The sequence below is a fragment of the Nothoprocta perdicaria genome, unplaced genomic scaffold, assembly GCF_003342845.1.
Source record: "Nothoprocta perdicaria isolate Ctin4 unplaced genomic scaffold, notPer1 scaffold_13, whole genome shotgun sequence".
In the NCBI taxonomy this organism is placed as follows: domain Eukaryota; kingdom Metazoa; phylum Chordata; class Aves; order Tinamiformes; family Tinamidae; genus Nothoprocta; species Nothoprocta perdicaria.
Genome location: NW_020454427.1, coordinates 7,126 through 79,214, shown reverse-complemented (window position 1 = coordinate 79,214; position 72,089 = coordinate 7,126). Strand labels below are relative to the sequence as shown.

General features: G+C 36.8%; 1 protein-coding gene across 1 annotated transcript; it reads right to left on the bottom strand.

The window, feature by feature from the left end:
• Positions 1 to 24,537: 24,537 nt before the first annotated feature.
• On the bottom strand, positions 24,538 to 57,911 carry GRXCR1 (glutaredoxin and cysteine rich domain containing 1). The gene is made up of 4 exons (XM_026033618.1): positions 57,465 to 57,911; positions 34,517 to 34,756; positions 27,798 to 27,863; positions 24,538 to 24,717 (listed from the first exon to the last, which is right to left on the bottom strand). The coding sequence occupies exons 1-4, from the start codon at positions 57,909 to 57,911 to the stop codon at positions 24,538 to 24,540; spliced, it is 933 nt and encodes a 310-aa protein (XP_025889403.1).
• Positions 57,912 to 72,089: the final 14,178 nt, after the last annotated feature.

Below are 72,089 nucleotides of genomic sequence, written 5' to 3'. Positions count from 1 at the left end.
GCTCCACAGAGGCATATCCACACTTACTGAAGTTAAATATGACCAGTATGGGTAAGACCTAAAGAATTATCTGCACCTTTTCTGGGTAATTTTACTTAATGGATCTTTGTGAGCACAGTATATTAGTACATGAGAGTAAAAGTGCAAAATAGCAGGAAATCATAAGAATTTAGAGAATAACAGCAGTATTTTATGGTGCTTCCTGGTTTCTTCCATGCTATAGCATGTCACCAGTATCTGAGTCACACATCTGCATTCCACCTATCCACCAGGACTTGCTATAGGATAACTAATTCCCACTTATGTTTGCTACTTTTCTATTAAGACAAAAGAAAATCTTCACCACAGATCCTGCCATTTCCTTAACTCCAGTAGCATGTGGTTTTGTGCTAAGTTTCTTCATGCTAGAGTCAGCTGGCAGAGATTGGAAGCACACTGGCTCCATCTGCTGAAACTGCTTAGGAAGAGCTTTACCCAAACAGTGGGGTTAGATGAGGGGTTTATTTGGTTGAGGCAGTTTATATCAAGAGATAAAGTATATAAAGTAGATAAYGTAACAAAAGCCCTTTTCTCAAAGCTATCTCATGCAATCGAAACATATATACTAAAAAATGTTGTCTCAAAATCTGTTCTGTAAAAATATATTGGCGTCATTGAAAGAACAAATTAGCTGTGAATGAATTGCTGTACTTTTTCCATGGGGGAAAAAGAAAAAAAAAAAAAAAAGAAAAGTGGGTATTTACTTGTTACTTGTACTCAGGAAAAATTTGAAAACTACATTTCAAGAAAATGTAGCTGTCACTTTTTTACTTCTTCCTGCCTACCAAAGCAAATGACCTCGATTAAAAATCTGATGGGAATTTTGCATAGAAATCAATGAAAAGTGGATATTACACCTTTTAGCAAGAGAAGCTTAAAAATGCATAGAAATAAAGAAAAATACAAAGTAATCATAAGAGACAAKAAATTAATTCTTACAGAGCTCATGTTGGTGCATAGCTGCTAACTTATCTGACACAGAAGCTAAATCAAGAGCCAGAAGGATAGAGGCTAGGCAAGTATTTTTATGACTGGTCAATCTTGGCAGTTTTCAGATATGCTAAAGAGCAATTTTTACTCCCTTATTAAAATTCAAGAGGCCAGATGGAAAAAGAGAAAAAAATATTTCCCCAAATAAGTTCCTGTAAGATAGAGTATGAACCAACCAGAAGATATCCTGGACTGGCAAGATCGAATGTCCCTACCAACATGTTGGTTTTGTATGCAATTGTTAACAAAAATAACTCTATTAGGCTTTCTGTGGTATTTAACCTCAGTAGAAAGTCCTACAACKACTTCAGATCAATCAATCCTAGCCCTTTTCCTAGGTTCTCTGCCCAAGTCCTGCCTGGCTGCTGCTCCCAATCAATAGGTAGGATCTCTGAGGGATGGTTTCTCTAGACAACAGCCATGGCCTTCTTCCCACTTCAGACCTTTCTCCATCCCAATTCCAGCAACAACAGCAACAAGATTCCCCAGGGTTTTTTGGTAATTTCCTGCACACTTACTTTCTGCCCTTTTTCCTCTGTGTTTGTTCCAGAATTGGTGGGTAGTAAAATTAATTATTGCCCATGATGTTTGGAAGCCTTGAACCAGTGTTAGTGGGATTGCCTAAAAAGATTTAAAAAAAAAGTCACCAAACAAAACCCAGAGCAGAGAATTCCAAGAGAAAAATCAAAAGAAGGTTAGAAATACAGAGGAACAAAAATGTGGCGACCACAAAGGGAAAGAAAACAGCATATACACAAAAGCAGGAATAGCAAAATTTTGTAGTGCTTCTTAGCGGCAGGTTCYTTCAACTTTTGCTCATGTAAGTTCTGCTCAGGTGTCCCTGATCAAAAGCTTTCCCTTGGAAAAGCAAACATGAAGCACTTTTGTTCCAGCATCACCCACTGGTGAGCCCACTGACTTGCAGGGGCTATCAATATTAAACAGACCCCTCCTGCAGRAGGTTGGCTTATTAGCTCCTGCTGTACTTGCTCAAGCTTCTAATTATCAACATCTCTGCTCTATATCTTTGCTGTTAGCTCTGAGAATTTTGTCTCACAGGGAGTGATGAGGAACCCTTTGCTGTACTTGATTTTCTCAACCAAGTGTTAAATATTAGTTTGTAAAATAGAGAGGCACAAAAGCACAAGAGGTTTTTTTTTTTTGGAAATGCATGCTATAATGAAATGTTTGCTATTCTATGAAGGCAAAGTCCAAGAGAAACTTCTCCGTCTCTGGCAACACTTGTGTACTTGTCACACCTCAGCTGTTAATCTGAGTGGAAAATCTAGGGCATTCAATTACAAAGTTACTTAACATATTTTACTTAGCCATTGTGCTAGTTCAAATGCCAAGGAAGGTGCATTTGAGGTTGTGATGCAGCCTCTCAGTAACCTCTTGGTGTTTCCTTTCATGAATATTTTCTCTTTAACATAGAACATGATTCCACAGAGCACGAGAGACAGTCTCACCCAAAACCACAATACGGAAGAGAAAGTCTCATGTGAAACCACAGCACAGATCCCTTAGGCTTTGTTGAAGAGAAAGAGACAGCAAGAAAAAAAAATAATTTAAAAGCAAAAAAGAAGATAATATCATTCATGAACCAAAAAAGAATAAAATAAATGTTTTAAATATTACCTCTACAAGTAGAAGTTTCTGAAGGTTCAGGTAAAAGACCRAATTATTTTCCTTCACACATGATTGCAATGGTGACTGTTATCCCATGACATCACTGACGGGATGATTGCACTAGAAAAATGGATTCTGGACTTCAGTTGTTGGAAATGTACAAAAAAACTTGCCCTGCCATAATCCGCTGTTTGCAAAGATTATATTCATCTCTATAAAATAAGCACCAAATGCTTTTGTAAAATGAAGGAAGAAGTTTTATTTCAACATCTCTTATAAGAAGATACAGGCAGTTTCTAGTAACTCTCAACAACAGAGTCGACCTCCTAGGAGAATAATCTTTTCTTGCCACACTGTGAGTGAGTACCCAAAGAGTTAAATCAGGATTTAGCTTCAGAAGAAGTGCAGTCAGGAAGTAACTGGTTGCAGCTGAATATATTTAAGCTCAAAATCTTTTTAAATAATAGCCTGGGATACACAGTCAAAAGAAAAAAAAAAAAAAAAAAGGAGAGGAGGGAAAGGGATTACAGCATTAGATAGGATCTCCTAGGGCACAGGAGCAATTTACTGTGCTTTTGACTCTGCACATGGGTTATTTTTCAATAGTGTTCAAGCTATCTGTAGGTTACCAGACTCTGRCTGCTTTTCCTATGTTTTTCCTGCCTGTTTAAGTAGCATGAGCTTTCAATAAGGGTAAAGCCTGTCCAAGCAGGGTGGTCGAGCAGTTTTTGTAGTTTACCCTGAGCTTTCTTTTATTCTCTATTCCAAATATTTATACCCTAGTTTGTGCCAAGCATTTCCTTAGCCTTTAAAATTTTGAAGGTTTTTCTGCAATCAGTAGAACAGCTACAATAAAAATAACTAAATATATAGTCTATTTAAGGAAGGATGCACAAGTCCTAATTTGCAGCAGTAAAGACAGATATTCTGCCTCTGTTTTCCAAAACTGATGAAATTATGACTGGGAGGAAAGAAATAAAAATTCTTTGGGGAAACAAATGAAGACTTTTTTTTCCCCAAGAATGCTTCCAAGATTCCAGGAGGGGAGATTTTTACTAATCTAGCAAAGAGATGTGGACAGGGATACTAAAACTGCAATCAATATAGCTTATGAGCAATCAATTTTCTGCGACTGAATAAGCAAACCTAAAGGCCTCGAGGAAAAATCTATCCCTAATCCTAGGTGAATCAAAGAATGTTAGAAGAGATGTAAAAGTATGCCAGGAGTGAAAGAAATCCTGGAATAACAGTTTATCTTTATGAAGTAGAAAAAAAAAAATATAGCAATCAGGATGTATAAAGTGTAAACATGTTTATAGAAACTTGTTTCTATGTCTTTATCTTTTTTTCCCTAAGTAGTGTTTTATGCTTGTATTCCAAACATGATAGAGTACTTCTTTGTCTGTTAGCAGAGGAAGTATTGAAAATGCTTGTCCACACTGAATATAATATATCAGTAAAACTAGGAGGAAGACAGGGACAGCTATAGAAAGAGATAAAGAGACTGGTAAAATTAGTTCACACAAATTAAACACCTTCTTGTGAACATAAGCACGCCAAGAATATAGGACTTAAAGGAATATAGGACTTGGGATCTTATTCRTATTAAAAAACAGTTCCACACAGACCGCATATGATTCAGCAGCAAGAAGATTCAAGCAAGAAGTATTCAACCCCAAAACACAGGCTTGAGAGATAATTTGATCACTRCTTGCAAGTTATTTCACAGCTGTAATCTGTGTATTAATAGGACAGAAAGTAATGCCAGACATTTGTGGCACATTTTCCAACAAAAATGATTAATCCTTAAAAGGAACTCCTGAAGGAAATGGTGAATTTGCAGTTGTTTTATGTCTTAATATCAAGGTCAGATGTCTCACTTGGAGTTATACATTTGTTAATTGCAACGTGCTTGGYGTTAATTAGATGAAATAAAATGAATCAAAACCCGTTAATGTCTACAGACCTTTATAAGACCTGTGCAATGTCTCTCTGTCTATTAACCTAAGTAAAAGTACTTATATGGATATACTCATGCTTCTTTGAAGATGTCTGGAAACACCTGCCAGTGYTAACATTTCGCACAAACAAGCAATATCAGTGTCAGAATTCATCCATTTTAGAATGAAGTAACTTTTCCCATTCATAAGCCACCAAATCTGAAAAGCTTATTGTCATAGAAAATTTTTGTAGGTTAAGATACCACAAACTTTCATTTTGGGATTTTAGTAAACCTTGAATCTTGATAGAGATGGGTCATAAAAATAAAACATTCTTGCAGTTACCTATATTTTTATATAAAATTAACAAAATTGTTTCAACTGTTAGAGTTTATTTTATATGTTATGCATTTCTTGTCTGTGTATAAACTTTCATTTCACAATGGAGCTTTGCTCTATGATGGCTGAAAGTCCCATAACCTTTCTGCCTTCTGGAGAACTTTCTTTGCACTGAAAAGAACTAGKCTGAAAAACTGGAAATAGGAGAAAAAATGAAATCTATCATTAGCCTATTCCTTCAGTTCATGACTGCATCACATATGTGGAATGTGGACTTATATCTTCACATATATATCCATGTGGAAGAAATTGGATGCACAGATAGGATTGCCAGTGGCAGAGGATCCCTGGTGCCTTCATAGAACAATTAGGAATTAAAGGGATGCTCTTCATGTAGAGTCATACAGCCATTTTTGGCAGATTTGCTAGGAATAGGGGTATCCAAGGCAGAAAAATAAACAGAATCACCTAGATGGTCTAAGGTGCTAAAATGAGTGACCATAGAACTGTATACCTAAAAAACTAAAGCATGTTGTGGAAATGATTTGTGGGTCTTGAGTTAGATGTGACAATAAAACTATGTGCTCCCAAACAGGWGGAGGAAAACTCCTGGATGTGTCATTTTGAAGTTAAAGCAATTAGGGAGCACCAGGGCTTTAATACATTGGGAATTTACAGAATAGCCTTATAAAGCCTTTTAGTATAAAGTGCTGGTGCTCTGATTTAGTTAACTGAGAAGGATTCTTCACATGCAGAAAGTAAGAAAAAAGTTACCCAAGGGAAAACCAGTGCATTCCTGGTTCTGGTTACTGCAAKAAAAGCTTCATTTCTTAATTGGACTTTTGAGGATTCAAAACACATCAGCAGGAAACTACACCATGACAGTCACATTGCAGGAGCACAGCCAGAATTGCAACATCTGTCCTTCCCCAAATTTTGCCAAGGCCAATTAAAATCCTTCATAAGCATCTGCTCTCAGTGTGTCCACACACTGCCTCTCTCAGTGCATGCACAGGGCTCTCTACTTCCTTACCTCTCATGCACAGTTTGCCCATCATATCCCACTCCCAGGTGCTTCCATCACCAAATTGCAAATTCCCCTAGAGAGCAAGTTCTCTTAGAGGTAGGAACTGAAAAAAAGGACACAGACCTTCTCAAAAGATCCTCATCTTCCTTTGTTCTTTACCACTTGATCCAGATAACATAATACACACAGACAAAAAAAGACGAGTTACTCCTGTGCTGCAGTTATGGTTGTCATACCAGAGGGCCCTGGTAAATGTTAGGTGTTCCCCGAATCCGAAGCCTTACTCTCCAACATGGTAGTCCTTGTTGTATGAACACACAGTCCTACTCAGTATAGCAAGGTTGGGAATGCCTGGGTGACCCCAGGCTGAGCATCCATTTCACTTCAGGTACTTTTCTAAGGCATTAGTAGAGACCTACTGGTGGAGTTCACTTGCCCTGTGGCTTGCTGTCTTTTAACACGCACATAAAAATCATTGCAGAGATGTTGCCTGTCCTTCCATTTCCTAACAAGCATATTTATTGATAATAGAGGGCAAAAATAATACAGTATCATACTTCGTGTGTCTTTCTACTTCCGTGTATCAATCAATTAATTTCACACAATAAAGAAAGTTTTATAGTACGGTAAGTAATTTTCATGAAAGTCATAGTCTTACATTGATGAGGCTGTTGACAGAAAGGTAAGTGAATTATAGCCTGGCAAGGGATGAAGCTATTAAAGGCAAAATGTCCTCCAAGTCATCCCTAAGGATCAGCAGGTTTTATATCCAACAACTTTTCTTTACTTAATGGTGTTTCAATGGGAATTACAGGAGCATAGTTTGCCTTACAGATTTTTTTTTCTCACATTTGAAGTGCTTTGACTAGTCAGTGCTGGAGTAGGGAATGGAGGGAGGAAAGAAAAGGAACATGAGAAATTGTGTGAGCTGAATGATTACTATTAAAATATTTATCTAAATCAAATGAATAATAATTTCCAATCAAAAAGTCCAGTTTGATGGATCAGAGAAAAAACTGCTGCTAAATATTTTTGATTYAAGACAAACACATTTTATTTTACCTTTTCATCTGTAGTTCACAAAATCATCAGTGATCAATGTATATATTTTCAAGGCTTCTCTGTGTAACTAGAATTATTTGTAGTATTCAGACAGTTCTAACTCACTGACATCCTACATTAACTCATCAGCATTTTTATAGTTTGCCACCTATTGCCAGAACACAGAAGTGGCTTGTAAAAGCACAGTTTTACTCTTATTCTGTTTCAGAGTCAAATCCAGAGAGAATATAATCTCAAAACTAAATGATAATCAATTTTGTTTCTTAAACAATGAAAGGTGCTGAATGACCTCAGAAAATTAAAAGGTTAGTGTAAAAATAATGTTATCTGTGAATATTCTTGTTATTTATTACATTTTCCCTAATAAATATATTTCACAGAATACATAAGGGATGATCCTGAGAAGTATGTACTCTAAATACTAGCCTGATGAATAATTGATGATGAATTATTCCTATGATGAATTGGCAATGTATCAAAGAATACAAGGGAGAACATAACAAGTTSGCATTTGTGTTCATTGTTCCAGTGTTTTTGTTTTATGTATGTGCACATATGTAAACTTACATATATATATACACGATATTATATATATTCTTTTTAATGTGTGTGCAAATACTTACCTAACTGTGTGTATAACTGATTAGCCCATTACCTATCTAAGATATTCTGCGGTATGCTTTCATTCCTGAAGAGTTTATYTACCTGTGTTTACTGTTGTCCAAATAATATGTATCTATTCTCAAATTTTCAAACCTCGTTATATCATTCAAGCAATCATAAACTACTACTATTTGGGGGCATCAATAAAGAAAGCAGCAACTGGTAGTCATAGAAAGCCTTGTTGTTTCCTGTGGGCTAGAGAAAGACTAATTTCTCTGAAGAGGGATGCTTTCTCAAAAATGGTTCTTTTACCTTGCATAAGTGCAACATGAATGTCTCCATCTCAYGTTTGGTCACAACTCATCCCTATAAGCATAGGCCTGGACTACGCTGGTGACACAGCACAGACCACCTCTGTCCTTCTGTGAAGCAACCATTTGTGAGCAAAGGGTATTCAGTTCCTGCTAATGCTCACCAGAGCTCTCCCTTCCCCCAGGACAATGGCTTAGATTGTCTCTCTCTGCAATGAGTTTCCTATCAGTAATAGCAACCCATATTCGAGAGGCAACGAGTTATTTTTGTGGTGYTGTAGTTCCTTGGTAGCTCATCCTGATTTTTTAACGTCACATGTTTCAGAACCATTTCAGAAGCTGCGCTGATTCTGTTTCTTGTCCAAACAGAAATACTTTCCCTCATATCACTGTGCCTTTTTCTTATGATCCATTTTTGATCAAAGCAAGGCAAACCGTCTGAGCAACAGAATAGGGAAAATGGGAATTTTGCTGCCCGCAGATAAATAAGGAGGAAAATAAACAGACTTTTCAGAACTTTTCCTCTTACACACTACTATTCAGAGTTAGCTTTGAGCACTCAAGAAGCAAAAGCAGCTCTCAGAAAAACAATGGCACTTTTACCATTATGATAACAGAAACCTACAAGCTGTAGCTGCATTGCCTGGGATAAAACAGCTGTGACTACTGATAATAATCCAAAACAACCAGTAAGGCTAGACAGCATCTTGTATTTTTTTTTAATCAGAAAAGGCTATAGAATGTCAAAAACATATTTAAACACTAAATTATGGCATGGCCACTGTTTCACAAGTTGTCTCAGTGTGACTACAAATTTTACCAGAGGTGCTCAAGGTGTGAACGGTATGGTCATTAAGGAATTTCCTAACCACTTGAAATTACTCTTGGTATCTTGTAAAACTGCTGACAATAACATGGTTTCAGTACAAAAGTTCACTACTAATAYACAACATGCCCCTTATGGACTTCTGCCTGCCTTGCCAGGTACATTTTCATTATCAGGAAGAACATTTTTCTCTGCTTTGCTCCAGGTGCTGTTACTGTATTTCCATCGGTGTTCTCTAATACTATTTTCTAGTATACAACTCCTTTTGGTGATATTTCTTCTAATTCATAGAGTTCATTGCCAAAACTGCAAGCATTGTATTTCATACATCCMGAAACAGATGTCATCTTGATGTGAAATTCCAGAGCACAAATGATATTGTTGCAGTTTGAAGGGGGAAAAATTTGGTAAGAAGTGAATCCGCTTGCATTYCATCTGATCCTCAAAGGTTAGAGGGACTAGGAGTGCTGGACTCCTAGTACTGGTACTAAAACTCATCTCTTAGTAAGGATACCAAATACTGTGGTAACCATAGGCCCAACTCTGGCAGTGCTGGTTTCACACAGTCTGTTGAATGTAGRCCCAATTGCCTTCCAAACAAGYAGTCTAGTTCACAAATAGCACGATTTATTCAAATGCAACATTTAGAGAACAGATTTCCGATGTCAGTACAGGAAATTCTCTACTGCAGTGAGGGGTTCTTAGCCAGTGCTTAGTGTACAAATGTACAATCATCACTCACCCCAGGAGATGGGAGAAGGCTCTCAACCTCAAGTAGTCTCCTCAGTCCCAATCCGAGGAGAGGAAAGGGGTTCAGCCCATCAACTGATCCAGAAGTTACAATGGATTCTCCTCTCTCTCCATTTCCCTCCTTAGTTCACCTCTTATGTATTTTCTTTTACATTTAGGTGGAGCTTGAGTGACTTTYRTCATACATACTTTTGTTATTGATTGGTTTAGAAGTCTCTTGAGTCAATAGAAAATCTGGAGGGCATGCTCAGTGACGAGGGGTTGTTCCTTGGAGGCAGGTAGCTTTTGGAATGGGAGTGTGTATTGGTATTATAATGAGATTAGAATGAGAAAATGTTTGATCAAAATCCATCAAAAGGGACTGATCTGCCACCACTGTTACCCCAGCATCAGACGTATTATCATACTATGCCACTTACCATCTGCATGGTATGACCAGGTCTCCACCTCTGCAGGGAGTACAACAGAGTCTGGCCGTGGTGTCTTCATTCTGCTCCACTCCTCATTTACTCTCATTAATGTGTGCTAGGAGGGCAGATCATGTCTCTGAGGGAATCATAGGGAAGTAAATTCCATACATACCAACCATCCTGGAAGCAGTAACTGCCTCTCACCTCAATCAAGTCTTTGTAAAGCCATAACTTCTGTTAGGCCCTAGTTTTTCTCTAATTTCCTTTTCTCAAGTGATTTTCCCACAGATGTATAGGAAGGTTGAGCTGGGATTCCATCTATCATTTTTTTCAATCAGAGAGTCACTCATAAGAAAAAGTGTAGAGGTTAAGGAGACAAGCACTATGCTCTATTCTCCAAACTGCTTCTGTTGTATTGTTCCCATCTCAAACAGATTTCAATACAGCGCTAGGAAAGCAAAGGAACATATTTGAGTTCACTTACATCCTCCCTTAGGACCTCTTCTAGGAGTGCCTGATCCTTCTCAGCTTTCAGGAGATGCAAAAGCAAAGGGTACTGGTCACTTTTGACTGCAGGCCCCTGATTTGTCAAGCAAGACTAGAGATGTTAGAAGGAAGTATCAACCTGTCACTCTGAGTGCTTTCAGTCTTGGAGACTTGGCGTTTCTTAGGTGATTTTTGTTTTATCACTTTTTTCAAGACTGCTATCTTATGCAATGATCTTTTTAAATTCCAAATTAAAATTTGATCTTTTGCAATTAATGGTGGAACACCTATGCTCAYCTTCCTGTGGGGCAAACTTGTAATTCATGACCTTGATCTTGAACCTGTGAAAAAGTTGCTRTCAGAATGGCTGCTCTCATCACATAAGATTTAGCTAACCTAGGATTTACCTGGGGATTAAATGATGTTTTTCCAAGTTTTTATATAAATCTTGTATCAGGGATGGGTAGGATAACAAAGATCTTATCATTACAGAAAGAAAGACCTAAGACTGCAGGAAGCTTTAAAAAATGAACTTATCTTTTCTGCTGCTCTGCTAATAGAACACCCATTTGTTATCCTTCTTCAGACATAAAGGAGAAGAAGCAGACTTTATCTTTACTTTGATAGACCATTTTTGCAATTTTTAAAGTCTATATCAATAGGCAAATAATTCTTCTCCATCTCCCAATTGTTACCTTGTTACCTCTGAGGCTGGAGAATGAGCCAAAGCTCCRATATATTCTAAAATGCCCTTGAGAACTTTCATCTCTATAATAAATGGGTGACAAAGTTGTCAAGGTACCTTCCAAGCAAATTGAGACTAGTATCAGCATTTTTTGACGCTCATTATTTTATTTACTTTCCACAAATATCACGAGTTGCTGAGCTAGTAGTTCCAATTTGTGTCGCATTGCAGAGGGGGCGTAGTTCCCTTATCTCAAATTTCAGATTGATATACTAGGTAACAAAACAGGCCAGGACCTGTTGTCAGTGTAAATACTGTATATTATATTTGGTGGGAAAGATGTCAAAAGAAAGTATTTTCTTCCAAGAGTCAGGTAGGGATTTAGGGCCAAATTAAGTYAACAAATATTTGTGTAACTTTAGGATCTGAGAATCCCCAGGAATTTTCACAAAGGGGACCTCCTCCATCACCCCATTAACATTCAGCCAACTCATCTAATTGACTTGCATGGTATGTGATATGCACTGAAGTCAYGGACTTAGAGCAGCAGAAAGTTAGAGAAAGCAAAAGCCTCCAAGAGAGAAGGACATTAAAAACCACCATGCAGTTTTTGGCAGGCACTTAACATCCACAGGAAATCAATATTTCTTTCAAAACAATAAAGGTTTCACAGCCTGGTCAGTCCTGCTCACCACAGTTCTTGTTTACACATTACTTACATCATTTTTATAAATGAATCATTGCACAACATTAGACAGAAATAGTGATACTTCTTGGCTGCTGCTTGTTTCTCAAATGTTATCACCCTTACTAGAATTRAATAACCCTTCTGCCACTCTGTTAGTTATTTCTTCAGGATTGTTCCAAAAGTCCTTTGGCATCCATTTTACTGTTCCATAATTTCTGTTGCATTCAGTCAGGAATGTTCCCTTTGCATGATAAGCACAGGCAGTCTGCTGTCTTCCAACAATATTTTTCAGGATTCCATGACCTTTCCCAATGGGGTAAAAATAGAACCACAACTGACTGCCTCAAGATCAAATAACTTTGAATACATCAAGGCAACATTTCTGCCCAGCGTCTATCTTATCTACAGCTATTGCTGCAAGCACTGGCAAACCCTTCTTTTCTTAAGGAAGTCAAAATTTCCGAATATTTAAATGCTAAAAAATGTATTTAAGAGTTCAGTGACTGAGAAAATCTGTAATCCAAAGAACAGTTTCAGCATAAGGCAGAGTGCTAAAAATCCTAAACTTGCTAGAAGGTCCTTAAAAGGCTATGTAGTATAAATAAAAGAACTACCAGTATTATGTATCACTATTTTTATCCTACAGGTTTCGCAGTCTACTCTGTTTTGCAGACTGCTTCAGCATGCTGCTGCTCAGCCATCTTGCTACCCAGATTAAATTCAGGATTAAACTAATTTATATTAGGAAAAAAAGGACGTGGCTTTTAGTCTAACTGTTGTGAATTTGTTTGTACTGGATAGTGATCTGTTCCAATATCATAGGATATTTAAAAATTAAGAAACCAAGAACATAATTTCACAGGAAGTACATTCACAATTAATGATAGAAGTCCAAATAAGCTCATTCTTTCTTTATTAAAGGAAATATGAGATCACAGTGTCATCCTCAATCTGACCTCTTTAGTGAAACTACACATCAGCTATTACCTATAGCTATACTGTTTAAATATCATTTTTTGGATTGCTGTTAGTTTCAATATGCATTTAATAAGGTCATTGGCAAATTTCCTCCCATTTGCACTAAAATACTCAAATTTTAGTAAAACTTTGTACCAAAATATCCTTTTCACTACTCTAATCGTTAGGAGTATTATAACTTTTTTACAGGACAGGTTTTATTTATATATTTATTTATTTATTTATTTATTTATTTATTTATCACAGCTAGATTCCTGCTACAGTAAAAATCAGAGAGAAATTAAGCATTCATAAAAGGAACTGGACAGGAAGCTAAAGGATAGAATTTAATTCAAATAGTGTACTTCAAAGAAAAACTGCACTATAGCAAGAGGAGTAGTTGCTTACCCAGTGTAGTAATTTGACATGATTTCAAAACTCTTATAAGATATTATATTGAAGAATAATGTCCATTTGAAGATAGTCTCTCCTTGCTCCGATAGAGAAGCTATCTCTTTCTTTTATTTTATTTTGATTAGGGAAAAGAGCAGATCTCTGTGAACAACTCCAGGTTCTTTGCTATACAGGAATGCCAATGCCTGCAGAGTTTCTCTAGTAGAGAGAAAATCTGTAAARCTAGAAACAAAATGCAGAAAAGAGACAAAGATCCTGCCTCTCCAGGGTGAACTTGTGACAGTTGTGCTGTCTGTCTTAGTGTGCACAGTCTGTCTTAGACAGTGGCTCTGAGAATACACTGGAGAAAAAAAAATTTGCAAATTCCCCCTGCCTTAGAGAAGAGGGAASTATGGACAGCAGAGAAGTGGTGAAGAGTTTGTCCTACATCCAGTATCTGGTAGGCCAGAATGAATCCAGCTAAATGTCCTGCAAGTATTTGAAACTTCATGACTTCAGAGAAATAATTTACTCRTTCTCAAACTTGTTCTGGCTGTAGCTAAAAGATTACAATTAAATGAGTGGTGCCAAACTATAATTATGTTGTGATTTGTCTGCAGTTATTTGAAAGATAATCATGGGAATACAGGGCTTCTGCTTGTTACAGGCAAACATTGGTTCCTGTTAAACATTTACTTAACAGGCTAAATTGCTCTAATTTCTGTGCTGAATTGATATTGTTTGTTCTTACCTGCAAGAACCGGCGTGAGGGTAGTTATTAGGCAGAGAGCTATTAGAGAGCACTACAGGWGAGCAGGTAGCTAAAAGCTGTTCCACGTGAGAAGGAATGTGAGGTCCAGGATAAATCCTACTGACCACACTTGCTGAACTCGAGCATGAGTTCTCCAGTCTTCCTCTTAAAGATTCTTAAAGGCAAAAAGGGAAGCAAATTGATTCATTTTCATTGGAACTGAATTATACCCTAAGACCTAAGAAAAATCTGTGAAACACCATACAAAGATGAATTTATGATCTAAAATTCATTGGATGCTCAAATTCATTGGATGAATTGGATTCATTGGATGAATTCATTGGATGCTCAAATTCATTGGATGCTCATCCATGACATGGTTTCATGTAAAAAGAGTTACCATTTTTATGGCACATTATAACATGCCATATATTATATCCTGCTTCTACCCCTCCATGCCCACAGCAGACTATGTGCTGCTTCTCTCTGCCCACTGTTATTGCCACTCCTCCTCCTCMTAACACCTCCACTCCTCAGAAACCCAGTATGTCCTCTTTCAGAGACAGTCTAACTTATATCTACTAAGCCTGAATCAATTAGTTTCAACTCATTTAGCTCTGAAATCTGTTGCTTTTCTTTTAGGTCTAAAGAAGGCTCTGCCTACTGAAAGCCTGGTTCCTTTTGAATGCTACTATTTCATCTGACAGAAGATAACAGCTCTACCTGCAGTCTGGTCTCGTGTCCTCAGACCTTACAACAAAATGCCACTACCTATGCTCATTACACCAAGGCYGTACCAACAACAAGGATATGTCTCCATAGGAGCAGTCTCCAACCCGGCATGGCATCACCCTTTCAGGCTGCCGTGAGGACAGACCTTGCATGGCGATGCTGAAGGCAGCTTTGAGGGATGTGCAAAGTCAGGCTCAACACCTTCATGGTATTTTTCCATGTGCGTCTTTGAGGAGCAGAAGGTAGAGAGTTGCACAGTGCTTTTCAAAAATAGATCAGTCATTAAAGGTTAGCAGCCCCTGCAAAGATCTTATCAAAGCAAAACAAAAGAATAAGAAAAACTGGGGTTTTGTTCTGTTTTGTTTTGTTTTGTTTTGTTTTTCCAGTTTCTCTACTGAGAGTTTGGGTCTGCAAGCAGCTGAATTTTCCCAGAAGCCAAAAATTTTTCAAGTTCAGGTGTTCTCACGGGATCAAAGAATCTAAATTGACAGAGAAAGATTCAGAGAAAAATCTTTGTTCTTTTGTTCTTGATAGTAATTCATTTTTTGGCATTACAGAGCCATTTAAATATTTTGCACAGTCCCATCCTCTGTAGGACATACCTGCTATTTGAATGAAATGAAAGATAGCTCCATAAATAGATATACATAGGRATGAATATTGTATACTATACCACATGGCATAAGTTAACAGAATTTATTTACCTACACTTGCTATTATTCATTTATATATTAGAAAAGCCTGTGTTCRCTTAGCTTTTTTTTTAATTTCATATTAAAATACGCCACTTTTTTTCTCCAGTGCATGATTTCTTTATTAGACTTCTCAATTACAAATTATACATACTGCTACTGATTAAATCTGTATTTTAAGTAGAAAACAATTTTTGCTCATTTTGTTACAGAGCATAAGTGAAGACATTATGAAGAGAATCTTTTAAATAGCTTTTAAATTTCCTYTGTGTTTTTAAGTTTTTATAGCCCAACTGAAACACCTTGTATTAACAATAACTCTATAAATATGAATGAAAACAATGAAGGATTCTTAAGCTTAAAACAGATCATACAAAATCATATGCGAAAAAAAAAAGAAATTGCTTTGCAGTTGTAGCAAAAATCATTGTTACCATTTTTGGGTTTCCTAGCATGAAAGATAGTTACATTCATTCAATGAAATAYGGAAGTATTATCTAAGATCTGACATGTTTTTGTTCACTATGATATAGATTTTTGTCTATTCATGGAGGAACATTACAAGTGGTAGTAATAGATGCTATTCAATTCAATATTCTATGCTATCAGGCAAGAAGGGTGAAGAAGATATTGTTGTAAATGTAGTGAAGAGCAATATCCACAGCCTCTGCTGAAACTCTGCATTTTATCACTGGGTCTCATGCAGGACTAAAAGTGCTAAGGAATAGAGTTAATAGATAGTGCCCGCTAAAAAACAGAGAAAGTCATAAGCATTATACTACAAAATGAATCTTCAAAATACAACTTCAGATCCGCCTCCAAGAATTTTGCAGTTAAAAAGAGTGCCACCTACACAATGAGATCAGCAATGCAAATTCCCGAGAACAGAGCAAGAAAGGTTACCATTACTTATTTCAGAAACAATGGAAAGAAAGGGGAGCTTTATTATTCTGGCTTTCATTTTTAGTGATTTTTCTCTTCATCCAAAAACTGATGTCACTTACATAAATAACACCCTGTTTTACATAGTCTTCTTTCAAATGAAATAGAACATTTGGGACAGATTGCATACATATTGAGTGCTAGAACAAAAGTGCATAAGAGTAGGAAGACAAGCAATATCTAGTCAATAATCTTAATTTGGTCGATTTAATTTAACATCTAAAAGTATAAACTATATCTTACAGAAAGTGTAGTTATTTTTCTCCTTAGCCATATGAAGGACGAAGTTAATGTATGTGTCATCAACAAGCGCTTTTGCTTCCAATTAAGGTAACAGCTGTCCTTCATGGATTAGACATTTTCCACTATTTTATCAATAGCAATAGCGGTTACTAATTCTTATATCTCTGTAGTGAAATGGCAAAATATCTGCAGCCAGTTTCAGCTGCAGCTTACAGAATAAGCATCACTAAGCACACATGCTCTGAAATAAAAAAAAGTAATACAGGATTTTCAAAAGCTTGTGGTGATTTATTTTACTATGAAATATGAATCCTTACTTCTGCAGACATGATATGATCCTTTTGTGCTATTACATGTAAGAACCTCAGAGTTTAATGGCTACTGAAAATATTAAGTCAGAGAATCAAATACCGATAAAGATAAGAAAATGTCACCAGATTCACTACCAGTATGTTACCATTGTCATCTAACGAACACTGATGACATGATAAATCTCCTGCTGAGTATTAGAGAGCAGGCTTGCAAAAGAAAAATTGTATTTTATATTTACTTTGCAATAATTTGGTTTTTATACATGACTAGGTGTTAAAAAAGCCATGTTGCAGATATATGCAGCAATTAATCATTTCCTGGCAGCTAGTAGCTTCAAATGAGGAAGGAAGAAAGATCAGAAATTACTTGCTATGCAAATATAAGGTTGTTGAAAGGCTTTACACTTAAAAAAAAAGTATAAAGATCTTGAAAGAAGTTTTGTTGGGCAGAATATTAGTGAGTTCCTCCTCCTGCCYTTAAAACTTCTGTGCGAACCTGCAATTCAGCAAAGGTCTCCTCTATCTGGGGATCAAGGTTAATTCCAGCACTCCCTCACTGCTTCTGTCTTTAAAACAGCTTATTAAATCTGATTTACTATTCAGAATTGCTGTGATGATCTTCACTGTTTATGAAGTTCTTTGAAATTCACAGCCACAAAATACTGTATTGGTTTGTAGTTATTACTGTTATTTTCAAAATTAAATGACATTGGGAAAGGAGTACATTGGGGATTTTGTAAAATTATTGAAAACAAACTCACTGTGAAGTTAAGGCAAAAAATAACACCACTTTGGCTCTGTTGTTCTGCAGTTGTGCAATGGATAAAGAGAGTTAGTTAGAAAAGGTAAATGCCACCACTCAAAGCAATAAATATGTAGTGAGATTTTATGTTGTAAGGAACAGGGGCAGACAAAGGCTGACCCTGGCTGAGCATTTAGTAGAACAGGGTAGAATATATGTCTGCCAAACAGAAAGGATAAACTCTCTGAGAGAAAGGAGATGAAACGAGTGCAATCAAATTATATAGTTATATAACTAAGTTATCATTTAGCAGAACATCCTAGAACATAAAGTCTATAGAGTAAAGACAGATGGTAGCCAAGTTCTAAGACAAAAAAAAAAAAAAAATAGAACTGGAGGCTAGGCTCCAGGGTTGTAAATCATACAAAAAGTAGATACAAAACGCTGGCTGAAGGTAAATGTAAAGTACAACATGACATATTTGGCAGTGTTGAGCATTAGATGCTCTACAAGAAATATAGACCGTAATAGGAAAGTCTTATTACCATCATAGASTGGATAAAGGAGTGTATAATACATGTGAAAAAATAATATAGGGTTTTTCAATCCATATTTCTCAAGAAGTGTATGCCAGAAGACCAGATATGGTGACTAAAAAGACAGGAAAGGATTTTATTGTTAACTTATCTTTGACTTTTTCTTATGAATGCAAGACGGACAAATACATGATGATTATTTCCCAAATGGTAAGAGAACATGAGACGTGGAGAAAGGAAACATAACACCTCTCTGTGTGTTCAGGAAACTCAGGTGCAATATTACATGAGGACTCCCTYAAATAGCAAAGTACCCTATTATTCAATTATGGATCCTTCCGAAAATTCCCTTTAAGGACATCTTTAAATCACTGAGTAATTAATAGGGTGGGCTACAGTCTAAACTTTTTGGTCTGTGTGTGTTAATCTTGATTCAGTTATTTTTGCTCCTCCTCAGCTCTCAACTGTTGGATGGAATAATAATAATCTATTAATCTTTAAAAGTAGTCTTATCCWTAGTTAGTATCCAGTAAATTTTACTTTGTGACTGCAGTGAACAGTAAAACTTGACAGAAATAACCATCAAGCAGTGATGAGAGGCAGCATGGTTTTATAATGCTAAAAACAATGATTATACTATCTCGAACATGACAGTGACAGTAATTTTAGTTTTGTATGTTTATAATTGATACAAAATCAAGAATGACAGTTGCTACGGAGTCCTTTAATTATGCAGAGTGTGCTGCRGCTCTTGTGTCTTCTCTCTCTGGTTAGACATAAATACAACATTCCACAGCTCTGGAGCTGTTCSGTTGCTCATGCACAACATCTCTGTTCCACTCTTACGCTCTTCTCACTTGGCACGGGAACGATTCATGCATAGTTGAAACTTGGGGATAAGACAGAGTCTGGACTTTCTTCAGCATGGTGTACTTTGGCCTCAACCAGGGACAGTACCTCAAAGGGGAATAGCAATACAAACGTAGTGCTGGGAAGTAGAATGGAGACTCCTCATATTTAGTGGTGCCTGAGAAGTGTGTCGTKTTCACTCATTCATAATTTAACTGACTTAACGTCAGAAGGAAATTTCCCCTGCCTCTGGTAGACAAGAGTGCATCCAGATTCAGTCCTATAAAACAAACCAGAAATTTTTAAGGGATAACTCCGTGAATGTTCACATGTAAATGCTGATTTTGATGATTCTCTATGGATTGTTATTTATCTATTGTGAGTAGACTATGCATGAATAATAAAAATGCCAACAGCAGCCAAGGACATATAACCTTTCCCTTTTTTTGATAAGTTAGTGGAGCTTGTTTGTTTGCTTTTCTCCAGATCAAAACATAACTCTGACAGCTACCAAAGAGCATTTCCTTGGAGCATATTTCTTTTGCACATGCTTTCAGATTTCATGGCAATAAAATAAAATGAATTTTTGTTACATGTAAGATCCAATCACTTTTTTTTAAATATAATCTTTTAATTTCAGAAAAGACTTCTAGTAGAGAACAATAAATAYGAGGCCTCAAAGACAGAAACAAAGCAGGCTATATGTGTCTTACTGCAGTGCAACTTTCCTCCGGTGGAAAACTTAGTGGATTTCAGGGGTTTTTTTTATCTTTTCAAGAGCAATATTAAAAGTAACACTGATAAGCCAGAAGAAGCTTAAATTTAAAGTTTTATTCTGAGCCCTTCCTTTCTAATGCMATTATTTCTTGATTCATGATCCCTAAGTAAATTAATGCAAGAAAAAAAAAAGAAAAATGGGATTAAACAAAGATGTATTTCTAATAATTTTTAATTTTCAAATTTTTCTTACAGTGCACTTTACTATCAATTCTAAATTATTTAAAGTAAGCTGAGCAATGTAAATTCTTCTACTTCCTAAATTATTTAGGACATACATGTTTCCCAATGAACACTTTTGAGGTCAAATTATGCATTTCAGGCTAAGTGAATAAAGTTAGCTTTACAGCAATAATACAAATGCAATAGCTAGAAAAAAAAAAAAGGAAGTGCTTGATGTTTTGTTTTTTCTCATGAAAAAATCAGAAGCAAAGATCATTTCTTTTTTGTTAACAAAACCTCAAACTCTCATCAATTTGTTTTTATTTTTTTAGATGTCAAATCAAAAGCAGTGTGTTTTCTTCAGATACACATCTACTTACAGCAGAATTGCTYGTATTTTAAGATGTTTTGTATTCTTTTCATTTATAATAATGGGTAATYTTCAGTCATAATAATTGATTCTGGGATTGACTGCTGTCCAGTTGACAAGTCTCATGTGCTGTCAGAGCAGATCGTGGCACCTGCACACTGCTAGAGACCCCCAGAGCAGTGAGGATCCCCCTTCCATGTCAAGAGGGAAGAACAATATCACATCAACACTACGCCCCATCAAACACCAGGCCCATTTCACACGTAGCTCACACATGTCACACGGGTGGAGCACCCACCATCGCATCTAATGTGGCTATCTGGGTATCAGCACTTTGGGAARCTGCATCTCCTTTTATTCCTGGAACATTCTGCAGGCTGTGGCCTCTCTGTCTCAGCTTAACACGAMGCCTCCAGGCATCACGGGCAGCGCAAATGTTCCCCAGGTGTGAATGAACCTGTGGTTATGAGTTCCCGTGGATAGCAAACGGACTCATAAATTGAGTGACCATATTGGAAGGGATTAAAGACACAATACATTGTTATTYAAGAAAATTACTTAGCACATATGGTATATGACTTTCTCTGCAAATCATGAACCTATCCTGCAATCTCACTTGAACTCTGTAGTATCCAGTGTAGTATGCAAGATCGTACAGTTCCATGATAGTATAGCAGGATCGATTATTTGGGCAACCTTTTATCTCACAGTTCTTTGCTAAAGGGAATATGTGAGTGTCCCGAACCAAAAAAAAAATGTTTAAATCACTGTGGTGATTCTCATTGATTTGAGAGGACTGTGCTTGGGAGCTGTAGACTTCAGAATTAGAAAGCTTTACATCTGTTATAGAGCTGTATGAAAAAAGCCAAGCTCATCTATGCACGCCTACCTGCAGAAACTCTCCTCATYCCAGATAAGTATAAAAATTTTATTAGATTTATTTTTTTTTAGGCTGCTGGCAGGTAATACATTCTATCTCTGTTTTTATGTATCTTCAGAAATAGTACACCAAGGAAATAACCATAAACTGCATGGAAATCAATTCCCAGAGGCATTATTTATTACTAAAAAGATGTCTGAATTTCTATCACCACAGAAGAACATCCCTTGGTATCTTAAAAAAAAAAACTATCCCAAGATAGTGAAACCAAAAAAAGTTCATTAAGTAATATAATCAAAACGTGTGGAGGAAAACTTGCAACAGATTCTGAAGCCAAACTTCAGGCCACCAGGGAGAAAAGAAAGCTCAAAAGTAGTTTCTAATCAGCTTTCAGTTACTGAAAATTTGCAAGTGTGTTACTGAAAATTTGCAAGTGTGACTTCATAGTCTACATTTTTAGATCTTCATGAAAATCACCAGTAGCAAGAGCTCATGAAAAAAATAAAAGAAAATGAAAAAATAATTTCATAGAAAATCAGAAAACAGATGTCAAAGTGGTCTGTGACTTGAAACTTGGCAAAGCTAGATCACTTGATGGCCATAACATATCTGCATGGAAAATGTGCACCTCATAGCTATGCATGCAAGGAGCTACAGGACTGAGGACACCAAACCATTTTCTGTGTCAGGGTCAGAAAGACTTTGCAAAGCAACCAGAAAAAGGATTGCCTTGCCCTCCGTTGCTTATCTCACATATGCTAAGATGTTTCTAGGCTGGGAAGCTAAGAAAGCAAACTCAAAAAGTCTATCAAGGATGGTATGCCATATGGCAAAAATTAGCCTTTTCTTGCACAGGCTATTATCTCCTTTTATTTTTCTGCAAGCTACAAGGAGAATGGAGAGAAAAGGCTGGTATTTTTCTTGATGTCATTAAAAATAAGAACTCTTCCAGTAATGGAAATCTATTATAGTTTCTCACCCTTTCTCACGCTAGTTGCATGTTTTACTAATATCCTCTAATCCTTTTTAAAAAATCTCTGGAAATTTGTTACCAAAATTTGATCTTCTAGTTTTCTTCCAAAAAGAAATCTAAGAATCTTTTGCCTCATCTACTTGTCAAGTGCCTCCATTAGTACCTAGGGACAGTCCTCTAAGTTTCATGCATGGACACCAGTGGTTACTCACAGCAGAAACTTTGCATAGGGTCTCTGTATCACTCTGAGGGTCCTTACTGACCTTAAAACAACCAAGAAAATGTAAAGCTTCTTAGATTTGCAAACTAATTGCTCAAAGTTATCCTCTGTGTATATTCCGTTTAGTGAACAACCAACTGATACACAACCAAAAAAAAACCAAGATCTYAGAAAGGATTTTTCAAAAGGATGTAAGAGTGAGGTGCATAACAGTCATAATTCGCCAGGCATGAGACGTGCAGGTGGGACAGCACACAAGGCTGTGGGAAAAAGACTTCAAATATGTGTTCTCCACCTATGAAGACTTTCGGTTTCTCTGAAAAAGCATTTTGGCAGTTGTATTAATTAGACCATATGGTGCTTCTGTGGAAGAATGGTGCTAATGGCAATGTCATCATGAAAAATATTTTCTCGGGGGCAAAGACCATGGTTTTGCAGTACCATAGATAAAATGACATTTTCTTCAATAGTTATTTCCCACCAGGGTGAGTTTGTTTATGCAATATTAAGTGTGCTATTCACTACTGTGAATATGCTCACCTCTGGACCCATTGCTTGCTAACAAAAATTAAGTTTTCATGCATTAGAGACACTTAATTTCTAAGCATCAGTATTTTCATTTAATTTCCTGTTGCACCAATTTGGATGTCAATTCTGGCCAGGATATTTCTCTGTGACAGTATTAAATACAAGACAGGAACTGTATTTTCTTTTCCCTGTTCAGTAAAACGTTCAGCACATATGTAATTCCCAGTGTAATAGCCGGGGTGYTGCGAAGCATTGTGGTTAGCCTCTGTGGAAAATGTGCTCTTTCTTGTTATGCAAAAGGTCCAGGCGTTCCCTGTGAGCCTCAAGTGCTGCAGGAGCTGTAGGAGCTTATAGCACATTCAAGGCTGTTAAACCCCTCAGATAACTCATAGAATATGCATGAATCCTTTAGATTCAAATGTCCAAGAAGATAAGTTAGTTCAATTTCTCCAATCCTGCAGTACCACCTAGCACTTTTATAAATATAGCAAGTGGARTAGAGGAGGGGAAAAGGTTGTTTTACTTTGCTTTGCATTGATTCAAGCAAGAAAAATAATTTATAAGAGATATAAATGTTGTTGGAAATGGCTTTTTTTTCCAGGCACAGTTAAGGTTTGCTAAACCAGTTTAGTCTAGATGAGAAGCCTGCCATGGAAACCCTTCCTAGCCAATGTTAACTACAACAGAGCTCTAGACCACCTATAGACTGTGCCAGTAGAGACTGGCACAGTCTCTTCTGTCTACAGTCTCTAGTCTACAGCAGAGACAGCAGGAACGAGAAGAAGCAGCAATGAAGTACTCATGTAATAATAATAACTTTAGGCACTCTGTGGGATAATAATGTGCTCTGTTCCTTCCTGGAAGGAGCAAGTGCTCTGTAACACCTGTGCCAGGCTAGCCTTGGAACCACTATAGTCGCTCATCTGAAAAAGCAGAAATCTCATCCTATAGGACTTTCTCTGCAAATCATGAACCTACCCTGCAATCTCACTTGAACTCTGTAGTATCCAGTGTAGTATGCAGGATCGTACAGTTCTGTGATAGTATAGCAATGGCTATGAACATCTACAATGTTAAATATTCATGTAACTTTGTCTAAAGACATAATTTAGTACTGAAAGCAGAGCAGTCTTGAAAGAGAAAGCTGATTCATGAGGCTTTTAAGAAGTATTTTGGTTCATCTGTTGCTACTTAAAATTCAGTTTGTGCTAGTTATGACCATAGTTTAGTTTTMAAAACTTTTCAATCAATGGCTCCATGGAATGGATTTGGGCTATTCCGTATCATAACATTTTTATTCCCGCTGCTCTGGCAAGCAGCAACTATTCAGTAGATTTGAAAGCTAGGTTTCATTCTGCTGTAATCTTGAGGGCAGGATTCTGGGAGTGGAAACACCGTTGCCAATGATCCTCTCTAGAAAAAGTCAAGACTTCATATTCAAAAAGCTCAAGACTTCACATTCAAAAGGCTAATGAAGATAACTTCTATAAACAACAAATCTTCTGTGTACAGAATTTAGAAACATAAATTTCAGAGTTCATGGCATGGCGGCAATTGCTCCAATGACAAACCAGCRGAAGTTTATTATAAATGGATTTTATTGATTGAATTGGATAAACAGATTAAATTTAAAAAAAAATTACAAACTGTTGTAGTGCCATAAAACAAGGCTGCACATTGTGGAGACACCGTTCCTAGCCTGCACAGCTCCTGCAGCGCTGCAAGCCGTTCTCATTGCAAGCAGTGCACTTGAGGGCCTTGAATGAGTCCGTAAAACAGTTCCGAAACACRGACATCTTGCTCCCATGGCACACAGAGCACGGAAGGAAACCAAAGCCCCCGCAAGAGAGGCACTCATGGGGATGCTGGACTCTCTGCTCAAAGAAGAAAGTGAGAAAGACAAAGATGTTACTTCAAGAACCATAAGGTCCAGGACGATGAGGGCTTCAGGAGAACTGAAAGYACATGTTCTGTGACCCATTTAGAGAAATATCCACGACCTCATCCCAAAGTCTAGCACTGTGCAACACTAATAAATTTGTCTTTTCACACACACATGCAGTGGTCACTGCTGGTTCATTCATTTAGCATAAAATATTTCAGTAGCCTTGGTTCATCATTTCCAAAATAACTAGTTTAGAGCCTCTGTACATTACTCTAGTGTCATCTTAGGTCTAGATCAGCACTTCTAGTTATTTTAAGTGATCAGTTTTAAACTCCAGACAGTTTATGTTGTCAGTATATTTTCTCTAGTATATGTTGAGATACAATGACTTATATAGCTTGCATGCTCATGCTGAATTACATGTTATTCCTATTAGAGCTGATCAAAAGAGTAATTCATAGCTACTGACAAGGAGAGCTGGAGGGAAAAAAAAAAGCAGCGTATTCAAATTTATGGGTGTAGAACAGTGAAGCTTTAACTGTAAAAAGAAAGATCATCAATATTCAACCATTTTTTCAGGATAAAATTGCTGCAAGCAAGGTTTGATCTTCCTTAATAGTCCTAAGTCCTAAGTAAAAAAATAATTCTATTTTATTTTGTATTGTACTAATTAAAAATAATAGAGAATGAAGGAAGAGATTGCAAAGGTATTTTAAGTTTCAACTGCTGAAAATGCCACTAGTTTATTTAATGATTGCCTTAAAGTTTTGTGTCAGAGAAATTAAAGGTACAACACATTAGATACTTACCACAGCCACAGATATRTGTCTTTACTGTTGAGTAAAGACTTTATAGATTTACTTACAAAGGAAGAAAAGCAACCCATATAATCATTACTGTTGGTACTCTGAGGAGTTATGCATCATTAAAAAATTATTAATACAGTATTACTGCTAATAACATAATAAAACATGTTCAGGAAACTGTCTTTTTTAGCTCCCACAAAAAAAAAAAAAAAAAAAAAAAAAAAAAAAAAAAAAGAGAGAGAGAGCAAGACAAAATTGTTAAAAACTTTTAAACTACTAACAACTCAGATCAACATGCAAAACTACTAAAAACAAACCTGGTAGAATATGAGGAGGGGAAGACTCTTAGTTGAAGCAAGTCATTTTGGCTTCCTTGAAGTATGTATCAGTTTGATGTACTAGAAAATCTCTCTCATGGAGCCTTAATCCAATTTCAAATGAATGTGACATACAGTGAAATGCAGATTTCTCCAAAATATAGAGCATACCCCAGCAGGGCTAGTGAGCTTTTGCAAGATCCACTGAGGACAATCAAAGGTATTGCTGATGATGCTGATGAATGGGCAGAGGAAGGCTGAAGCACCTTTTGTGCTGGACAATGCAGGAGTATTCTTGCTGCTTCCATGCTGGAGAATCCTTCTGCTCTTAAATCAYTGCTGTCATATATAACTATCTCCCTACTATTTCACTTGTCTATACTACTTATGAAACATTGTTCAGGCCGATGCAGAGCAGAAGTAGTGCAAATTTCTCTAAAAAGGCAATTTTTGATCTGAGTAACTGTAGAATACTTTCACAAACTTTCCCACCTAAAGCATCTGCTTTATATTTGTTGGGTCCATTAGTTTATCCTYATGCATAAGCAAAAGAGGTGGCATGACTAATAGACTGTTCAATTTATACAGCTCTCTATCATGTGATGTCCCACTTTTATGTGGAAAAAGCAAGCTAGAAAAGTAGTAGGTTGTTAGTATCAGAAAATCCTTTAAATCAAACTCAAAATTTTGAGAGAGTAATATTTTTAATCATCAAATTCATTACTGGTGGTGAAGTACATAAATAACTACCTTTACCTGCAACTAAGAGAGTTAGCAAAAACAAAGCTATTTTATTTACTTCCTTGAAAAATGACCATTTCTTTCTTAAGCAAATGGCAGTTTGTGTAATCATTCTCTTTATCTTCAATAGTGAAGAAACTTGACTGCTCCTTGTAGGTGTAGCAAATCATTTTTAAAATTAAAACAACAAGCAGTGACGTGTTTGGAGCAGTCGTGATACTCTGGTAGACGTTATCACAGTCTGCTATATTTTGGCCTATGTTTTGCTTTCAGAAGTACTTTCTGTCTCAAGATTAGGACAGACCTTGGGCTAAGTACTGATATTACAGGACTCCTAAAAGATAAGATTTGAGGATGATTCATTCCAAACCAATTAAAAATTTTAAGGAGGTTTTCTACCCACCCTGTCTGGTCTTAGTCAGGCAACAGTAATGCTGCATGCATATTTATAAATTTGTTTAATTGTTTCTGGWTATAAATTAAATAGCAGAATCTTCTATAATTTATACAGAAATATACGTACTGCATCATGAAGCASCAGAAGCTTTCCTGAGTTAGGAAACAGACCAAACAAATGTAGAAGCTAGAATCTGCTCTGCAGGGACATTTATATCTTCAAAAAGATGATGCAGTCCACAATTTGCTGCAGGTTGTCAAACTGACCTCCTGAATAAGATGTAGGTGAGTAACTCTTGAGCTCAGTCTGATTGGAACATTAGCAGCACTCCAGAAAAGAGAATGGCAACAAAAAACCTATATGCTTCACAAAAAGAGATGCTCTTGGTTGGATATGACATAAAATGTCTGGTATACAAAGKGTTCCTAAAGGCATCTGCTGCAGGTGACTGAATGCAAGGACAGAGAAAACTTTCAGATTTAATCTTGGCGCTAAATCAGCTAGAAGTAGTCTTCTTTTATTCATTCCTCAATGTCTTTCACAATTACCATCTCCGTATTATCCATTTTTAATGTTGTAGTTACATACTTCTTAAGTTTGTGTGCTATCTTAATTTGGTTAGGGGTGATTTCGAGATAAACAGTTCCTTAACATAATGAGCTGTGATACTATATTATCAATTATTCAAAGAGAAAAATCAAAAAAAACATTCAAAATGATCAGTTAAAACAGAGGGAAAAGAAATGGTTAAAATAATCAGTTCCAAATACTGAATATATGTTTCTTGTGTTTGCAGAAATACAGTTACCTCAATCTTGGTTAAGAGATCCTGCAGTTCCCCAGATTCATTCATTAGCAAAATTTTCTCAGCACCCTAACAGTAARAAAAARAAAAGAAGACAGCCATTTTAGCACAAAAAAAAAAAAAAAAAAATGATTGGAAGATTTGGTCTTGAAAGTCTAAGCAGTCTGAGAATAAATTTTATTCAAATTAAGTATTTCATAATTAGGTCAACCCTAGTTCTTACAGATCTGTCCAACATTAGTTAATCAAGAGCCATCTTGTATTTCCTTTCTTTAACAAGTGATATAGCTTAGAAATTGTGATTGTGATTCACTTTATTTTATAGCATATGTTTTCTGACAGAATAAAAAATAAGTCTAGTTACCATGTCAAAAATTATTCTGATTCATCAGAGAATGGAGCAAAATGAGAGAAGGATTTTTTATTTCAAATATTCTGGCAATTCAGCATTGAATATGGCAATTGAATATTAGACATAATATGCTTAATGTATAACAGAAAGAGAATAAGGGTAATGAAAACACTGTAACAACATTAAAGTCAGACACAACAGTGAATAATAATAATTTAGTCTGAGTACATTAGGCCTCTGAGGAGTTCTGTGATCTGAACCAGGGCAATAATGAAGTAGTTTTTCTTCTTTTCTTCTGAAAATAAAYGTTCAGAGATTATTGCAGACAAAATGAAAGTGTCAAGGATGATCTAAAACCTCTTTCTCTTTTCTTCTAATTATTGAGGGCCAATCTCACATTCCAGTTATGTAACTCTGTGTGATGAATACAAAATATTACTGAGTTGACTAAGCTGACTTTCAGCTCAGTGCTCAATGTTACACTAAAGGGCTCCTTTGCTGATTTCTTTGCCATGCTCATCGCATCTTATTCAGAGGCAGTTTATACTTACCACATTGCATGCCATTTTAAAAGCAAACTATTAATATATGAGTGGAGGCGAGTGGCACTTTTGCAGTGCTACGTTTTTACGCCACAATCAAAGAGATTTCAAGAGAGAGCTACAAAATAATTAGTAGCGGTTAATTAGTGGCTAATTAGTTACAGAAGAAAACGGGAGAGTCACATCTTGCATTGAGCAGACCTGGTCGGCAGGCACAGGAGATGCCAGCGTGTACACATGCCTTACGGCCCATGGCCCCAGCAGAGCCACATTTAACAGTCCAGCAGCCTCCTCGTCTTTGCCCTCTAATCCCTCTCYGTTTTCACACCAGAGAGGCAATAGGAGTGACTGGCACAACACAGGAGGATTTGCCAAAGCGGGCCCGGGAGCATTAGTCCAGGGCTTGTGCACGCTGCAGCCCATTAAGGCAAAGCTCACACTGCCCATGCAATGTCAAGACACTGAGGATTTACAATTTCACTGATGTAATTACAGTACTGCGAATGCCTTAATCTGGACAAGTCCTGGTTTGCCCTCATTTAGGAAAGGATCTGCTCTCTGTGGTACCAGGTGGCAAAGAAAACATTCCTGTGACTTCTGCTCCGTGTTACAGTGATACTGTATCATAAAGCTGAATGGCTTTTATAGCAGTGTAATTAAAATTCTGGCAGGTTTTCCATTATAGATTCAGATTCTGAAGGATTTATATTTCAAATGCAATTCAGCTAGCATTATCACCTAGCTCTGTTGTTTTCAAAATGGGAAGTCTCGTTAGTATGTCTCTAAAATAAAAATAAATTAAATTAAATTTTAAAAAACTTTCCAACATTTTTTAGTGTTTCTATATGCCATTTACAATTAGCATCTGTCTCAAGTGAAATGTCAATGAAAAGTATTTTACAAAGTTAAACTGTCCTTTGGATAGCTGTAAAATAATCATAAAAATAGCTGTAAGCAGTAGTACACAGTGTGTGTAATTCACAGTGCTATTACAGAAAGCAGCTGGTAGCAAAGTCCAACAGATGCTTTCTGTCCAGAAAGTGATGCCTTGTTTTTCACTCTTAGATTGGGTCCAGTCCAATGGGATGAAAAMCACTTGAGGAGTCCATCCCTCCTCAAACCAACGTAAAGGGCACTACTGGCAGTAGAGCTGCCAGGAGAAGCAATGGAGATGCTGAACCACATGTGCAGGTCCATGAGCAAGCAGGGTGACCTGTCAGCTTTGTATTAACCATGCAAAGCTTCCARGCTTTAAGAGCCTTTAAGCATTTAGCTTTTAATCAACTGTTATCAAGGAACCCAAGGGCCGTRATCACCTCTTTGAGCCTCTTTTTGACAAATAAATTCCAAGGTTCTCCAAGTTTCCTGCTGCCCCAGTTCTCATGCCATTAAACACGTTTGCTGCTCTTGTGCTTGGCTGTATTAGCAGGCCTGTGGACTTCAGGAGTCTGTCCCTCTTCCATGCTTTTCCTTATATACAGGCAAAAAAGAAAACCTTTTTTTTTTCTCTGGGTTTTACCAAGGAAACARACAGCAGATAGTTCTGTCCTTGCCCGGAGCTCTCATACTCCTCAGCTTGCAGTACTGCCTCTCACAATGATGTTATCCCTGGCATCAGGCAGGAATTTGATTAAAAGATTGATCATAAAGTGAGAATGATGTGAAAGCTTTTCAGTACAAGGGCTGTAAACATTAGATTTGACATRCAAAGATCTGAAAGACCAGATTTCGCTGTGAGAGAACATATCACTAAGCCTTGCTAAAGCCACGCTAAACTGCAAAATGCAGGAAATRCCTGCAAAAATGGAAAGTGACTTGCACGTGCAATAGTTACACAGCCTTATAGCCCATAGGGCCATTCATATCCACCMCATCAAATAAAAGCTGGAGAACATGCAACAGCTCTAACAAAAYATGGAGGCACTTGAAGGCGATTGATCTTGTATGGTCGCTGGAAAGAAGCAGCAGAAGAAACTATTACAATATCCATAACAGAACAACGTGTTACAAGGGCATTTTCTAAATATCAATTACAAAAATAGCTTCAYCATTCTTAGGAAGTAATCACAACCAGTGAGTCAAATAAAATATTTTACTGCAAATSTCATGCCACTGTAGATTCATTAGAGCTGGGAAAATTAAATAGGAAATTGTTTCTTTGGGAAAAAAAGAAATAAAAATCATTAAATCTCTGTATTTGAATATGATTCAATTAGTTTTGTACAGCAGATGAATTCTGGAATTTTACCACATATTTAAAGTAAAAAAAAATAAAGCAGATTAAATATATTTTAAAATTATTATTCAGTGAGCTAACATGAATAATAAGGATGGCTCTATTTTGCATTTTTATGCTTTCCCCATCTCCCAGCAGAGTGGGACTTTGCATAACATAAGTCTCTAATGATCATAACTGCCTTTGTAAAAGAGTAAATGAATGCTTCAGTTCTTTTCTGTATTGCGTTTTCTCTGGAAATCATTTTTTATTCTGCTTCAGTATCCCAGCAGATGGCATAATTCCATTTCAGATGAGACAGCCTCAGGTGAGAAAGGAGGATTAGATCAGCTGGCAAAAGGCACTCAGCAGGAAGAACCTGGAATTTCCTAACAGACTTTTCTAGACACTGTATTCAACAAACACAATGATTCAGTCCAGAAAAAAATACAGATTAAAAAAAAAAAAAAAACCACAATATTGCAGCATGCAGCACTTGAYAGGAAGTAATTAGGATTTTAGTGTTGCTTCTGTTCAATAGCCAGTTTGTTTCATTTCCCCTGCATAGCCAATGATAAATTCTAGAGAATTGYGAAGATTTACCCACACAATGTACATTAACAGCCTCACCAGTGCTTCTGAATGGATCAGATAAAGTATGTGCTATCAGATGCATGCAGTCTGTGTTCTGGAGCTTTATTGCTATATTTATCTCATTAAAAATAATCTTGCCCCCTTTCAAAACTGTTCATTTTTTTTATTGTTGTTTTTTTTTTTTGAGCCTGGCTCAATATAGATTCTTCTTTGTACTGCTACCTGCACTTTTTGTAAAGGGATTTGACAGGAAATAAATAATCAAAACAAAAACAGAAAGAGGCAGAGTGGTTATTTTACTGACACCCCAGGATCCTTGATTTCTATGTTGCATCTGCACACTGGAAGACAGTCCGTTTAAAGGCAATATAGAAAGGGCCACTGCTACGGAAAGAGACGTCTGTAATCAGCACCCAAGGAAACACACTCCAATGAAACACAACCCCGCGCGGGGCGCTGACATCTGAATGCAGTTTGGSTCACTGATGCATGGCCTTTTTGAGGTACTGCATCCACAAAGCTCTGAGGCATCTTGAGAGGGATTATGCCAAGGTGAGGCAAACATTTGTGACCTTCTTGATACCCAAAGCACATCCCCAATTTGAWTCACTTCCTAAATGATCAAATGTCAGTCTCTCTCAGGAAGTCCTATTCAAGCAATAAAATAAAAACTGCAGTAAAATGATAATTTTTTGCCCCATTTATCAATGGACACATGTCCCTTGCGGGTGCAAGGCAAAGCTCAGCATGGGCCTCTCCCTTCCCCATCTCTCTAGAGAGCAAGGGCACTGCCTGTGTTCAGCACCAGGGGTTCAGCCCTGCTACAGCACAGTTTTCCCATCATGGTTCATCCCAGCTAAAGCACCTACAGAGGGCTCGAAGGAGTCACCATGGCAACAGATGCAAAGCAGCAGTGACCCCCATATAGTGATAATTAGCAGAAAGCAACACAGGGCAGAAAACAGCCTTGCTGTGAGCAGTGGTGGGGAGCATCTGCAGGCACCAAGCAGAGGATGCCACCGTCTGCACTGTCCACAGGGTCCCTGTGAGCAGAGCAGGACCCTCCTGAACTGCTCCCTGCCCACAGGGCAGTTTCTCCACAAATAACACTGAGGGATAACTTTAATCTCACACAGGGGCCAAAATTTTCTCTGCTGAGCCACATTATGCTTCATCAATTTAATCAAAATACCTATCTCCCACCTTCCCACCTCCAGCCCTGAGTTTGATATTGTCCTGCTTTTGACTAGGGGAAAAAAAACCACCTTTTTTTTTTCTTTTCCTGTGTTAAAAAAGTATATTTTCCAAGCTGTAAAAAATATCTGTAAACCAGAATATTTTATCACATTATCAAATCTTTCTTCATATTTTTAACTTATACTTTTATCTAGGCAGTTTGACGGATGGATTTATCTCTCCAAAAGGTAACTGGCTTCCTAATTCATCCTTTTCTTTCATTTCTATACCTCTTCCAAATATGCCATACAATATGGAAATGGCTTTAGTAAGATTGTTTCTTGCTACCCTATTGCTCCTCTGCCAAGAGACAAGTTTCACATGATATTCTAAAAAGCAGAGAAGCAATGAATTAATGAGCTATCCATCATACCAAAATGACTGTAATCAGGCTTGCCAGCTAGGGCTGGGCAAATAATTTATTCAATGCCTTTCAATGTTTTACCTGATTTCTTTTGATAAATTGATCACTTAAAGACTGAGATTTTCTTGAACTTGGTCAAGAATTAGGTCAGCAACTTTTAGTCTGAATCTTGTTGAACTTTAAGCTGCTTTCAAGCAAAGGATATTTCTGCTACCGACTGGCTAGATGACTCTCCAACTCAGGTTTTTGATAAAAATATTCTCTAGTATGAATTAAAATTCACCACAAATATTCTACATGCTATTTGTGGCTGTTGCTACTCAGGTAAGTATAGCTGCTGGGAAGCTTGTCTGAAGGCTGCCTCAAGTAGAGCACAGCCGGATTTGAACACTGGGAAGAGAAAACGAAGGGAAGAAAGAGAAGGTTGGTGTTTGTGCAGGCCCAGTATCAATCATGCGCTCTTTGCTTATTACATCCCATTTAATTGTTTAAATCTGTAATTAAAGCAGAATTGTTAAGCAACACAAAGTAACCCTGCTGAGTTTAAATATAGTTTGCCTTCACAAATCAGTCTCGCTGTTGGTGCTAATTATAAGTTTTTTACCAATTGAGACATATAACAAATACTTTCATGAGCACTCAAGTGATTTTGTTCATGTCATTTTTCAGAGTCTTCTTATTTTAAACTCTGATTTTTCAGTTTCTTATTAATAGGTTTCTATAGTGCAAGATGGCAGTATTTAAAAGATGGTCTCAAATATCAATTGACTTTTACCAGAATTCAAATCTGGATTACAGTTTTGCACTTGGAGTTTATATCTCACAACAGAGCAGGAGTATGTTGCTTGTCTCTCTTTTAGTAGTTTTTCCTAAAAGTATTAACCACTTCTTTGCCCAAAATAATATTTAGCTGATTATTTATGCCTAATATGGATTACATCATGTAAAATCCCATGTATGTTCAAAGTCTCAAGACMCAAGCTGTTAGATATTTTCATATTCAAACCTAGAGATTATTAAATGACAGTTTTACATTAACTGTATTCATATTCCTGAGTCATTCATGAACATAGTTTCTCATGCATGTGAAAAAAACCCTAAAATCTAGATGTTCATGGGTTGAACTACAAAGATAAACTATTTTTTTCAGAAACTGAGAATAGCTTAGTGTTTATTACTGCTTCTCAACTCCCTCCAATAGCCTTCTCTTGTCTAATGTTTTGTCTTTGGATCATGTCAGTGTGGACCTGGACAGCATCTACCACAAAAGGATCTCTGTCTTTGACTGTTCTCATCAGTCCATCATTGCCAACAATTTTCTTAAAACTTGCTTCTCTTTCATAGACATGTTCTTCTTTCATAAAGATTTTTTTACAAATTACARAATACAATGTTTGCTTGTACTTGTACTTTACTTACCCCAAGATAATGGCCGTCAATAAACACCACAGGAAGGGAGGGAACTTCACATACCCTCCTGCATCTTTCATCTAGTTCTTTTCCATAATCACTGTTCAGAGCAATGTTTTTTTCTTCAAATTTAACTCTGTGATTTTGAAAGATCTTCCTAACCAGTTCACATCTTTCAAAAGTGGTTCTCACCACACGAAGGCTGGTAGTGTAAATCACTATGCGGCCAAATTCTAGCACTGATGATACCTGGAAAACAAAATTGATTTAGTTTAGTATAGATGGGCATTTGTTTTTATGGCTGCCTTAATAACAGCCCAGTACTGAACAATTACTTAAACAAGACAACACAAAACAGCAAAAGTGACTTGAGGACTCTCATGATCCCTCTGTTTTTTAAGATGTCTAATTCTGTAATAATAGTGACTTATGTTTGTTTTCTTCTCAACATAGCAAAGAACTGATTCCTACATCCTGGGATATTTTGATTTCACATGACTTACCAGAACAGTAGCTAAGTGCCTATGCTCAGCTCCATTGTACCCATGAACCAACAATAACTCACAGTATTTTAGATTTCTCCCTATACTGAATTAAATTCTGATGCTGAATTAGATTTTGTTTCCAGAGTGGACAGGCATATCCTTAATCTTCAGCAGGGATCTAGGTCAAATTACTGACCTAATATCAAACTAAACTTTCTAAAAGTACATTTTGTGTGTGTTAAATACCCAATTCCAAGCCAGTTACAGTTACTGGAGGCAATTCCATTTTGCAGTTTCATACTGCAATTCACATTTGAATTTTTACCTCTCTTCTTCACAGGTAAAGTTTTATACATTTTCATCTCTGGGATGAAAAAAATAGAGAATGGAAAACTGACCAGGATTAGTTTAGAGAGACGCGAACATTTTTAAAASCCTGAGAATAATCATTCTAACCAAAAATACTAGGTTCAAATAAACAGCTAAAAATCTAGATTTTTTTAAGGATATTAAGACAATTCTAAGACTTTTGAATTATCCATTACATTCAGCAAATGAAATTTCATTATCTCAGGAATAAAGCCATACGGCAGAAACAAATAAGCAAAAATACATATACTACATTGTAGCAATCTGTGGAAAGTTATAATAGTTATTGTTATAGAGACAGCATTGTAAATTGGATACACAGCACCACACATTTGTCAATATATTGAAGTCATGATATATCTAAGCAAGTACAACAAAAAAAGTCATTGAAGAAAACATATTTTACTTAGAAAGGCTCTTACAAGTGAAAGAAGAGTTCTCAGGAAATATATTTGAGTTTTAGAAATCATCAAAAGTGTAATTGCTAGCATACAGAATTTATCAGTTTGCCACAACCCATGCTTCAAAAATAGCATATTGCAAGGGGGTCAGTATTTATTTCTCTTTGAACAGATTTCAGGGCTCTATTTTAGAAACAGGAAAAAAAGTTATAAAAAGTAAATCACTTCTCTGTCACCCATTTTCTAGACTTCAAATCTGTTATAACTCTACTGCAGCAATTGACTCTTTCCCAACAAATCATTTACATATTTCAAGTGTGTCAGGATTAGCTTGTCCTTTACTTAAAAGACAAGTACTCTACATAAATACTGTCAAACATTATAGTAACCATTCATGGAAGTATGGTTACTATGAGTTAGAAGAGTTACATGAGAAGAAGAGAAAATCATCCTTTTCAGAAAAAGGGAAAAAAAAAAAAAAGTGCATAAGGGTGAATGAGGAGCTCTTAGGAAAATATTAATTCAAAGATAATTTCACATACTCATTGTTTCCTGCCCTTTGGATTGAAAATAGTTTTAGAATTGAAAAATCATACGAGTTGAAAATTCTTGTTCCTTTATAGCTCTAATGTCTATRCCCTTTGTTCCCAGACAGTAGAGCTGGCTGGGTAGATACAGACAGTCATTATCTCGGGAAGCATCAGGACTGCAGTGTCTCTACAGCATACAAATAAGCTGTTGAAGACATGGAAAAAATGGAAAGTTGTAAAGTGATCTGGAAAGATATCAAGTGGAAGGCATGTACCCAGAGTCCTTTTTATGTTTATTCCTTTTTATTTCCTGTTTATTCCTTTATTTTTTCTTAAGCTGACCATGAAAAAAAATCCTTATTTGCCCTGCAAAGTATCAAGAGCATTGGCTAAATATTTTTTTTAGTGAACTTTTAGTAAATATCTATTTTTATGTGCTACAAACACACACAGCTTGTCTTTGGCAGGTCTTTATCAAACCAGAGAGAATCCATTCTGTCATCTGCCCTGAACCATGCCGGTAATTAAACAGAGAGATTTACATGCTTTTTTTCTAATGAGARTTTACACTAATTTCTATTTTGTTATCCAATTTGGTAGCTTTTCATCTTTAGTGATTAGATTATACTCTTGAAGTAAACCAACAGAATTATAGCACATGTCACCATACTCTTCCTTTCCAGGTTGGAACTGTAGAAAACTATAATAAAATACAAGCAGTGTAAACAAATGAATGGTGTTTTAGAAAATGAGCTTTCATAGTTAAGTGTAACAAASTTTCAATTTAAATCATCCTTATATTACTCATAAATGCACATAAAATTAGAGCTRAAGTTAAAAAGAAGGGAATTTGTGGGTCAATAGGCATGACAAAATTTTGCTCAGCTTTTGGAAGTTAGAACAACAAGAGACCAAAAGATTTGGAGCAACTTTTATTGACAACATTCTCAAGCTTCCTATAAGCTTGCTTCATAGTGAAACCTGAAGCTAATTGAAAATCCTGAAGTTAATTTGGTTTTAGGTGGCAACTTTTGTGCCAAATTCAGTAAGTTCTGTGCTGGCCTAATTAGGCCTATACACATGACCCATGAGTATGTGTCAAGGAGAGGATTTCTTATTTCAGAGACAAATAAAGCTACTTTAGTAATAATCCTGTACATCATTCACAGCTCATAACTCATAACAGCACAATCCAACCSAGAAGGGTCCAAAAATATCTTTTTTATTCTCTAAACCACTAGGTGTTTTGTTTATCTTTTTTTTTTTTTCAATCTGGAGAAGAAAAGTAATTGTTGCACTTGTTTGATCTTGTTTCATTTCAGGACGAGAAAACCAAAAGACCTTTCATGTTTTGGACCTGACTATCTCTTCACTGACTGAAGAAGGAGCAGGCACACTTGGGACCAGAAACACATTTGGCAGAGCTAGACCAGGGTCCCGGGGGACAATGGCATAATCCTGTCCCTCTGCCATCCCACCTGCATCTACCTAAACGCATCAACAAAGAATTTTTTTTGACAATTTCATCATCCTATGAGCTATGTGCATCCTATGAGACATGTGCATCGAGAACAGAGGAAGTAATTGATCTAGAGGCATAAGAAAGGCTCTTTAYTTAAAGGAAAATAAGCAGATAAGGGGGAAAAAAAGGAGGTTTGCAGGGTACTGAGAGATGGTAGAGAAAAAAATAACCAAAAAGAGAATAAACTTAAACAAACTAATGCGGTAGTGAATTGCTTCTTTGACCTAAATCAATAGCTGATATGCCCTTCTCTGGTTCAGAATATCATCTTTCAACATCTCAGTGTTCTACTGAAACAAGCACCCCTTGGCTTTGTAATGAGATACTACAAGACTAGCCGAAGTATCCACTATCTATTGAATCAGCCGAGGCAGGAATTTACAATGCATTCCAAATCCTGCACAAGAAAGGCTTCAGAGAGGAAATACAGTATTCACAAGAAAGACAAAGAAAATGTTAAGCAAGAAAACATATGTAGACAAATATGTGTGTATACCTATATACACATACACACGTATCTATTTATAAAAATATTTATAAACATTGTATCATGGTAATGGAGCTATGAACTTGTCCCTTCTGTCATTTTTGGTTGCCTACTTGAAATTAAAGGCTTAACAGCACCTCTGAGAAATAATAGATTTCCTGGCCAGGAAATCTCTTCCAACTAACTGATCTTATCTGTCAAGTTTGTGTTTTGTTTTGTTTTGTTTTGTTTTGTTTTGTTTTGTTTTTGGCAGGTAGGATCTGTTTACTTACAGAAAAGAAACTGAAAATAGTAGTTAGCTGCAATGTGTGCTCTTGGTACAAAATCATATTCTATTCCATTTCTCTATTTGTAGTCTAAATCCTTTTCATCAAGGTACAGTGCAAATTTCATTTTAAATTAGGCACTCTCCTGTGCTTCCAAAAGCAGTATAGGAGACCAGGTTCCTTGGCCCAATTCTGTGCCCCGGCACAGAGAATGAAACATCTCTCTTTCTTTCTTCCTTTCTTTTTTCTTTTTTTCCTTTTCCACAGTCTGAAAGACCTAGATAATTATGAGAAGTTGTTTACAAGCACAGAGAATAGCTGTGATGCAGCTGACATGAGTAYTGAGATCTCCAGCTCCTGGGCAACTGTCATCTCCCTTATCTATAAATCCACCAAAAGCTGCTCACAATTATATATAGATTTATATATCTTTATCTTTATACGAAAAACATAGTTTTGCCTGCATAAGATTAGCATCCTCAAAATTCTTGATCAGCTACATAGGTATAGGACTCCACTCTACCTAAGACACATGTAAAGTTTATTTACATATGTCTGTAATTTACTTTTACTTCTAAGGTTATTTCTCAATTTTAGCTCTGTCAGATGAAAATAGCAAAGGTAATAATACTACATGTGATATTTATGCTGCACCTCAAGCTCTTTTATGCAAAAAAAAMCATATATTTTTGATTACACAATTATCATCATTGTTCAAGTCAATTGACTTAATACACAAAAGACAAGAGGTGGCTTGTCGATATTCTAATAGAATTAGAAATAGTAAATGTGCATTGCAAACCCTTCTGTTCCTCAGATAACACAACATAACCTCAAACCTTTCTTTTGTCACTGTACATTTTCCCCCACACTTTCTAGCACAGACTACTGTTCAGGGGAAGTCAAATATTTTTTATTTCAAATCAGAAAAGATCATGACAGCACAATGGCAGAGGAGGATGGGGCATTACCCTTCTTCTCCTGCTTTTTTAATACTTGAGTTACGAGTAGGTTCAGAAAGAGCAAAGACAACAGCTGAGTTCACCTCCTACTGTCCTTATTACCATTCATCCCATACATCCTCATGTAGCCAGACCACAGTCTATTCTCAAGTGGCCTGAGTGCAGATTGGSACACAGGTTACATCTCCCTCGGGTTCATGGTTTCTACTAGACCCGATCCTTCAGCTTTTATAGATTTATAAGATGAAACTACCCATCATCAGTGTCATGCTTACACTAGGGGAAAAAAAAATCAGTTCTTGTTTAACAAAGCAGAGCAGCAGTTAAGAGTAYCTGAAATGTCATAAAAACACATCCAATTGAAAGCAAAAGAACAGGACTAAGGCAGGTAGGATGTATATACCCGGGCTGGAATTTAGCAGGGGCATTATTTATTACAATGATCAAACTTTTAGAAAAAGATGAGCATCTGTCCATGCCTAACTGTATTTTTTTTATTATTTTTATTAAGTGTTAGGAGGACTATCAGTATTTCCTTATTAGTGTGTATTGTATCTTTTCTGCAGAGGAACAAATAAAACCTTTGAAGAGCAGAGGCAAAAGATATTCAAGTGTCTAGTTCATACCTAGTCTGTAATTTTCCTGGGAAGAAAGAACAATGTGACACAATGATCATTTCTTTCTTTGCCTTGCTTGTTCATTATTTCATCCTCCTCAGACATACCTATTTGACATCTCCAAGAAATTATTATTACTCCAAGAAGGAGTGAATGTTTCTGGGAAGTCTCTCTTGAAAATCTTAAATAGGTTTGCAACCAAAAAATAACATTCCTTTGTTGCCTACCAGCGCTTCCCACAAAGACTGGAGGTAAAGAAACAAGAACAATTATAAACAATTCTTTCCTCAGTGATTTATAGGAGACACCAGAAGTTGTTTAAAAGAAGAGGTTCTTCACTAACAGTATGTAACAATTTCGTCTAACATGATGCAGTGCTTTGAACTATTCCTGTATTCAGCAGAAGATACCTGAAGCTGGGACAACAGCTAAAATAGGTGATAATCTGATCTATTTACTAGCCAAACATTTTGAGCTTATAATTCTCATTGAACAAGTAAATCTCATCTTTCTTTCCAAAGGAAAGGAAATGACTTAACAGAAATGGTAGGGTTTTTTTGTTTTTCTTTTTTTTTCATCTCTGAAGGATCTTACGCTGGATCCTCAGCACAGTAATGCTGAGGATTTATAGCTGATAAAATGTAAGCGTTTAGGGGTCAAACCAAATTGCAGCCAAGTATTACCTGTCATAACCATTTTGTCGCTCTGCCAATTCCAGCTTTTCCTGGAGAMCAACAAAGGAAATTACTGCAGGGAATAAGTGTAATAATGGCCAGACTACTACCCTGGAAACAGCAGATGCTGGGAAACTACCAAATGCAAGTGCCTTTTTTATCAGTTTCAGTGCAAAGTTCTCAAATACAATCCAGACAGGATATGAAAAATCTTAAAATAATATATCAAATATTGTTTATGCAATATTTGCATAAACAAAACATTTATTGCATATTGTTTATGCAATAAATGCATTGTTTATTGATGCATAAACAATATTTGATATATTATTTTAAGATTTTTCTTAAAAACGCTGTTATTTTGTCCTTAAAATGCAATATAATCTTTCTCAGATAATCCAGTGATGGTTATAGGAACCAAATCCCAAATATTCCTTACTTGATTGATTTTATTCCTTTCTCTTCTATATTTAAAAATCCTTCACTATGGCAGAAATCTCTGTGATTCAATTTGCTAATATCTTTTTCCCTGATCATCAGTCTTACAAAGACATGAAGAAAAAAATCAGTGTTAATATGTACAAGGCAAATAGTAGTAAAATACTAGAGGCAGACAAATGGTCCCACTAGTAATCTTTATGAAAATGGCCTATATAGACTTTAGACTGCTAGTTGTTTTGAAACCCTGCCTACCAGTACACAGGAAATCTTTATGACTGATGACTGCATCTATACTAAAAAAAAAAAAAAAAAAAAAAAAAAGACATGTAATTCACAGCAGTGCAATTCCATTAGCAATAGTACAAGGAGAATTCGATTTCAGAAAATTTTCATCAAGCAAGAGTATCAGCACCCAATAACATGGGTTAAAATGTGTTTTTATTTTAGCAGTGCCCAGATTCAGTTCTTCACCATTTACAGCAGGAAACTCCCAGTGCAATTTAAAGGCAGCAATCAGGAAATACCCAACCCAAGCAGTCAGGAAATACCCAATCAGTGAGGCACAGGAGTAATTTTCCCTTCATTCGCAAAATGTGCCATGGGATCTTGTACGAAAATAGGTAGCTGTGATATGACAAGCTGTCWTTCAGCCTTATTATGTCTCTGCAGTTAAATGTTTCCCTCATTAAGCAGCAGTTAAAATGGGAATTTGGGTGTTGTCCCATTTTAGTTTTAGTTTCTTTGAGTGTATGGATCATTACCTGTCACAAAATAAGCACCAGAGTGCTTATTTTATATCAGTTTGTTTGACTAATGATATAATACGTGCATTTGGGATAGTGCGGCTGGTCCAAATCAATAAACAGGATTCATCCCTATCTAACTGGCTGGACAGAATCCTCTGCTTTCATAATCCTGTCACAGAGAGAAGGGCACTGCAGTATGTCCTAGAATGCACTGTGCAAAGGAATATTTGTCACTAAGATAGCCTATTAAAAGCAAAGTAAATAGAATGATTTTTTAGCTTGTAGGCCATCATTTTCTTAAGTGCACAGCAGTGATGACTAACTTGGGTAAAATCCATTAGAGCTTTTCAGTGTGTTTATTTTAACAAATGCAGCATTTGCTTTTTGGTAGAGTAAAGTGGCTTCAAACTATGTGGGAGGCTTTTCCTGATATTGAGCTTCATCTTCACTTGGAACTTGATTGCTTCTCAGTCTTTGAAGGCAGGGCTGTAGTAAAGTACAGTTTTCTTTTTATATGTTAGTTTGATAACTGTCACCTCTGAAATGAATYGATAAAGGAAGATAGATGAAGGTAAAGGAAGTTGAAATTTGCTCTGATACTGTTGATCAAACTGTTTATCTATTTTGAAATTTCCTTACTCACCCCTTGCCTGATGAATTAATCTCCGAGCGACCAAACATCTGCATTGCTATACATGTGGAACGGCACTGGGATTCTTCTTTTTTGCACATAGGATTTTAWAAAATCTCTTTTGTGTTGGTGGAAAACATAAAAATGTAAGAGATTTTCTTTCCAGCAAAATAAATATGAAATTATTTTTTCATGAGGGAAAATTCTGCTCTTTCTGATACATAATTTTTGCTATCCAAACACTTTTATAGGGCATTCAATACTAATATGAATAATATCTGTCTTACTCTGTAGAGAGCACTTCATGCAAACCTGAGCATCTGTCTTAACAATGTCTTCCTTGGCACTGAGGAATTTAATATTCCTTGYGTTTTCTGTTCTATTCCATGTTGAAAGTCTCATTGCAATATGCTGTAACCCTAGCAAAAAACCAGGAAAACCATTGCTGTCTAGAGATGCAGTGATAGAAGGAGAGTTATAAGCTAATTTTACTATCATTTGATTATCTGCTATTTTAATAAATGGTTTTGAGCTGAACAACCTGAGTGGCGTTATAAACAAGTTCTTTCTTTTGATGTAATCACTGAATCAGGAAATTGAAACCTATCCTTCTGCAAAATTATGTTGCAGAGTTATGGGAGGTAAAAGCTGTCTGACTATTCTTGTGGCTTTGACTGCATATAACAAATACTACTTAGAACTGCTTATAAAATGTGAATAGMACTTCTTAAGAAGAAGTCTGTTCCAATCAGATAAAGATGACGAGATTAAAAAAAAATTAAAAGGCAAAAATATACTCCTTTGTGCTCAGGTTTTAAATCCTAGTGGAATTTGTTCTTCCGGTTGAAAGTTAGGAAGAAAAATTTACCATAGAAATGGTTAATATATGCATATTTAAGTTAAATGGTTATCTAAAGAAATTTTAAATAAGTTTATTCTTAATTTTGACCACGAATAGATATTGTTGCAATAGTGCCTAAAGAATGACTTATTTCCTCCCATTCAACTGGCCTTGTTATAATGAATTTAACCTGTAATTGAAAACTTATGTTTACCAAGCATGGAGTCAATTCAGGATTTTTTAAATGATTTCAGAGCACCTACAGGGACATTGCCCCAGTTTTGCAGGTTCCCAAGCTTCTGACAACCACGGGTGTTTCATCTTTCTCCTACACATTTCTGTCAATCCCGATAGCAGGTCATTTTCTTCAGCATCCCTTAGACGAACTTAGTTTTTTGTCCACACCGTTTGATTTACCTTCTGAATTCTCTTACAATTTCAGTGATCCTACTTTCTTTACATTCAGCCTCACCTATATATGTGTTCACAGACCTCATAACTATCACCTGAGGTTTTCTCCAACCTAACTACTTTGCTTCACTATCTACAACCTGGCTTACAGATTTCAAATGAACCCATTAGACACTTATGATTAATGACACATTAATGTAAAAGGAAAAGAACAGAATTTGTACTTTTGCTGCTGAAGCTGTTTACCCAGAAACAGTTTCTGAAGACTCTGCTTTCAGAACAGAAATAAAACATTTTATGCAGTGTGCCTTTCACAAAACAAAGATACAGACATTCTGGAAAATTTGTAAGTCAAACAACTATGAATATAAATAGTAGATTCACAGTTTATCATTCCTAACAATTTTCTGCCTCTTATTACTAGCAGAGAACATGAAGTGAGAGAACTGGCAAATGGAGAGGTCACTTTTATTTCTCCAAAACATTTTGCAAACAGTAAAAAGTCACCCAAAGAAATGTTGCCCTCAGGAAATTAAAAATGTATGGCTTGAGCTGCATAGCATCTGCTTGCCTAAAGCTAGACCCGGAAATCGTGTGGAAGATGGCAATACTGAAAAAAAGGATCACAGATGGGTTATTAAAAGAATGATAGTATTAATCATACAATTCTAAACAATATACAAGTCTTGGAAATTTAATTTCTTCTTAGAAGTAGACTTACCCTACATTGCATCATTTAATTTCCTATTGCTTAATGAGTTATTACTTGATAATAGAAGTTATATGTAGGAATATGAAAAAGGATTATGATTCAATATTTCTTTAGTGTTTATTCCATTATTACCTTCTTATTGTCAGCAACAGGGAGAAATAGATTGGGTAAAATGATAATGGAGCTTCAACAAAATGAAAGTGAAATGCAAATGTAAAAATTTAAAGATTTTTTTTTAAATTTGAGAGATCAACTTCCATTTTATTTGAATTCCTTTTTTTCAGTGATTTTGGGCCTTTTTATTTTTCTAGATCTAGTCAAAACAGGAAGAAAAAGGGCAAAGAATAAAATAAAAAAGCATTTTTAATTGACTTTTTCCCAATTCCTCTCTTATTTTATCATGAAACAGTTTTTCATTTTGTTTATTTTTTATTGAATAATGGTTCAACGTGTTTGAATCTTGAGCTGTCCATTGAAGTAGGATCATTGGGCAGCTTGTGCCTCATTTCAGATAATTCCACAACTAAGGGTAGCTTTAGCCAGGAGGGAAGTAGAGGAGGACTTGCTGAGGGTAGCCAGATAAAGATGAAGTTGTTTGACTTCTCAGATCATGTGGAAAAATTAGCATACATGACTGTGAGCCCTGGGCTGGGCACACTAGTCCCATCTGTCTGTAATCAGTGCTGACTGTTCCACTCGGTAGAACATTTCATACTGAAGGGAGACAGGGTTGTGTTGATCACCAGCAAATGGCTGCCAGGAAAATTATTATATCTTCTCTGGCCTATTTCTTCTCAGTTTAGCAGCTACTTCAGGAAAACCTGTTTATTGCACACTGGCCGACAGCTCTAACTTAGAATTTTAAAAGGTTGCTACCCCTTCCTATTTTGACAGATTGCTTTTTGCTTCAAGAAGCCTTTATCTTTTCTACTGTCTTTTACTAGTCCGTCACTTATCATTTCTAAAATATGCCCTTCTAGAAAGATTTGAAGATGCTAATAATAACATAATAATACATATATAGACCTCTGACTCATTTTACATTTAAACATAGTCAAGAGCAGCTTACTCAGTGATCCCCTTTACAGTTCCCAAATGTCAATTACAAATCATTTAATTTAAAGGCATTACTGGGCTATGAAAATGAGCTCCAGTTTGTTGAGCTTCCAACAAATATGACTCATCTCATTGCTGACTGGAGAATAATACAGTTAGCTGGTGAGAGTTAGAGAAAAATAGAGCTCATGATATAACAGGTCTCTTTATTCTTCACTAACCTATGTCTCATGTGCTGAGTGGATCTCTTCTCCTAAGACTTACCCTTTATACTCCAGGAAAACCTAGGAAATAGCACAGTAATCCATGATTTCAGTCTTACTTGCCAGACATTTGTAATACTGTATTTTAATAAATACTAGCARTAGTGCTTCCATTGTTAATCCTCCTGCTATTAAAGATAACATGAGTTAAAGATAATAATAATCAGCAGGTAAAAAAACAGGAGAGCTTGAGGGTTTTTTTTTTCAGACATAAAGAATGCAACTCCTAGACAGCAAATATAACTGGTTTTGCTCCAAAATAGTGTATACATTGGCTGTACAAATGTGGACCATGTACAAATGGGGACAGATAACTCATCCACCATTTCTGCGTGAGCAAAATAGGATCCATCTCAGTAGAGAAGAGTTATAAACCACATTGCTAGAAATAAATCTAAAGTTCAGGCTTGCTTGGGCTTTTTTAATCAAATAGATAAAAGTTTGAAAACCAGTGTGGCAGATTGTAGGTATTCTATCAACTGGTCTAGGGACCAATTAGTCAGAATAGCAGCCCATGTAGTTAATCTACATCTACCACATCTGCAGTTAGAGCAATTTTTTAAAAGTTCAGTGTGAGCTGCCTTCTGTTATAGTCTAAATCCCAGTTTTGCCTAGAGATCTATATCTTTAAAATTGAACAAAAATTGTTATTCATATAATCAAACTTTTCATATATAACAGGGCTAGAACCTATATCATGTCATAGAGATAAACATGTTTTGGTGGCTGAAGAATGTAACTGCAAATGCATATACTGGGATGATTCAAATTGGCTATCCATTTTTCTTCTTGGAGCAACATTTCCATGTCTCATCATATCTTTGCATAGATATGATTCAATTCCTCTGCAGGAAAAAAAAAGTTTATTCTAATATCATATTGTAYCTTCAAACACCCCGGAACTGCTCCATTAGCTATACTGATTGCATTTCTGCTGGCTACATAACCTTTTACCAAAATCAGACTTGCGTAAGTCCAGTCAGGGTAACTAAAGTCAGTTTTAAATACTGACCTCCAGAAATGCGTTTCCTCCCCACAATTTATGGTGTGAAGATCCATGTGAACATCATGCACCAAGCAGAGAGGTTTTCAAAAGTGCTGACTGCCTAGCAGATCCAAAATCCACAGCTGCCACAGTAAAACTCTGCAGGCAGGTTTAAATGAACAGAACCTACTGCCTGAGGAAGTCATTTAGGAACTGCCTTCTCTTGTAAATTCTCATTAGAGACTGAGTTTAGAGCTTGGSGGAATGGATCGTGGTGTGTTTTGTAAGAACAACTGGACTTCTCTCTTGCGTGCCTGGAAATCTGACTGAAATCAGTACTTAATATCTGGATAGGGAAGTTCTTAAAATACAGATTAAGACCTGCAACAGTTGGGAGTAACTCTAGCAATAATACTTAAAGCAGTTCTRTCTACTCTGCCTCTTGTAACATGCTCACTTGAATGGCAGGGAAATGATTCATAGCTGCTTCTGCAGTGGGGAAGGAGAGTCCTTTGCGTTTAAAGACATATTAGTACTGTACTCGTGTAGAATTACATGAAATATCAGGAGAAACTGGTTAGGAAAAGAACACATTTTCTTTTAAAGGCAGTAATTTCAGCTGCAGGTTTAGAAAGTGAATGCTTTCTATGGGAGAGAAATTGTAGTGGGAAATACAGCTTTTTGTAAAATAATCGTTTTTGACTATTGTGGATTATTATTTTTCAAACCTGTTCACTTATTTGTAATCAGCAGTGTTCCAAACAAGGTTACTGGGAATCAATCCCAAATAAAAATTTCTTTGCCTTTACACTAGCATTGACTGATACATCAGTTCAGAAGATAACATTACAGATTGTTAGAAACATCTGCAATTATTGCCCAGTAAATTTTTCCACATTTCTTTGTATGGAGAGGAGAACAAAGGACGTGGTATTTCTGTGGTATAGAAGACACACTTCTGTGACATTATTGATGGATGTTACGTCTAGATATAATTTCAAAGCAAGGTTGTACTAAGGTTGTTAAAATGCTTTTCACAATTCATGCTTGCTATACAGATGGCCTTTCTGTAATCTTTCTTGCCATRTGTGAAATGAGCCTATACCTCACTGACTCCAGCTGCTCTTCCGTGACCAGTTCCGTTGCTTTGGATAATGAAGGCTGTAAAGAGTTGGGCGGTGGCAGCCTTTCCAGACTCTTGTGTCCTGCAAAAAAAATAGGCACTGCCTTTGTGAGCAGGAAGCTGTATTTTTCCCGCTGCTGTTTCAAAATCACCAGGMAGTGGACACTGTCCTAATCACTATTTATGCTACAAGTTTTGGTTAAATACTTTTGGTTAAAAAAAAGTGAGATTTGACTTGCATGCTCAGTTTTACTTCACACTGGATGTTACAAGCACGAGCAAGGTTTTCATGCATGAAAGTCATACCCTGATTTCTCTGGCTGCAAATTATATTCTAAAGGATATATTACTGCACTTAAGCTACAGAGCTATGAACCTGCAGGACACTGCAGTCATAATTTAGAGCTCCAGCCCCAAAAGAATCATATCTTCAACCATTTCTTTCTTTCAAGGTATTAATCATGTACTTTGTGTTGCTGTAGTATGTAATAAAATTTTAACAGTAGCAGAACAGGCTGCTGACAGACCAGAATAGTCTAGCAAATATTATCTGCAAACAAAGCATAACTTCATTTCTTTTCTTCAAAGGAAGAAAATAGTTCTTAATGACACCTACAGTCAAATTGGCAGTAGGTGACTCCTGAAACACATTTTTTGATCAACTGCTAAAATATATATTTTTTCTGGGTCATTCTAACATAGCACCTGTATCTCTTCTTACTTATCTACCTAGTATTTGCAAATTCTAGTGCAAATGCACTGAAACAGTACTGAGATTTGTAAACTAAATGAAATTGTAGTATTATTAACTTGCTAACAAGTATTTTTGCTAATGCCCTTTATGGTATGGAATCAAAGGCATTAGTATGTGACTAGAGAACTATGCGCTAAAGCAAAGAATATTCCTCACTGTCTTGCACATAGGAGCTAGTAGTCATAGGAGCTAGTAGTAGGTCTCCTATACTATATTGCAGGTAGGGGGATATCTCAATCCTTTTTAGTTTCTTAGTTTTAAGAATACTTCAAAAACTACTTTCTCATGACCGTTCTGCTGAATTGCAAAGCTGAGTTCTACAGTTGACAAAAAAAAAATTAAAAAAGTAGAATTATTTCTTCTAATTAATGATTAAGACCAATCTTGCTTGCTTTTTTGATTTCTGCTCTTAGGAGTTCAATTCAGAAAAACGGGTTTCCTACTACCAAAAAAAAAAATCTGTACCAGTGTCCTAGGAATTTTTCACTTTCGACAAGTTGAGTTTTATATAATAACATCTTTTTCAATCATCAGTAAAGCCAATCTGAAGGCAGATGATATACTCTTCATCTTCATCCAGAGGCTGAGCGCCTTCTTGAGCAATTCCACCAAGGCACATTACACAGGAAGGCCAGAACACTGCATGGGCTCAGAGCCAGTCACTGGCCTTCCTTGTCACATACCAGACAGTTACGGTCTACAATACCAGCATACATGATGCTTCCTCCTAATCCTCTCTCATTTTATGATCATTTTCAGCTGAGAGAATTTCTTGAAGTGAATGGAGTTTAGAAGTGTTGTTTATTACCTCCAGGGGCTGTCTTTTCCCTTTTGSCATTCGCATTCATTGTCTGAGAGCAGGCATAATAGTTCTTTCTTCCAAAAAGAAAGCAAATATGTTTTAATATTTAATGTGAAGCAAGGTGATGAAACATGACATTTTGCAACTACATAAGTTGTGACTATGTGGGCTCAGTCACTTCTCTCCCTCTGATTTTGAAGATGTCCATAGCCAGGAAAACAGTCTCTTCTGGGATGTCAGATTGTTTCATACCTCCATGCGGAAGCAAAGCCATTACATAGTAATACGTAACAGAAACAGAAAAAGAAAGTCAAGCAAGACTTTGAATATAGCATCTGGGAGGACAAGCTGAAAACCCCCAAGACAGTGTTCCACTCCTGCTCCACTAATTTAATCATGYTGTCTTATGACAAGTTAATTCAAAGTATAACTCCCACCACTGCCTCCTGCAGATACATTTTGTAACAAAGCAGCATCTGCTTATGTACGTTTTGTGTAGGATCAGGCATGCTCAGAGGACACCTACTGCATCAGGCACTGCAGGTAAGGCAGGCAAAGGAATGCCTGTTTTGTGGATCCCACAGGACATGAGTAGGAGGAAAATGTCACGTCCTGTCAATAGTAAAATGCTGAGGCACATGGCCAAGGCAGATCATGAGCAGATCATTAGTCAAATTTTCATTAATAAAAGAACTTTTTGTGTCTTTGAGAGAAGATGGCAACCAAAAAGGAATTTTGAGAATGACAATTTTGGAACTTGATGTCTAAGTTCAACCTCAAAAGCTTATGGGTCTTTCTAAATCCAGACCTAAAACCTTAATTCAGTCTAGGGATAAATATACATATTCTGTATATACACACTCACCACAGTACTAGCATAGCCTCCTTATTCTGCCTTTTTGTATTAAGGACAGAGAACGAGGCTTWTTAATAAACCACCTCATTTGGGTCTAATCCTGTCCCTACCTCACACCCTGGGGCAACAGTTCTGCTCTTTTGATGGCCTGCACTCTCTGCTCAGACCACAGGCAGCAAGACCTAGCAGGGGTGAACCCAAAGCAATTCTGCTCAGCATGAAGCAGTTGCTAGAAATTGCCTTCCATCAAAGAAGTGGGAAGGTGCAAATTAAGTGCAAAATGATCTTTTCCCCAACACTGCTTCCATCCTGCACCTATCAGAGTTTGGTTATATTTCAGATTCCAGAGTGTTTCACAGACCCATGGTGTGAGAAATTCAGTCTTTATCTTAGGGGAAGAGAGTGTGCACAGACAAGCCTGCTGAGACTCAAACCTGCACTGCTCAGGCCGTTAATGACTGACCTCTCCTGAAAAAAAAAAAAAGCATAAAGGCTAGTTTTCAGGTGCRTTGCATTTTAGACAGTCATTTCTACTGGTGATAAATGGACAAAAATTCACAATCAGTAGTATTAATTGTTTCACTCATCTACCAGTGTAGGTGTGATTATACAAGATTAAAGAAGAAATCAAAGTATATTCTCATTATATCCTCTAAAGAAATATATGTAAATACAGAGCAGAAGTGTTTAGTGTTCTAGAGCTTTCCTCTGTTTTGTCTTCTTACAGTGTGCCTGAACACTGTCCTCACTTCTGGATGGTCTATTAGGATCTAGACACAGAGCAAGGCCAATTTAGAGACCTGACTGGACAGACAACATAAAAGCTGAGTAATGTTTTTTATTCAGTAGATGATTCAAGCATGAAGCAATAGTAATGTGATTATGGTTTTCCTAATACTAGATATTCAAAAAGTAAATATTTTATTTTTCTTCATTAAAAAATAAGTAAAAAATGAGATAGCTAAATATATTTGATCTAAAAGCTTATATTTTGGCTCTTTGGCTYTTGATTATTTAAAGTCTATTTACTGATCATTAAGAGTATGTATCTCAGATCCAAATGCAGAAAATCTTAAAATATCATGAACAATTTAATGATGAACTTCTTTGAGCTCAATGCTTTATAGATGATCTCTAAAAGAACATGGGAAAAAGCAAATACCAGTATCCTAAGTACTGACCAAACCTAGACTACAGTTAGAAGCCTGAACTTCAGACCTAAATATCTTCCTTTTCGAATCAATGCAGCTATTCCGCAACCAACTTCAGAAGATATCTATTTTAATTATCATTTAATTAACAGTATCAATGGTATTGCTATCCTGTGATTCTATCTATAACTATAGCTATAGATAGAAACACCAAGGAAGGCACATATGAAGTGGTGTAAGGACATTCTCCACCCTGACTATAAAGAGGTGATCCAGTTGTCCTTCTAACATTGAACTTTCTACAGCAAACAATATTTACTTTTCCTTATCTCTTGATCCTCTGTGCCATTACACTTTTTGCTTTGCCATTACACTATTTTTCAGTGGATTTCAGTGTTACACTGTTCAACGATTAGTCTTTCAGATTCACTAATCCTAAGAATATACATTAGAATTTTGTCTCTCAAAGACGCCTACAGTTCACTAGTGTTATCTCCAGCTCTGTAAGTGGCATTATTACACCAGGTCCAAGGATCTCAGTGGGTTTCCCTGACACCCTTACCGTACAAACCAGCATGTCTTCTCCTTCTGCAAACTATCTCTTTGGTGTGTATGGATGAGAATATGAGGAAAGCTCAGGAGTCCTCTTTGAACTTGAATCCTGTCATAGCAGAGGTCTTTGTATTCAGAGTCCAATGAGGCTTGCATATCAGGAGCAGTATCAGCACAACGCGTCCAGCCAAAAAAATAAACATCATGACTTTTCTAACAAAAGTGCAATACTCTTCTTTCCTGCTCTCCTCAGGGTTTCAGGGGTCATACAGCCCCGAAGTGGCAGGACCAATGTACAACATGCCACCCAATGTAAAAACTTCAATTTTTACATTCTGTAGCACCAGAAGCTTTCCTTGTCAGCACTTTGCAGCATCTGCCCTCTTGGGAAGACAATTTCTTTTCTTACTCTCTTTACTTTTATTTTCTCTAAGTCTTGGTATTAGCCAGTCCTCCTAGTTTTGTAGCACCTGCAGATCTGAGTGCCTTGCCATGTATTCATTTTTCCAGATCACAAACAAGTACAGGAAGACAGCAGTGAATCTAACCACCCCAGAAGCACTCTTTCCCTTCATAATTTCCATCTCTTTTTTTAACTGTTTCCCACCTCTCTCTAAATGTTAATAATCCTGTTCTTTATCTGACTGAATATCGACTTGTGCTTTGCAACCTTAAATGTTAGCTCTACCCGTGAGTTTGTGTTGGAAAATATCATAAAGACCTAGTACATTTTGCCTGTCTCTTCACCCATAGCACTTCACAAACACATTAATCAGGTCTGTTAACCATGCCTGCCCTTTTGTAGCAGACATCGGCAGGCCCTGCCCGACAAGGAAATCTGCAGCTAATTTAGCAGAAAGTGACCTTTCCGAGCCCAACTCAGCAAGGCCAGCAGAGTGYGCAGAGGCAATCTCTGCTGAAATGGTGGCAATGAGGAGAGACTTGCATAAAACCTTTGGCTAAGCTCCATTGCATTGCACCGCGGGATGGAAATCAGATCTGGCACAAAATGAGCATTGTGCTAATTAGTGATATCCCAAACAATGTGAGAAGTTTTGCTCTGTCTTGCATGGCAGCCGCCACAGTGCCAGCCTGCCCACAAACCCCACTCGTGCATTTATTTATAACAAAYGCCAACAAATTCCCTTCTAATATTTTACGGGAAAATATAGGAAGTATCCCAAACCCACGTACTTTTTAACAGTGTTCAGGCCTAAGTAGGTATTAGATAAAAGTTAATAAACAGTGCCTACGCTTCTCTGTCCGCTAGGCCATTTTGAGTGGTGGAAGAGTGAGTTCATGGCCACCTTGCCTGTGTGCAAGGTACCCACAGCAGCTGGCAAGTCCATCCCTGTGTTCCTGGGAGTGTGGCGAGGGGCTCCGAGAGGGATGCCCACCTTTCCGCGCCCCCAAAATGACACACTCCGAGGTGGTTGCTATGGCAATACTCTGCCTGAAGCACAGCCGTCCAGAGGGAAAGGCTGGTGGGGTTTCCATGGAAACCACGTGTCCCTGAGGCATGGAGCAGGTTCCAATCCTGCCTTTCCAGCCTCAAAACGCAGCCTGCCCTGGTGTGGTGCCCTCAGACACTGCTACCCCTTCCAGCAGCAGCCCCAGTGCCATGACATCTTGGATCACGCCACCTGCTCCCACAGTGGCCACCGGCGGCCAAGGCCTCTGGCAACTGCAGCCACTGCCATGAAACGTTTTATCTTCACAGCCACAGCAGTCCCTGGACTGCTGCTGGGCCAGCCAAGGTGCTGCAGCTAGTGTTTCAGGCAGGGCTGAAGTTGGGCATGACGGGATGTGCTGCTGAGGAGCTGCCCTGTGTGTGGCTGGGGGAGATGTAGAATGGGGTCTCGCTTGACCGTAGAGAGACCTTCTCCAGACAGCCCAGTGTTATTTACACGACCAAATCACAGAATTACAGAATGTTTGAGGTTGGAAGGGACCAATAGAGATCATTTGGTCCACCCCTCCCTGCTCAAGCAGGGACACCTTGAGCACCTAGGGCATAGGGTCACATCCAGGCGGATTTTGAAGATCTCAGGAACAGAATCTTTCTTTTCCCCTAGAAATACCTCATTTATTACACAGCTCACACTAAGCACATCCTTCCCTCCCCTCCCCTCCCCCCCCCAAAAAATGCCCTGAAGACACGAGATTTGTCTGGTGAGGTTGTTCTTGGAAGGAACTGTCTGAACCACTTCTATAGAGCAGTTATTTATGAAAAGTGACAATGCTTTTTAATGCAGGTGTCCTGGATGTTTTTCCAAATTCAAAACAGCAAAGGTCTTGATGGCATAACTTTGCAGTCAAGGAATCCCTGACTATCCCCAGCATATCTGGTCAGATGAAATAATTTTAAAGAATTTCTCGTCTACCACAAGGAATACTGGGTAATTCTGAATAATAAGATAGTAAAGGAGGTTGTGAATGTCTAAACCATTCTAAAGAAACAGCATATTGGCACTGCAGTAAACCTGAAAATAGAAATCTAGGTTTTGCATCACAGAATACTCACATATACTCCATGTTTCACTTTTTACGAAACATTTTAGTTAGGAAGTGATCCATTAAATGCTAAATAGCAAATATTCTTATTTAAGAATTTATCAGTGCTGTGGGTTTAGGACTCAGCCCAGAGTACGTGTGCATATGCTAAGATTTCAAATAGCTGTTTGGGGACACAGGTGCTGAGAAACACTGAACTGGGACACCTCCTGCTGTCCCACCAGCAAGGTAGACCCAGGCTTTCCCCTATAGGCTGAGGAACTCCACATGCTCCTCACCTGCTGCTATACAGCTATTTTTGCTTTGCTGAGAGAAGAGGAACATGCAATTGCAGATGGCCACATACAGTTGATACATGTGCCTGAATCAAAGGCTTCCAAGGTGCATCTTCCTGACACAGATACATTTCCATCTTATCCATAAATGCAGAACTGCTGTTGTTTGTTAGGGGACATTAATATGCAATTAATTGTACTTACAGGACATTACAGCTCATCCTGTAATGTTCACTAAAGTTTACTACTACCATTGTATTTGGAAGGAACATGATCATGTTTCCCAGCAGGATAGAGCTCTTCCCAAATAGTCTCAAACAAGCTTTGTGTTTTGCTATTCTATGTATATATCATATAAAATAGAAACGGACTCACTCTATGAGAGAAGAAAATACTGTTCTCCTTTACAGTGCTTTATACCCAGGGAAACAAAAACCTGTTTGTGTAAAAACCTCAAATCACGGTGTTCTCTGTATTATTGAACATATCCTTCTGACCCAGTAGATGTTTACGTTTCTGGAAATCAGTTGTCTAGAAACTGCATGAGCAGAAGCTGCTCATTTCCCATAAAATATATTTTCAAAATGTGTCTATTCTCTTTGCTTTTACAATATCTTGTACCAGTGATTTCTTAAATTTGTGTTGTATGAGAAATTTTTCTATTCTTCTTTTCACCTAATGATTTAATTTCTAGTTTCTTCTGTTGTAGAATATTGTAAGTAGGAGTTCCATATCATCTTCTAAACCTATTTATTGTATTATAGCTTGTAGTTATGGGCTTCTATGGTAGATTTTATTACACATCTTTTTCTGAAGCTATGAGGTAGTTAGGGCTGCCCTTATGTATTCCTTCCTTCCTTCCTTCAAAACAATTAATGGAAATAATTCTGATTGTAGACATACCTCTGAATAAAAGTAACCTCATTGCAATCAAAATATGATGATGTCAAACCTGTGAAATGTGAATTCAATCCATGATCCTTTCCTGAAGACCTTCTAACCTAAAACTGGCATAAGAAATCAAGGATGACTTCAGCAAGATGGCTGGTAATGAAGGTGCATCTGGCTTCAGATGGCTCCACTTACTTAGTTGATTTAAATTTCTTAACTTAGTCTCACTAATGAGGCTGGCAAAGTGAAATGGTTTACTCCATGTTCCAATATGGAGCAACAGACGGAATCTAGGTTGGAGAAGAACAAAATGTGCCTCAGTTAACTCTTCCAGCCTGACATTTAGTCAAAAAAGTTCCTAGTCATTTAGCTATAAATTTTATCAAAGTAGGAAATTTAAGGTTGAAATTTTCAGGGAGTAGCTAGAAATACAGTGAATGTTTAGCTGCTTGAGTGATAAAAGATGTACTGGCTGCACAGAATAAAGCTCTCATATTGCAGCAGATGTGTGGTATTTGAAATATCCATCTTCCATAGGAACGTCAGTATTGACAAAAAAAATCCACTATAGTTTAGGTATATTTTAGGGAAAAATTCACCTTCAGAAGTACAAAAATATTAATTCATAGAAATTTATAAATTTATTATAAAACTACTTAACTTCAAAGTAAAAAATAAGATCTTTTAGGATATGTTGTTTCAATACGCATCAGCAATTATTACTGCTATTAAGTTCCACATACTTTAAAACTGTATAAATTCATTCAAAATAGTGGACTGAAAACATTTATAAATTAATGTAAGTGACCGTAGTTATTCTAAGTTATAACAAATTGCAGAAAGTATTTGCTAGCATATGTATTGCTATCTTGTTTGATTATTAATCATTTAAACACTTAAATAGCATATATAAATAGGACTATATATGAAATAATATACATTTTTTGGAACTTTAATGATAATTTTTCAGAAAGCTGTGCTTATCTGTCTAAGAAGTTGATATTGCATATACTGTTTCAAATACAAATATTCAGCTCCTACAAAATGAATGGAAAACAGACATTAATAAAAGAGTTCTCTGACTAAGATTTCATTCTTCTGAAACTTTTATGTGGGAAAACTGCCATTGCTGCCATCCTGCATCTAATTTGATCTACTCTATAGATTAAACATAATGGAATTTACAAGTATACATATTTACACATAGGGGACAGTAGATAACATCGTAAACTCATTAAAACAGATATAATAGGAGTGGAAACATGGCTTACATCCCTGTAGTTCCATAGTAGAGACCTCCAATAAAAGAATAACCAATTCCCCAAGTATGTTTCTTTCCTGATTCTTGGAAAAAAACATGGAAAACAGAGCATATCTATTTCTAGCCAGTAAATTTTTGGCCAGTCAATTTTGAAAAAAAAATTCATGGGCAATTTGTGGTGAGGACGAAGGGTACATTGGGAAGAGTAATGAGCCTCTCCTGCACATGAAGAGCAAGCACACAGCAATATAAAAGAAATGAATGGGAATTTGGGGTTTGAGAACTCCAAAATAAGTGAGAGAGATTTAGACAAAGGAAAAGAATAACATTGGACACAGGTTAAAAGGGACCGACAAAAAAGACTTACTATGTCACTTACCTGAAATACTTTTGACAAATTGTCAAAAAGGGCTTGACCAGCACTGACTTTGTGCTTGACTCCTCTGACTGTGCCATTTTTGCTGAGAATGTTCACCCGCTTTGTGCCAAACCCCTTTTCTTTGGTGGCTCTCACTAAAATGAGCAAGTCATCCTGCTCGTTTTCATTTTCATCACACTCAGAGCCTACATGTCCGTTCTGCTGCCCTTCCACTTCGCTTAGCCGGCTGGTTTGGTCAGTCTCTGAACTGCTGGCATATTCAGAATCCAGAGAGTCTCCAGCTTCTCCGTCGGCGTAAACCTCCTTTAGCACTCGCCCGCTGTGAGAGGAAGCAACGCGGAATCGAACTTTCCTCGACAGCCTCTCACTTTCAGTCTTCATCTCAGTTTTAAACATTGCCTCGTCCACTGATATAAGCAGTTTACATTGTTCCAGCGTGGTGCCCATTGTCTTTGCCAGTTTGTCACACTTACAACAATATCAGCACTGTTTTCTGCTGACAAGGGTTCTCATATTAAACTAAAGAGGATTCCCAGGAACCTGCACTGCGGTTCTGCAGTTAATAATGGATGCATTTGTGCTATGGTTACCTTTAAACTAAAACCTGTAAAATGATATCATCAATTAAATATTAAAGAGCCTTTGTGTAGCTTTTAGCACTAAGGAAGAAAGAAAGAAAAGAAGAAATTATATTCATTGATTAAAATCAGAATTCAAACCCATACCTAATAAAACCAATAATAGAAATTTAATGAGTTTACATGAAGACAGTTTTGTTTGCTGAGAAAGGCAAGCAGGAACACAGAAATTTCCTCAAGATTCGTAGTGTCAAAACTGTACCTGACATTGCACCTGAGGTGAAAATTGTTAGCTCCTACACATTTCTTTCAACACAATACTTCAGGCACCTACTGGACGGATCTCATTCATGGCCTTTTGACCAAAGTTTGCACTTTATATAAGATTACAGAAAGCAAGAGGAGAGCTATGGCTCAGTGCCTTGTGATGCTGGCTTTTTACACATGCAAGCAGACCTATAAAGTAGTGGGCAAGAAATTACTCACAATTTGCTGTACAAGACAACAATCTGATATGAAATAAAAGTGAGCCACAACTAATATCATGCAGTCACCACAGCCTCTGATCTGTTTTGTTAATTATTCAAGGGACTGGCCAGGGGAATCTGAACAAAGGAATAAGAGTAAGCTAATTAATTGGGGCAATGATGGTCAAGCAAAGAAAAGTAGAATAAGGTGGATTCAGTAGCAGAGAAGCAAGTTCTCCTACTACAACAAATCATACATATGAATTGTCTTAGTGTTAGGCACCCTAATATAGCTCTAAAAATCAATAAAAATATATTTCAAATTTCTGGATATGTCTACTCAATAGCATGCAACAGCACCTTAGACCATCAAGCTAGTTCTGATCCCATATCCCAAGTCTTACAGTGTTATTTCTTCATTTTCTTCCTGAGAGGCCAAATGTGTAGTACTCCTTAGAGCAGTACTGATAACCCCATCCCTTTCCCATCTCCCTGAAAGAAATACTCTCCACAGCTTCATTTAATCTCTATATTACTGGTTACTGAATTGCTTCCTGAAGACTGTGAGACTCAGACAAGATTATGCATGAAGTGAGTCCTAGATTCTCAGTCTTCCCAAAACGGTAATGTCTATGGTCATAAGCAGCTGCAGAGCTTCAAGCATCAAGGTGGAAACCTTCTAGACAAAATTTTGAAACTGCAGTCAAATCTCCCAGATATTAGGTAGGGGTTATTGTGATTTATTCTTTACAAMAAGAGGCATGAAAATTCTGCCTATGTGTCTCTTCAGCCTAAGTGCTATCTCAATTCCTCTGACTTAACTCTAAAATTACTTATTTTCCATCTAATAATTGAAAAAGCAAATAATTAATGGCATTTTATAACATTAGTGGTCACCCCACTTCTTTCTAAAAGCAGGTGATTCATTAAATTATCAAATATTGTTATTCATATAGAAAAAATAACGAAAAATAAAAAGTTACAAGAGTTCTAATGCATAACTGATCATCTTTGGGAGAAGAAAAGCAGTTTGATTCAAAATCTGTACTAACACCAAAATCAACTATCAGAYATCTTTAAAATTCATTTTCTTTGTGGGCTGAGTCACATTGATTGTAATAAGYTGCTGCCAACGGGAGCTCTGACAACAAATAGAGTCATTATTACTAAACATTGACTTAGATTTAAGAACATTTTGTAGCAGAATTAATATTTCAAAATATCTTCTATAGAAATACCAAAACAGGGCTGGAAGAAACCTAAAGAAATCACTTAGCCTGTTGACTCCCAATTGCAAGCAGTGGCAAAGGTTGTATTGCATCCAGTGCATTGATTTGCTGCTACATAAGTAATTAAAAGAGTTAATGTAGCATTGAATAAATGCAGATTTAATTGTTACTACATTTTAAAAACTCTCCAGACACCGTTAATTTTTTGTTCTCTGTCAGGAAGACATTAGTTTCATGAAAACACTATTTTTGACTGGAAAATATTTGTGGTAATTGCATCTGGTTATGAAAAGTGCAGAAACATAGTTAAGCATAGTGTAGAATGCCCATTAACTGGGACATTCAAGTGCATCAGCCTTCGTCTTGACATTCCAGTAACAGACCTTCCCTGAGCTAACATGTGACTTCTGGGGATAAGTGCACATAGCCAGCAGGAGACAGATTACAGACATTAAGTTAATTTTATTCACAACATAAGGCATTTCAGAGGAGATTTAAGGAACTGAAATGTACATATTTGTACTATATGTTGGTGCATATTCTCAGCATAGGTGGAAAGTGAGTTAATTTGACTAACTCCATCCTGTATGATTAAATATGCTCATTCTTGAAATAAATGGTGATGCTCAACTCTGCACTCTGCCATCTTCCTAGTTGTGTTTTTCATTTTCTGATTTCTCTAGATAAAGTTCTTTTTAATCACAGGGTCATTTATTCTAATGATCAAGAACCATTCAAATTGATATGTCGGAGTTTTGCAGTATTAATACATTTCTTACCCAGAATTATATCTCTTTCTGAATCATTTGGCTATTGCTTGGGTTTGAGTTGACTTGAGTTGGGCTGTGTTTATTTGATTTTACTGTTCCACCATTGGTTAATTCAACGGGCAAGTGTAGGTTCCTCTAAGCACTAAATCCAAGTTTCATGGAGAAAAAAAGTCTCTTGACCAGTGAAAACAACAACTTTAAAAAAAAACAACTGGAGAGAAAATATTATGCTTAGTGCATCTTTTTTGATTCTATTCCATCTCACAAGAAACCGGACATTAACTTGATATTATTGCTGTGTAACATGCTCTCCAGTAAAATCCTCAYATTGTTTCAAGTTCAAATTTATCACTAAGTTGAAAGGAGCAAGGAAGATGATGCGTCTGGTGGTTATTGACTCTCTCTTTCTTGCCATAAAGCCAAGATAACATTACTAAATGAAAACCATGGGACAGGTGCTGTATACTGCAATTTGAGAGACGAACATCTGCTCTGACTTAGACATCTGAGAATTGTCCACAGTCTAGGCAGAGAGAAAGCCTCCCCCAGAAGGCAAGTCATCRTTTCTTTCTTCCATATTAGATGAAAAGTCTAGCTAATTCATTTAGTGTGAAGGTTTACCTTTTAAATAACAGCAATTCAATGTGATGAGCCAAATTCTTTAATACATTTACAGTGAAAGCCTTGACTTTCCAGAAGCTAAAGGAGGAGTCAGGTTACATCAGATGATACCCTTATAGCTGAGAAAAAAAAAAAAAAAAAAAAARASAGAGAGCAAAAGAGAACAGAAGGAAACTCTAGTCTCATTTATAACCCTGACACAGTATGTTGAGATCTAGCTTTCATACTTCATCAAAACTCTATACAGTTCAAATTTAGCAGCTTATACTAGTAGAAGATCTGTCCCAGGCACTCCATCTCTGCAAATTTAGAGTACTATAGGTTCATTTTGTTAAAGGGCCACAAGACAGTAAGACCGAACTCTAGCAAAAAAAGCCTAAAGGAAATTTAAACAAGTGTATCAAGCAACAAGGATATTTTGAATTTCACTAAAGAAATGCAAAATGTAGTGTTTGAAATTATTCTAAAAATGGACCTTAGAGCATTCCCACTGGCTCCAAAAAAAAAAAAAAGTCAAGAAATAAAGAACTGCTAGCATGGATAGCTAGCAAAAATAACAAAAAAATCAAAATAGCAGTAAAATGAAAATTGAAGCATGAAAATGAGACTATTGGAAGAAAACAGATGTCCAAAGAAGAGATAAACTAGGCAGAAATCAACAAATGCCTTCTTCTTTTCGGAACATGTAATAATTTTAATAGGGTGTTTTACCATATGACAAACTGTTACACTATATGTTCTGATGTACATTGTAAGTGGGACCATTTTGCATCATGCATTTGCGGGTTACTAGGTATATATAGCAAATCTGTAGGTTGATTTGGTACCATTCACACTGGTGTCATTCATCATTAGACAGATGGCATGAATTCAAAGTGACATATCTTGTGATACTAATTTTTCTTCACACTACATAGTCTGTCTGCAACTGTCTCTAACTTTATTATACTGGTAGTGATCATAAGCATATTGCTATAATCTGCAATATTTATTGCAAAATGAGCAGAACTGAGTATCAGATTTTCAAGAGCCCTAGATTTTGAAGCTGTAACTGGGAAACATATTCTGCTTTGTAAAATCAGATGTGAAAAACTGAGCTTGTTTATTCTGTTACAAGTGAGAAAAGCGAATAATATAAACAAGAAACAGTAAATATGCCTCAGAGATATTATAGAGGTAGATAATTTGGGTAGTGAATGATGAATATGTTTCAAGCTGAGGGTGATTTAGTGCATATCCCAGTGGCTCAGATGAGGAATATTTCCCTTTGCTATGCTGGCAAAACATCTGTCTACATTCCTGCAGGTCCAGAATAATATTTTAGCTGTAATAAAGTCCAGAAGGACACACAGCATACTCAGGTATCCATTAGGGAACTCTTTTATCTAGTAATTGTTAGGCAAGCATAGCAGCTGTTAAACAGCAGGCTGTTGCTATTATGATGTCTAATTATTAATATGAACAGTGTCCTGCACTGCCATTTCATTTTATTTGTGGATTTCATTTGCAGAATTCATTTAACTTTTGTTAAATAATTATTAGACAAAATGGCAGGGCTTCTGTGTCTTCATTTCTGCTTCCATTAGTGAGCTGAGTATATTCTTTCTTTGATTCATATAATTGAGGAGTTAACTGAATGTGGGAATTAACACATGTATCTATGCCATGCACAAAAGCACACATKAAACCTGGAGAACAGGTGGAACTTTTCTGCTATCCTTTTTTTCTGGAACATCATCAAAGCTTTCTGTTTAAGGCAAAATGCTTACATTGTATTTAGAAAGGTATCCAAYAGCTATCTTTAATTTGATATCTGCAGCCATTTCAGCCTATTTCTTACTTTCCTGCTCTTTTCACAGTAGATTTCTATAGGAATGGGACTGCACTAAATCCAAAACCTGTAGTTCATAAAGAACAATTGCTCGTTATGTGATAGTTCAGCTTCTTTTCAAAACTGACTTAGTAACTTATTCTGCAAAGAGTAATGAAAAAGACAATATCTGAAATACCTTAAATATTTAAGATATTGTTATACCTTAAACTTAAATATAAACTTAAGTTATAACTTAAATACTTACAGCCTACTGAGTACAGTAGTAAGAATGATGTTTGATGATATGGCTGATACCTGGCAGAGTCATTTATTTCCTCTCATACAACAAGACTAAAAAGTGRCTGTTGGCAGCTCCTATTTTTCCAATGTAGTCATCATAGGGTGCATATAAATGTCAGTTGTCTTTTCAGAAGGTTTAGCCTATACATTTTTTTGCATATATTGTTTTCCACACAAATATTTTAAAAGCACAAATTTCAGAGTCTTGAGTAGAACTGAATTTATATGCTGATCTTCATTAAGATTCTGGGTATATTTTTCTTGTGGTCTAGTAAAACATAAAGGGTTTGACCTAATGCTCATAAAAGTATTTCTTTTATGTAACCATGGGGTAACAGATAKGTTCCAGGAACCTTGCTGCAGGAAGGTGAAGAATATTATAGCAGCAATTTGTACAGGAAAARATCAAATTGTATTCTAGTAAAGATTTTATGCATCAGGAAATAAAATCGCTTTCCAGCTCAAATTCATGTCATAAGAGATAATTACTCTGCTGGACCATTCTCTCTATAACAAACTAGCTAGATATTAAGTTCTGTCCCCCCAAAGTCGCACCTATGTTATTTTTCCATTTTGTGGACTGACTCCTGTAAAAGGAGGATGGTTACCAATCKGTATACACTGTGATTTCCCATTTGGCTTCCAGCTGATAGAAAATGTCATCCAAATCTCATCCAAAATCTCATCCTGGATTGCTGTGGTATTTGCAATTGAAGATATAGCTGATATCTGTCCTGGTGAGGGAAATATTTATGTATTAATGTATTAAAAGTAGTAAAAGCATTAAATCCTAGCTTTAAACAAAAGGATATTATGGCACACAGCCTTCAGCATAACACACATATCTTGTGTGTTTCTGTGAAGACTTTGAATGTACACATATTCCCGAAGTTAATCCTTTATGAGACCTGAAGACACAAGAGCTATTCATGGGCCCAGAAGAGATGAAACTGCTTTGATGTTTCTGTGGTCCAGGAACTAATAACAGAGGCTAGAGGTGAACAGAGACAGACTGCAAGGAGGCATCGCGAGGGACCAGGGCTGTTGCACTTAATGACAGAGCTGGTTGCAAGGGGGACAAATCACTAAAACCTACCAGCTGTGTGAGCCTCTGTCCTGGAATGGCARTGGCTGCAGCTACAGGCATTTTTCATCCCATGCAGTTTGACTTAGTCAAACCCTTGGTATGAGCAGAGAGATAACATCTGCAAAAGCTTCTCTGGTCTGCTGGATGAAACCAGGTTTGTGCTGAATGATTCCAGGCCTTCCGCAGACCGAAGTTCAGAGCTTAGCTGGGGTAGGTTCAGAGCTTAGCTGGGGYAGGTGAGAGTCTGGATGAAGATCCTCAGCTCAGCATGGGTGTCTCGGGAAGGTCCTGGACCGGTCTCTGTGTCAGGCTAGCACAGTACCACCCGTAGGCAGCTGCAAGGGAGCCAGAGACGGTCCAGCAAGACAGAAATGATGGAGCTTCTCTTGTTGTTTGCTAGCAAAATAACAGGTACTATTTGATCTATGAGCAAAACTTGAGGGGACAGGTGATGCTTGCTTGAGTTAGCACCAATTAGCTTTAGATCCATTTAGCTTGGAAATCATTTGCTAACAAATGATAGGATGATGTCTCACCCTTTTCCCCATAGTACAGTGCATGGATGTTGTCATAAATCCAGTTATTTGTGAATCTAATTTGCACTCTCTTCCTTGAGACACTGACTACTGTTATGATTAAAAAAAAAAAAAGAATTGCTAGACATTGTCCAAAAGGATATGTATGCACATATTGTAGCATGGGGGTAAGTTAAAAAATAAGATGCCTTCTACTTAGCAGAACCTGGAAGTAGTCATTTATCASCTGAATACCCAACACTTTAATATTTGAACAGTATTTAACATGTTTGCACATTATAATGCTTCATACATCTTCAGTGCCCTATCTTTTACCATGTTATTCGTATTCTTTGAGATACAACTGCATTGCTCTGAAAACCAAAGGCACAAAAAAAAATTGCATCCATACACTTTCCTAATCTTATTTTCTTTTTATTTTAGCTTGAATTCTGAGCACTTAAACTGAGCTAATTCAATTTGCAGGCTCATTAAGCAAGCTGCAAATCAAAGGGGAAGACAGTGTGTCCCCACAGGAATCCTCAATGTTAAAACTGCCCTGGGGTTTTAAAACCTCAGCTACAGCTACATTCTCATACCTGGACTCCAAAATGGGATCCAGCAGGAAAAGCAAGCARCAAGGAAACTAAAAGGAAAAGTGTGTTTTTTTTTTTCTCCAGTACATATGCACATGAATTTGTCTGTAACCTTGTTGATGACATCTTTAAAAATACTTTAAAAATCAGGACTGCTTTGCCAGCAGAAGAATTGCCATGAATACAAGGCTTTTATGCTACACAACCGCTTTTTTCTCTGTCACCCTAAAGCTGCTTAAAATCAAAGGAAATATTTCTCTCTCTCTCTCTCTCTCTCTAATGTCTGAGGCAGGGCAGCAGCACCCAACACTGTGCTCCCAGCAGGCATGTCCGGGTGCACAGAGGGGTTATCTACTGGGTCTCCCTGGCAGAGCTCTCCAGTTCACACAGTCCCCTAATGTTGTTGCCACTCATGTGCTGCCTTTTAGGTACAAGATTCTCCCCATAAATGTTAGATTCGTTATTTTTGAAAATGTTACTCTGGTCAAGGGATTTTTTTTGTTTTGATTTGGTTTTTTTTGATCTGTTTTAAACTGTTTTAAACTTATCATTTCCTTTTTTTTTTTTCCCCCATTTCTCCCTGACCCTGACAATACTAGGCAGTATTTCATTCCCAAAGAAGGCAACCTTCAGCTGAACACTCACGTACAAATGCATGCTATGCTTATATTCATTAGAGGCTGATTAAAGTGCACTTTCTCTTTTTATTAGATTCTTACATTTGAAATATGTRTTCTCATATGTGAGATTTCTGAATGAATCTTTGGCGAGGTTTGGTGGCACTCCTGACTCCAAACAGACTCAGCAGGAACTCAGTCCTCATCTACTCCTCACAACATTGAGCCACACATATTGATTGAGCTGCTACAAATTTATTTTAGAAGTTTACCTATGGTGTCCAGTTAATGACGTATCCAGRCACTCTATTTTCTCCAAGAAATCCCTTTCTCAAGTCGTGGTCTTTTTGCCAGACAACTAAAAATGTCACCTCGCTGGATGCAAAAGCTGCTTCATTGTCTGGAACTATTCCTGGAACACTGAGCAGCATAATGATTCCTGATAAAATAGACACCAGGGATGTCTAATACTGCAGTGAATTTTCATAGACATGTACTGTCACTAGAATCCCATTTTATCTCTGAAGACTTGCATTTATAGAATTCGTAATCTCCCTTCTGCCATTCTGCTGTCAGTTCAGATTAAGGACAGATCATTTACGAGGCTTCTCTCCTTTTTTTGCATCTTACAGYTTGAGGGGCAGATTCATATCTGCTTTGCAGGAAGCTCTTCACTGCAGCAGCAACAAAGACCTGGATGAAAGCTAAACCAGTTGGCCAGATRAAGGAATCCTTTTAAACAGGGAAGGTATTTTGGTTGTTTGGCTCTAGTACAGATTATCAGATTATTCAAATTTGTCCCAAAGAAGAATTAATCTTAGTCACCAATGATATTTCCTAAGTGTCCAAAAATCATGAGTCAGGTCACCTAAAATCCTGGATAAACATTGTAAGATTTTAAGAAGTGTGTGGKTTTTTTTTTAATCTCTGAATCCTGAAGCTATTATTGCGCTCCTTTCCTATTTCCAAAATTTTCCCTGCAACAACATGGATAGAGATCTCAGTTTTAATGGAAACTGAGATTTTCATGCAATCCTTTGACTTTAAGTGTTGGACTTTTGCTTATGGTCATTATTTATTGTAACACTCACAGCAAAATTACAAGGATGTAATTTTCCTGAATCCTGTGTTTCAGGATGAAGTGCGACAAGGAATACACAGCATCTTGCATTTCCTGAGTGTTCTCAGCTTTAGCAGAGTTGCTTGTGTAAAATATAAGCTGGCAAAATATTTCCTCATTGAGCCATGCATCAAAAGTTATTAAAAATTCTATCATTAAGTGCAGAAAGTGATCTTTGTAATAAAGTGACTTTGTATTATTTGTCAAATGATCAGAAGAAAATCAGTATTTTAAACTAACTTACACACATGCTGAAATAAACTTTCTCATAAGGAGGAATTTTATGATAGTTTATCAAAAACAAAATTAACCAATCCAAAATTAACCAATTTTATATGTTATATAAAAACATCCTTTCTGAAAAACAGAGGCAGGACTCTATTCACACAGGCAATAATGACTTCTGCCTAGGAAATTAATTCTAACTGTCTAAGGAAAAAAATATGTTCATTATGGAAGGGGTTTTTTTTTTTTCTTTTTTGCTCAACTGGTTCAGCATATTATCTGAACTGAATAGAATTACTGTAGACTTTCAGCTATGTAACTAAGGGTACAGTTGACCCTCTAACAACAAAGGAGATAAAGCAATAAGTGATTTATCACTTCTAAGAATGTATAGCTAGAAATCAAAAACTGACACTAAACCCTAAACTATATATTGAAGGATTCTGTAAATAATGAAATCAAACAGCATGTGGCACATTTTCCCATGTTTATTTCATTTAACCCTATAAAATATTGTCTAATATATTTGAGTGAACAAGAAATATTAAAGCTTATTTAGCATTTATCAAAAACAGAAATATATGTATACATGTTGTGAATTTTAATTTGGGCCCCATTGAAAATGACCTTAGCACACTGTGTGATATAAACCCACCACACCTTATACCCTATCAAAAACTTATGCACACAAACATTTTTCAAAGATATATCACTTAGACTCTCCATCATGTTACTGAATYGTAAAATCATTATGGTTGGAAAAGACCTTTAAGATCATTGAGTTCAACCGTAAACCTTCAACACCCTGCCTGCTAAACCATGTCCCTAAGTGCCTCATCTACACGTTTCTTGAACACTGCCAGGGACAGGGACTCCACCACTTCCCTGGGCAGCCTGTTCCAATGCTTCACCACTCTTTCCATGTAGAAATTTTTCCTAGAAGAATTATGCCTCCCATCAGCAGACTTTAAATGGAGCAGCTCAATTTCACAGCTATTCAGATTCATAGGGGTTCTCATCCTTACTCCACAGATACAAAAACCTGGACCCGCTTATCCATCTGTCAGCTGCTCACGAGAAACTCGACCAGCAATTATTTYGTGGTCCCTATTGCCATGGTATGTGAGATACCATAGTAATTTTGCAGGGTATCTTCACAATGCTTGTATGAGGCACAATGTTCTTCACTAGTCATCCCAACTGTCTGACTCCTGGGGCACCACCAGGCTGTTTGGAAGCAACACGGTTCGTTCTTGGTGTGGGAAGACTGATGCTTCTGAGTCTCCCTTGGACTGCATTTATTTACTGATTTTGCTACGCAGCAACATCAGCAGTGTAGATGCTAAATGTAGATTTTAGTGGCAGCATTTYGGTTTTCACTCAGCTCAGTATAGACCTTTCTTACAGACTTCACCTGCTACCAGAATGGATGGGATTTGAGATATATACAGATACAATATGAATGCCAGCAGATAACGCCAGGAGCATCCCCATCTTCAGCATAATAACCATATATGATGTGTCTTGTCCCAGACCCTGTGTAATACTCAGGCATTTCGCTCCTATTTGTAGGGCTGCCACTGAAAAGGGTCAGGGTAGATTCCTGAGGACCTCAGAGAYAGACTATGCATAAGTCTGTGCTGACATGTGGCACTGAGCTCACCTAGCCATTTGCATGCAAACAGCCCATCCAGTCTCTCTTAATTAGAATTGAACTCCAGACCAGCCATCCAATTTTATTTTTGTTGTTTCAGAGCTTTTTTCCCTCAAAATACCAGAAGCTCAGAGTCAGCCACAAGGTTAGGAAGCATGCTAAGACAAGAGAAAGTCAAATGGTAAAACAGGGACCTTTGTGCTCTATCCCTCAGGCAGCTTGGCACTGAAGGGCAATGCAGAGTGCAGCAAGAAACTGAGTTATCACTCTCATGAGAAAATAGGATAAAATGTATGAAATTCATGTTGCGTAGTACAGTCAGAGCAGTATGAGGTTTTTTGGGTTTTTTTAGGTTTGGAAATCCAGCTATATGGGTTAATATTTTTAAAAAGATATTTTTTAAAAAGYCTTCATTTGTAAATATGTAGAAAAAGAGAGAAATTCTAAAAAAGTGCTTTTCCATGCTGTTACTAGCTCTACGTTACTATAATTTGTCCATGTAATATAAATTAATTACTTTTCTGAGAGGTAAGAATCACGTGAATTTTTATTTAAGCAATCCCTATGATTATACATGAACGTTTTTTAAGCAAACATAGTTAAATTAAAAAAAGTAAAAGTTGGTATGCCTTTGATTCCATGTTTCTATCACTTGGGACACACAAGACAATTCCTTTCAGTCTGAAATTGTTCATTGTGGCAAAAAGCTGGCAAACAGTGGATTAATATTATTTACAACACCAAGATGACAGTACAGTATATTTGAAAATACTTGCGTGCTACAAGATTAATGTTTTATCCTGAATAAYACTTGATCATAAAAACCATGAGATATGTGAGATACAGCTTTGGTTGTCTGTGGATAAAGCTGGGATAGCTGTACCCACATGCACAGATTCATGCACACAAGGTGTTTTAACCAGCACTTACTTGATAGGCTTCCTGGATTTGTCCCACTCCTGAGCACCAGGAGTTTCTAAATGTCTTGTTACTTTCCTTTTTGGATAAAAAGGAAGATCCTCTCCTCCAGACTGTGAAACAGTTGTAGCCCGCATTTCACAAGATTGCACTAGCCAGCATATATAAGATGACTCGTTTTGAGAGCTGTGATATTTCCCTGGTGTGCAGTAATTGAATTTCATGTCCTCAGTTGGAGTCAGAGAAGTCTTATTTTACCTCAGAAGATTGTTTAAGCTTTCAACAGAAATATTCAGAAATGCTGAGGACATTTCTTGAAGGAAAAAAAAATAAAATAAAAATTATGTTCATGTCACMACTTCTCTAGCAAATGTTTTTCAAGTATTTGTCAAATTATTGGTATGTAAGTGCTTCTCTTTCAGTATCTTATTTCCTGTACTTGGACTTCCCTTTCTCTGTTCGGACTTCTCCTAACTTAAAATATTTTCCTCTGAATATTCAGGAATATTCCATTCCTCTGAATATTCAGGAATAATCTATAGATAATCTTTAGATGTAGATTGTTCTTGAATAGAATATAAAACAGAGAGTGAGAAATATATTAATTATCATATATTAAACTAAAGGAAATTATTATAAAAATAATGTCATTTAGACCAAACAGTTTGTAGTGACTGATTTTCTAAAAGCCTTTTAATCCAATTCAAAATTCATAACAAATAGAGTTGTCCAAGCAGAACCCTTTGCATACTGGGAGACCTTCCTGCACTTCTCACTTTAATTTTTCTGTCTTGCTCTGACTGACTTCTTGGTCCATTTCTTCCACCTCATAGTCTCACTGCTTTCCCCTGTTTTTATGCCTGACCTCCTTCTTGGCTCCATTTTTGACTGAGTTTAATCATTACGGTAAGTTTTACAATAAAATACAATTATTACTTAAAATAATGCTTAGCTTGTAAACCTTCAGTAACATAGTGGGTTTTTTTTTATGTTCGTTGAATCATGCTTTATTAATTACATACAGAAAATACCTAGTTCCTCACCCTGCAAGAAAATAGATTACAGCGAGGTCCTTTCCTAACAAATTATCAGACTATCCAATCTACTGTTTCACGATCGATAGATCGTATAATGCAAATAAGTGACTTCATAGCTCTCTATTTCCTCTAATGAAATCATTTTATTATACCAGAATTATATGTGTTGTCCTCAAACTAACTTCAGAGATGGATGTTTTATCTGGGGAAACATATATATTGCTAACATGAACAGGCTGAGTTTTTGCTATTGCTCCCTTGAGCAATCTGTTTTCAGGGTTTTTAAGAAAAAATAGCACTTTAAGGGAAGAAGTGATCTGAGTATTTTAATTATTATTATTACCTCTACTGAATCGCTTGAGAATCAAAATTTATGCAGGAATAAGAAATGAAAAGCTCTTTACAAATTAGCTTTGAGCAGAAGCGATGATTGCAATTGCTATTTTAAAAATATTTAAGCAATATTTAAATATGAAATTCATTTAAACAATCTAGAGAGACAGTCAGGCTCTTTTGTAAATACTGCCAAACAACTGCAACTGCAAATACCAACACAGCAAGAAAAAAAAAGTGTAACCTTTATGTCTTTGTCACTTTAAGGATGTTCTCCACTGGATATTGTTCCTTCATAGGTCGAACTCACTCCCTTTAAATTGCAGACTTAAACCATGACTGATATAAGAGACTACAAAGTTCATTCATTAAGCAATATGTTACGAACAAAGCAATAAATGACCTAACTAATCAATAACTCAATTTACGAATATACTCAGCATCGCTACTAATTTACAATTATATAACTTGTCATGTTTTTGCATACAATTATAAGGCTGTTAATTATCCCTTTTAAGTCTCACGTAGCTGCTGAATGAATCACACCCCCAACACAGTCCTAGCAGCCTTTCCACCCCCTCCTCTTAGCACTAGGGTGCAAGTCTTTACCCAACCTCGATTCTTTCAGATATCGACCTCAGGGAAAKTTAAGGTGTGTGCAGAGGAGATTCCTGACAGCGTCCCAAAGACTTTGGGTCCCCATTGATTAATGCCCAAAGGCMCCTGCAATGCTGCTGTTGGAATT